Source organism: Pelecanus crispus, chromosome 2 (assembly GCF_030463565.1).
Source record: "Pelecanus crispus isolate bPelCri1 chromosome 2, bPelCri1.pri, whole genome shotgun sequence".
Lineage (NCBI taxonomy): Eukaryota > Metazoa > Chordata > Aves > Pelecaniformes > Pelecanidae > Pelecanus > Pelecanus crispus.
Window position 1 is genome coordinate 83,751,312 of NC_134644.1, and position 72,089 is coordinate 83,823,400.

Genomic DNA, 72,089 nt, shown 5'->3' on the forward strand with positions numbered 1-72,089 from the left:
CTCACCAAGGAGCCTAGAGCTCGTTTTGCAGGGGTGTACTCCGTGCCACTTCTGCTACTGGTTCATGGGCCAGTGCCACTGAAGTTCTCACCAGATGATGCTATTAATACAGCTTTACATTATTTTTCTTTTTCCTGTATGAAAGGGAATGGAAATAGTTGTTTTCCTTAGATCGTCCTCTGAAGAGCCATTTGGTGGTACTAATGGTGCTTTCGACTGCTGGCATCTGTTCTAGCTGGGGTTTGAGTACAGACCTTGAAGGTAGAGGGCTTTCAAAACCTGTTTGCTTGCCAGTCCCCTGAGGAATACCAGCTATGTTGGTATCAACATACTGAAAGATGTGTGATACTAGCCAGCAAGCCAGGTGCTCTCGATGGCAGAGTAATAGCTCATCGAAAGAGACAGGCACAGGAGGGTGAGCCGTGAAGTAAAGATGCAAAATTTCTCTTGTGAGGCCTTTTAAACACTCTTACTGAATTACCTTGTCCAATTAACATTAGCCAAAAGCTTTTGGAGAGTGTTCTGTTCTGTTCCCAGATATCCCTTCCCCCGGGGCATTTACCAGTTCACCATATTGTAAGGAAAAGATAAATGCTAAGAGTCTCTCTCTTTTTCTTTCTTTTTGAAAATACAGAGAATTTTAGAAGGAAAATACAATCATCTTCTTCATAAATCCATTTAAACAGCAGTTTCATCCACAAACACCATTCTACATTTCTTTCCTTGACGGTCCTGTATTTTTTTCCAGTGCCAGTGGCCTGAATAGTAGCAGCATAGCATGAGCCTGGCTGTCACACACTACTCATCCTGAGCAGGAGTCAGGTCAAAATGCTCACTCTTGTGTCCAAAAGAACTGGGGTTGTTATTTTAATCTTTTAAGGTTTGGTTTACGTTTTGGTTGGTTGGTTTTGGGGTTTTTTTTTTTTTGGTGGTTGTTTTTTGGTTTTGGTTTGCGGTTTTTTTTTTCTGATAGAAGAAAAATCCCACAGACAACCAAAATGTCCTTCCTGGTGTGAGATGGTCCCACATCCTTTTCCCTCTTTGCTTACGGCTTTTAAAGAGATCATTTCTGCAAGACCAAGGGTTCAGCTTCCTATTTTTGGCATGGTGTCCACACTTCTAACTTTGCATGGGAAGAGTTAGAGCTGAGAAGGCAAAGCTGATTATTTATATTACAAGGTATGTGAGTTGTGCCTAGAGCCAAGCAGTCAGAAGTACAGAAGGCTTGCAGTTTGTAGGTACACACCGCAGCGGACAACAACCAGAAGGCTGCCTCTGTGAAAATGTACTCCCTCCCTTTGGCATCCCTTCAGTCAGGCAGAAACAATGCAGAGCTCAATCCTCTGCTTTGCAGTCGCAGAGACCCGTTCATCAGCTGGTAAAGGCGATGACAGTTCCTTAAAGTTACTAGTTACACATAGATTTACTCCAATTAAGGACTTGGCCCAGATTCTTTTTTTTTTTTTTTTTCTTTTTTTAATGCATTAGCAGATGGCAAATATGCTCTGAGCACAGAGAAACTACTGGGTTTTGAGGGCAATGGCTGCTTGCAATGCTAATTTGGGGTTTTATGTTTATGCAAGTTAACCTGGAGGGACACATTTCAGAGCTGGGTTGAAGCAGCAGAAAGACTCAAGCTGCAAAGTGGAGATGGGTATTGGTAACCCATTTAAAGCTGGGCTGTGTGGATGCAGGGCTGGGTTACTGCTCATTCTGAAGAGATTCAGAAAAAAGGCAGGACCAGATGTTAAGAGATCACAACTTCATGCATTTCCCTCATTCAGTCATGTGAAGATGAGGTCACTTGCACAACATGGACCTTCAGTCCAGTCTCCAAACACCTTCATCATGTGAAGGTATTTGGCTTTATGGTTTGGATTCAGGACAGCTGACACTCTACTGCAAGCTGATATCCCCACATTCTCCTGGAAATGACATCCACATGAGAAAATTTTAGTGTATTGGTGTGTGGTGGAACTTGATTACTAATAGGCATCCAAAAGTAGAGGTTGAGACATGTGTACAAACCAGGTGTTGATAGATTCTTTTTCATCTAGCAGTTCTTTTGAGCAACCACTGTGTCCGTGTCTGCAAACTGTGGCATGCTGTTGCAGACTCATGTGGAACAAAGCCAACATTTCCCACAAAACTCTGTTATCCTTGCTGCAGAAAGCAACCCAGGATAACCATAAAAAACCTATTGACCAAGGTTGAACAGCTTATATGTAACTAGGCACTAGCTAGTGCCTAGTTCAAACTGTGCAGTCACAGAATAGGAATAAAATGAAAAAGCGAAAAGAGGCCGTTTTCCTGGCAACAGTCCTATCCAGAAATGCAGTGGAAAGGCATGTGACACTGAGGGCAGAGTTTATCCTAAAGACCACTGGAGGCACATATTGTGGTCTCCACTGACCTCCAGGAGCTCCCAGCAAATGTTTTGTACCTCACTTTTTATTTCCTAGTTCTTTATCTTCCTTTCATCAAAGAATTGTGATATCTTTATGTTGGGCCTGATACCGTGCTGTTCCTCCACATAAGATACTCTTGTGCATTATGGTCAGACCTACTTTTTTTTTTAATTATTTCTGATTCATTTAAGGGAACCAAGAAACCATCACTGTGAGTGAAAAATCACATTGACCTCACCTGAAAATTCTGCACACAGAAGACTTTAAAATCATTCCAGTAGTTACAGACTGAATCATAATATAGTAGGCATTTAGCTATTTTTTTAATAAGTGTGCTTTAATTGGACAAAATTATAGCTGATGTGTTTAACTTACACATCTATTACAGGGTAGAACTCACTTAAGTGATCTGTTCTAGCAGAATTTGCTGTGAAGTTAGCCACATTTTGGTCAAATAATCCGGCAGCCAAGACTGATTTCTCTGAACATATTTTCCAGCTGGGACTCTGTTAGGTTAGTGCACCGCTTCACACAATTAGGACCTGTGGGCACTAATGTAATACAAATAAATAATAATATGTTGCTGTAGAGTAGTTTGGATAAATAATTTATCACACAGATTAACTATGAACTATTTGCTTGGGCTGTTGTTTGCTGTGTCACTGGCCACAGAAGTCCCATGATATTGCTCCTGCTCTCTGGCTACACGGCTGAGGATTTTTTAACGGGAGAGTGAGGAGAGAGTTGGGGGAGCCGACTGCTCTCAGTTCCTGGGCATGCCCACTGTTGATAATTTATTCATGCATTTTCTTCTGCTTGCTTGGTCCAGTTTTTCAGCTCATGCTTATATTTACAGGTCCCTCGAAGTCAATAGAATAATCTTCATTTGTCCTCTTTTGACTGAGAATGTGACTAGATAAAATTTCAGTCAGAACTAAGAATAAGATAGAAACCCTGAGTGTTGCTAATCCCGAATCTAAGGGCCTTATTCCTCACAGGAACTGCTCAGTCCCTGATTCAGCACAGTCTTTTGAGCATTTGCTGAAATCCCACTGACAGTAAAGGCCCACAAGCACATGTTGAACACAAGCGCCACCGGAAAATATTCTGATGGTGGTTCTCAGAGTTCTTCTAACAGCAGATCCTTGAAATATGAATGCAGCCCTAAAACTAAAATTCAGTTTATCACATCCTGAAAAGCCAGGAAAATGAGAATTCTTCATCTGCATGTGTTAATGCTCATTTTTGCTTTGAAGAACCAGCAGTTTTCAGATTATGGCTCTAGTATTTTAAAACTTAAAGCCCTCAAGTCCAAGACAAAAACTAAGCTATTGCATAAAAGAAAAGCCATGGAGATGTTCAGAGTTCACATAAAGCAATGAAGATGCTTAAATATCCGCATTTTTTTGAGCCTTTTAGTGTCTTACTGACTAGGGAAGCTCAAGAGGACAAAAATAATGTCTCCCTTGCTGTGAGGCAGTGGAACTCATAACCCCTAGCTGACAATCTTTTCCCTTAGCTCTACAGGCTACGACCACCACATCCAGCCCATGGTGAAATGAGTGTTAAATCCACTGAAGAGTAGCAGAAATGGAAATACACAAGGGAAAAAAAAAAAAATGCCATACAATTTTCTGAAGTAGCTGAACTTGGAGAAGACAAAGTCAAGCGGAGGCACTACGTCAGTTTGAAAATATATAACAGAACAGACCATTGTTATTATTTTCATATATATTAATAAATACATATATTGTTATAATATGTTATTATATATTCATATATATTAAAAAATTAAAAATCAAAAATAGCTTTGCCAGAAGTGGAATAAATTCCACTCTGTTCCACTAAGCTGCATGCCTTTGGCTTGATTTTATACTCAGGAGAGTGAGCAAAGTTTGGCCAGCAGATTTACTTGTATCTACTCCAAACCCCTTCAACCTGGTAACATGCTCCTTCCTGGGCCGCCTTGTAATAGCAAAAAGTGACAGCTCCTGCTCCATTGCTTCCCAGAACATAGCGGCAGGATCACCCTCTCTCTCCTCTCCGAGAAGAGGCTGCCCAGCAGTAACGTAATAAGCAGGGCTGGGAGGCTTACAGAAAAATATCACTGAGAAAAAGATGCAACTAATTGCACAAAGTAAATGTCAAAAAGAAAAATTCCTCTCTGGGAAGGTATGTCAGGCAAGCCTTGGCCATGTACATCTGGATTTCATTCTCTAAAGTAACATTAGCTGGAGAACATGCAGCTCCTGGGCTTGCGGGTCTCAGCCTGACTCCACCACATGATCACCTTCCATCCCAATGGACTTCAGGGACAGTGAAAAGCAACTGAACCCAGGAAGAGACAAAAGCCGTCATTTTGCAGGATCAAGCTCATCGCATGACACAAGAGGCCAGTTTTTCCTCTGACATGTGTGAGGGGATGAGGTACTAAAAGATCAGTACAACAAACTGGTGTGTGCAATGTTCAACATATAGACAATGTTTCGGACGCAGCAATAGTAATAATAAGAATAATAAATAATGAAAATGTAAACCTGGGTATGGTTTCTCTTAGATGCAAATTAAGATTTAAATATAAAAATGATAGACTTCTGCTAATCCTTCTTAGAAAATCATAAATTGTTAATCAGACCTTAGGCAGTGTTGTTTAATACCAACTTTAATAAAATAGCTGCCTGAAGCAGAAAGACAGTTGGGATCCTGGCTCTAAAACTTTGGTAGCCTCATCCACATCTTTGTAGCCTGAGGCTCTTACACTGCCATTGATACCAACCCCTTTGAAATATGCTCATTTTTTAGGCTGCTAAATTATTAAACACCTTATTAGTAGAAAGATTAGATGGAAGAAAAGTCATCTCTATATGACGGAAAATGGATTGGAAGAGGAAGGAAAAGTTGAGGGAATATTTACATGAAAGATACAGCTCTGTTGTTGATATACAGAGGTAATCCATAATCCATAACTCATTTAAGAAATGGACCCATCAAATTACATCACAATGCATGACAAATTGCTACTGTTGAGCTATCCTACAATAAATTACATAGAATCATTCCTGTCAAGAGTAAAACTTGTTTGAGACTAAAAAAGCAATGTCGCTACAAGGTTATTTTCCCTGTTGTTCCATAGGATTTGTCTATCACACATGATGTCTCACATTTCCATCATATACTTTGATGAGGGTAGCAAAAGTTCCCTTGTATGGGGTAACCACAAAGTCTGCCAAATTAAAACTGCTTTGAAAATTGTAAGAAAGGGGAAAGGAAGAAGAAGGAGAAATTATTCTCCCTCATTATTCCTTAATAATATTTGTCAGTCAGGTGAGCAGATCTTTAGATAAAAAAAAAAAAAAAAAGCAGCAGTCATTTGCTTAAGTGCAATGCCTTTTCACTGCATGTCCAGAGCAGCTTGTTAGCATGCTAATTTTTTAGTTTAATATGCAATACAGAGCACACTTACTACTTTGAAGTGCTTCTTCATGATGTCATGGATATTAGTGTATATTTCTTAATTACACAACAGGACAATCTTTCCCCCCTTCAACCTACACTTTCTATTGCTCTGATTGGTTTCTCTAACTAGCCAGAATAATCATTTTGCCACACAGAAGCAGATAAGGAAAAAAAAAAAAAAAAATTTTAAAAGCCATTTTAATTTAATAACAAATCGGGAGCTGTACTTTGTGTTAAATTAGCACTGCGAGCCTCATATCAATTCAAGGCAAGGTTCCTTGTTCGTTACTGCTTAATTAATCAGTCCTGTTTCCATCTAAATGAAAAGTTTTCTCTCTCTCCCCTATCATCTCTAATATCTCATTTTAGGCAGCACATCAAGTTAATCTTGCTTACATTAGCAACTTATTTCTAATGGCTCAGCTCAGTTATTCACAATAATTCACCCTATCCCGGCTTGCAGCTGAATCCTGCTTGGTCTCTTTGCTCTCTTCGGACAGTTGGAGTTAATGATAAAACAGCAAGTGCAGAGTGAGCTCGTCCAGCCCCGTGACGCACCGACTGAGGACAAAGACCTACTTCCAACACAATGATGTCTACTGAACTTTTGGTTTCCTGGCATGCCTTGTCTTCCCAGAGGCAACACGCACAGAGCTGGGCAAAGGATTGTTATCTTATAAAACAACAGATAAGCATGAAACAGTCCAATGGAAGAAGAGAAATATGTAAGGGAAGGAGAACATACAGTGTTGGGTGGTGCCTGAAAACATGTCCTCGTTACTCTTTACACAGCACACCCTGTAAGTAAAGCTGGGATAACCATGAATGCTCTGCTACCATCAGTGGTCTATATAAAAAATACCAAACCTTCCACCATGTCACCTTCGAAGGAAGTGAAGAATGGAACTTTAAGCACCAGCTGGCTGAGCATCTCTTCCTTGTGCTCACCCCACCTTTCCCAGAGGTGGAAACTGCTGCCGCTGCCATAATCTGGTACTTTCTATCACCACGGTATCCAAGCTCACTAAGTTTGGGAATTAACAAAAGACCTCTGGTGTTTTGGATTGCACCAACCTGGCAGCAGTCAAACACTTACTGAATCTGTGCTCCCCTTTGCTAAGTCCAGCCTCCAGAAGTAAGTTTTCTGGCGGCCTCCTGGGGATGGGATGCCTGCCCATGTCAGGATTACTGCTGCTCATCCCCCCTCTCCCTTCAGGCAGCACCAGTGTTCCAGCAGCTCTGTCCCGCGGTGACCTGCAGCTTCTGAGACGTAACAGATACTTGCTCGGATCAGAGCTCGAAACTAAATCTGCACCTGAGGTGCCTGCATCACCTGAAGGCTGATTTTAATGCCAGTTTGACCAAACATAAATACCTCTGTAATAAACACAAAATACACTTAATATTAAATGAGCCATTCCAAGAGGACAAAAACTGTTCCTGAGTAACCTCAGTGTTTACTTTTGCTCATCCAGGATTCAGGACAGTATGGCAACAGGAAACAAGAATGCGCAGTGTATTTTAACCTCCTAGATTTGTGGCAACCAGCTTCTGATCTCACATTTACCAGCCTGGTTGAAATTACAACCTGTTGCTAAGGAAAACTCTGTCATACCTTAAAGTAACTGTGATATCAAGTAGCTTTGAGATATCTGACAAATGAATTACGGTAGATTAATGAGGAGCTGCTTCAGAAATCCTGCAAAAGACACCCTAACTTGTTACAATAGGACAATACATTTAATTTAATAACAATATAAATTCTGTACTGAGAAAAGTGGGAGCCTGTTTTTGTGTTGTTTTGTTTTGTTTTTTTTTTCAAGAGGAATAGAAATCCTTTCTACAAATCAGAGTGCATGCTTCTGTTTCTGATGGGAAATGCTGCTCTGAAAAGCACTGAATTTCAAAGCTGCTTGAGATTAGATTGTCTGCAGCATTGTGCTGATGGCTGTAAATATTAATAAATAAGATACACTGGGGCAGCTTTTTTCCTCGGATGCTTATGCACTGCTTCATCTTAAGTGCAGATGACCTGAAGACACAGGCACCAGAAGGAAGAACCTGAGCTAAGAATTGGCTTTAGAGATGTAAAGCACAGCAACACTCGCACAAAGGAAAGATGCTACTGCTATGTTCCAGCAGACCCAGACAGCAAGTGACAATCTCAGTCCAGTCTTCTGCATCCCCACTGCAACTGCCCCCAGCTGTTGACGGGAACAGAAAGACAGCAGAGAATCCATCTCCATGCTGTGCAAATGAGCCACGGCTATGCTGCTGAAGGACCTTCAATGGGAAATGATGATCATTCCTTACACAGGTTTTTTTTTTTTCCATCCATGCTTTTGTTAGTCTACTATTTAGGTACATCAAGTATACAAATTTCTGGAGGTCACGGTTTGGTCACCATGGAAATAATTGCAAAATTGTAAACACTTCATTACAAGATCCTGACAGCTTGATCCAGGAAGGCACTTAAGTATTCAAACAGTCTTGTGGACTTCAGTGTCGTTTATTGGTATGTTTAAAAGTAAACTGCTCTGGGACCAGGTATGATAAAGCAGAGAGAGAGAAGAACACTGCTTTGTTTATAGCAGAAATAACTTGGTAATTATCAGCAGTGAGAAGGGAAATACCATAGCAAGGCATTAATATTATTTAGACTTAAGTGGAGTTTAGATGAAATACCGAGTTTTATAAAACTGGTTGCACAGCACGGATTGCTTGAAGGGATGTGGCTGGTGGACTTAAAAGTTGTTTCTGCATCTTTTTCCCTTTCAGCAGTGACAGCTAAATTGAGCACCAATTTCACAAAAGGAATTTGCTCCCTGAAAGGGATTCTAGCTCTATATATTCCTGCTCTGTGATCTCCCAGAGCACTCTTCGCACTGTGAAAATGAGGAAAGAGGCTCTCTTGAATTCTTGTAGTGGTCGATCAGTTTGCAAGGCCAGCTCCAAAAGCGTTAGGGCATAGTAGGTGGGATGCAGCTCAGAACCTGGTACTATTTGGATCTAACCCTGCCATCTAACTTTAAAGAGTCTTTTTTATGAGTCTTTTCCTACTTCTCCCTCTATTTATTTATACTAGGATCAATATCCATGCCAGAGGTATTGGTGTACACCACGTCCTTATTCAAGTAACTTTCCTTTGACTCGTCTTCATATCTATGCACTAGGAATTCTACTCCTTAGATATTTACAAAGTAGGGGTGCTTTGAAATGAATTCTTACAGGCAGGGAGGTGAACAAGAGAGTGCAGTGTGACCTCCGGATGCCCCAGAGCATGGGCAGCAGCATGCAGAAAAGGCAGCCTTTTGTAAGACTTTTTTATCCCCTTCTCTCGCACAGGCATAAGTAGGTGGGAATGGACAAGCCAGGGAATGATAAAGAAACTCTGTGGCCAGTCCAACCGGGCCAATGCAGAGAGGAAGGTCACCGCCACCTTGCTTGGGGACAGCTCATATTACTTTATCCTGGGAATAAGATATTCAGTCTTGTCCCGGACGGCTCTGGCGCTACCCAGCCTCCCCCTTCCCCTCCACACAGAACACGGCTTAACAAACAAGCAAAAAACATCCAGAAAATCCTTTGGGGAGAGAGTGTCAAAGCAGCTGCAAGGAGTCCTTGAGAAAAATAATTGGCTTGCTTTTGGATGAAAAAAAGAGACCCAAATCTGATTTTTTTTTTCCCCATCCATTCTTTGATCAGCTCCAATAACTCAAGTGAGCAGCAGAGAGGCAGGAGGGTTGACTGCAAGCTGTACTTGCTGTAGATCCTGGTTCAGAATCCCTGCTGTGCTATGGCCTCCTCGTGTGACCTTGGGCAAGTCACTCACCTCCATTGTGATTCGCTTCCCTCTGCTGTAAAATAAGGACAATTATACAGGCCTGTCTTGCAGGGGGGCCGTATGTTGAAGACATATTTTTTAGACATTGTGGAATACTTGAACAGCTTTTGAATGAAGGCCCCGTGTCAATCAGCTATGCCTTGTCCCTTACTTGAAGCAAGACTGCCAACTGTCCACAGAGCATCTCACAATGATAATGTTGTTTTATTTGGCAGGATACTCTAAGCTATTTCATTTTCTTTTTGTCCATGAAGATACTTTTGTCAAATAATGATTGCCAGAATAATGACACCCTAAAGTTACAAACCACCAGGCACTCAAAGAGAATCAATTCAGCAAGGAAACAGATTTCACCTGAATGCTTAGGGCAAAACTAAAAGCAACCGTGCTTTTAATTATTTTTGTTAATGTATTGGAACTGGGGGAGATGAGGGAGGAGGACACATGGATATCTTTCTAAGCGAGAGGGCTTTCCCTCTGCTGAGAGTGTCAGTATGGAGGTTGGTCCCCGTGCTGCATGGTGTCAGCACCCCGGTTTGGGCCCACAAGGTGCACATGGTTCTTCTACCACCCCACCGCTTCACATGCAGGACGGATCTGGATCCCCAGGACCTTTGAGAACGCAAGTGGAGTTACCATCAGAGACAAGCATTTCCTTTGAGTTTGGTCTTACCCTTCACACCAAAGCAAAGCTACATGCTAATGATCGTGTTGATTAAGCAGCCTTTGTGCTTATAGAAGCTATTAACTGACAATTGAAATGCAGCGGTTAGGGAGTAGGTGGCTCTGCCTTACACCCAGACAAGCATGCACCTGCAATACCTCGGGAAACTCGACTAGTGTTTAATTTCTGTGCTAATTTTCAATTCCTGCTGACCCTTCTCCTAGGTCCTCCTGCTCTGGTTCTGCGATTAGATGCAGAAGTGGGAATGCTGGAAAGATACACTACCTATTATCTCACAGGCGGCTGTAAACATTACAGCACGATAATAGAATTAGTTTAGCTGAGAGGAATCAAGGTACCCAGCTAGTACAGGACCGATCTCATTCATAAAGTGCTCTCTTCTGTGTGTTGTGGTGTGTCACTAGGGAAGAGCTGAGGGGTTACGATGGGTATTTATGTTGCAAATCAAATCTAATAGTCACATTCCGGCTAGAACTAAGCACTTTCTGACTATATATAAATACATAGGTATATCCTGACAAGACAGGCTAATTAATCCATAAAATATTTGCCCACAATGCCAGAATAAAGCTGTTATTGAACAGGTTACTTAAAACATAGCAAGGTTGGCACTGTTCCTGAATGTGACCAGATGGAAAAGGATATGCTTTTTTGCCTGTGTGCTTGGCGAAGAGGAGAGTGTGGAGAGGGTGTCTTGTGGCTGAGTGTGAAGAAAGATAATGTAGTATCATTGTAATCTTGGATGTTTCAGCACAGTGCTATCAAGTGCTCTGGCACCGCCACAGTTAAGCAATCCCTTCTTCGCTTACAGCTTCTTTTTGGAGGTCCAACACCATAACTCATGAAGGACACCATGCCAGATGTGCCTTTTCCATCCTGGCAGGGCTCGCAGGCTCCCCTCACCAGAAAGACGCAGTTTCCCTTCCCCATCAGCACTGCTCCTTGCTGCTGCTAAGGGGGTTGCAGCTGCAGGAAAAAATGTCTTTTCTGGTTTGTTTTGAAAAAGGAAAATACTCGAGGAGTGGGCAGCTCCACGAGACTGGATGTGCCAACCAGTAACATTAATTCACACCACTCTAAACAGTCCTGAACTACAGTTATCCTAGTTTCTTCTGGGAATGCTCCTGTTAACAAACAAACAAAAGCATAAATATAAATATTCACAGTATTTGTTTGGGCCTTTCAGTGCCAAGTGCACAACCGGGAAAATAAATAAAGTGGAAGACAATGCTGGCAACCAGCCACACCTGGAGTAAGTACAGGAGATGGTCATGGGTGTAAGCAGGGATAACACTGCCTGAAATAGGGAGGGGAAACCACTGATGGGTGATTGGGATTAGGACACACAGCAGTGCCCTGGAGAAGCTCAGGAACCCGAGGCTGGATGGACTCCCAACAGGTATCAGCCAGTCATTGGGGAAGGAAGAGAGAGAAGCTCTTAGGCTGAGCTTTTATGGCAAGAAAAACCCAAATGGATGTGAAGAGAAGTACTCAAACTCAAATGTTAAAAATGCTTTTATCCAGCACTTTCTCCACCTAGTTCCACTGCAGCGTCACTCACAACACAACACAGAGGATGACTTTTTCTGCTGATGTTTTGCATTAATTATGCATTCTTCAAGGGTGTTTTTAAAACTCAGACAGGGACTAATAATCCACCCTGTACCTTTTGTTAAACAATAAAGACAGATAACAGCTGGGTTTAATCGCACTAAACATTCCTTCTACATCTCGTCTCTCCCCATCCCAAATGAAACAAGGCAAGATGTCATAACACCTCTCTCCTCACAGAGCCCAGTTTCTCCACACCCCTCGGAAAGGGCTGCCATGACTAAGCAAGCAGCATGAGCAAACCAGCTGCTACTGGATTTTTATCTCAACCAGAACACATTTAAACTTGAGAACCATGTTTATACTGCAAGTCAAATCCTGCATAGAGTCAGCAGAAGAGATTGGGTTTGGTGGCACACAGAGCCATTCACTTCATGTGCAGGAGCGGGGACTCGGTTTAAAGGTTTATGTTGAAAAGGTCCTGAATTTGGCCCCACATGACAGTCAGGATAATCACAGCTAAGTTTATCAGCCCTGTTTCTGAGACTTGTGAACCCAAGTAATTATTTAGAAAAAAGAAAAGGAAAAAGAAGCAAACCCCAAATGATGTAAAGCCTTTGAAAAAATCCAAACAGTTGCTGCAGCTAACTAGGTCTTTAGGGGGTTAATGAAGAAGTCTCCCTAACACCCAGCTTCCAAGGCACAGTCCCTCCATGACATTTCCCACACGCTTATGATAATCAAAAGATACTAAAAACCAATTCTACTTTATTCTGGTATAATTGCAGCAGGGCCACTAGAGGAATTGTAACCATTATGCAAGATGAGGCACCATCACAGTGGGGCCTGCTGTTTCCAACGTATTCTACCCACTCGTTTTTATAGATTTCAGCTACTTTTCATTTTAGTAATTAGCCACCATTTCCAAGGAGATCCATAAGCAATTTCCTGCCCATCTTGAGCCATAATGCTACAAGATTGCACTAGAAAGGGAACATAGTTTACAAGTAGTTGACAAAGGGCATACAGCACACTAAAAAGTTCCGTTAAGCAGGAGATGGAGACCACCATTTCATTTAACAACAGACAAATGTTGGTGTCCTCTAGATCTGCTTGACCACTACACAGCGCACAGGCATCCACTGGAAAACCAAATAGTGATTCCTTCCAAACCCTAAATACTGCAGGAGTCTATTAATAAGTAGCAGATCAGTGTGCTGAAATCTTCAGTCAAAGCAAAAATGATGGTGGAGACCTGAGGGGATAGAGGACTGGGGGGAGGATCCTGCCCTGAAGAAGCCAGTGAGCCCTTGAGTAGAGGGTTGCTCACAGAGAGAAGGTGCTCTGGCAGGATCTCAGCTGGTGAGGAGCAGAAGCACATTCATAACTGCTATCAAGTTTGCATTAGTTTCAAGAACTTCAGCAGAAAGGAGGGAAACATTCCCCCCCCCCCCCCCCCCAACATTTTTTAACGTGTGTGTTTTGCTTTCAAGGAAGTCTCTCAACTAAATATTATTGAAATAGCAGATGGCAAAATGCAAACTTTATGAAAGGGAAGACTGCTTTGAGCGGCAGCTTACTGTTTGCATGGGAGAACTGTGCAAGGGAGGGAGGGAAGGAAGAGTCAGAAGTTAAGATGCATTTTTCTAGTTGAACAACTTGGTAAGAAAATGATGACCATGTCTATAAATGTAATCTTTGGAGTGCTGGCATGGAGATATGCAAGAGCTGTGAACTGGTGTGAAAGCTAAAATACCTAGAGGGACTAATAAGTCCCTATGGGGACCCCAGTTCCTTAAATGGCTGCAAAGGATAATTGCAGAGAACTGCAACAGGACTGAATCAATGCCATTTTCCGTGGGAGAAAAAAAAAAAAAAGTATTGCTGCCCCTGATTACGTTATTCTGAAAAAGACTGGCTGCTTTCCCCCTCCCTCCCCCAGCTCAAAAGTCAACTGCAAGCCACTAGAAATATGTCCAGAAAGATTATACTGCAGCTGAAAGCCAGAAGCATATGAGAGTATATATTTACCGGTGCTGTGTCAGATAACATCTGAGAGGAGAGGAAAAAGGGATTCAGCCCTGCAGTCTTTATTAGCATGTTTGGGCTTTTTAAAGGAGCTATCCAATTGTGTCATTGCTGCCAGGCCTTTAAAACTGTATATATCCATGATAAAGGAATCTACTTGATCTTGATCACAAGCCTCCAAGCCCTACCTGACTCTCCAGTGACATGTAAACTTATTGCCTTTAAACAGGAATTAGAAAAAAAGAAATGAATAGGGATGCACCATTATCCATAGCATTATATTGCTCAGGAACAGATGTTAATCAATTTTATGGAATGCTTTAAGTAATATGCAAGCACTTTTGCACAGAACTGACTGCATAATAGAGATTTCAGCCCAGCAAATACATGAGATAAGGCTTTATCTTGACTGGGAGAGTTACGTCTATTTTGATTAAAAACAAAGAGGTCTGCACGTTCAAGCAATTTTATTCCCTTGGAATTATGTTATTTCCAGGGTGCTATTACATATGGTCCTATAAGAAAAGGCAATAGAAATAACCTTGCTTTTGATTGTAGTGTTCTCCTTGCGCATACGTTCATGCGCATAGCTCATGAAGTACACATGTAGGATGTATGTACTGTCCTCCTGAATAGACAGGAACAACCGTACTCTCTATTCTATTCCAGTTGCGCTAGAAGAACAGTAAATTTGGAGAAAGGACTGACCTTACACTCTGTAAGTAATTTTTGCTACACAGTCTCCCATGCAGTGCTAACAGAACTTTAAAAGCCCACATCGTAGAAGGAAAAAGGTGCCCCATCTTCTTGGTTTGTATAAAAGTAGCAGCTGTGCCATCGTGCTGGGAGTAATTTTGGTCATTAAACTTCTTGATCCTTGAATGTCATCAGGAGTTACTTAGGTGACCATCCACTTGCACTTACAAAGTACTGCATTTAACTCTCCATAAAATATGGATTTTATTGCAGCAGTGACAGGACTTCTTTCCACAGCCACTGACCTCTACTGCTATTGCTTATCTCTTGACTCAACCTTTTGCATAAGAATACATATATATAGTATACATGCTGTCTATTGGTTTCCCTATTTGTGCATGTAGGTATTATATACATGTGAATATACAAATAGTTCAATTTATCTGACATACAAAGTATGTTACCAGCTCCTTAGAAACATTTACAGTATAACCAAATTCAGCACTTTCTGCAATTATCCAACTTCTCTCCTGTAAGATGCCTGTACGCCTACCCCCTTTCTTCCACCACCTCCATCACTCCCCAACCCGTTCCTTTATCAAATAAAAGATTTCACATTTGTCAATTCCTGTAACGTCCCCGGATCTGCCCCCTCTGCCCCCTTCTTTCTGCTGAGGGAGAGCCTCATTTCAACTGTGCTCTACATTCGGCTCTGCACTTTGCCTGGGATTTTGCTCCTGATCCGAAGGGTTTTGCCCTGTATCCATTTCACAGCAACTAGGCAAGAAAGTGAGACAGGGTTGGGGTTTTTTGGGGTTTGGGTTTTTTTTATTATTATTATTTCTTAGTTATTTATCACGCTTCTCCTTTTATTATTATTGTTGTTATCATTATTCCCTTCCAAAGACATGCGACCCTCCTCGCGCTCTCGCCACCTCCCCTCGACCGAAGTGTCTTGGTGGCGATAACAATTCCCAGGAAAACGCCGCATCCCTTCGCCTGACTTAAAATGACAGCAAACGTGGTCCCCACACAGCCCTGAGCCGCCGGGCACCCCGCGGAGCCCCGGGGGGGGCACCCAGGCCCGGCGGTGGGGTGCAGAGCCCTGCGCAAGCCAGCTGCCAACTTTGCAAAATAAGTGCTTGGCTCCCCGCGCTGCTCGCCACCCCCCCCCCCCCCCCCCTTTAATTAGCATTCCCAATAAGCGCGGCAAAAAAAAGAAAAAGGGAAGAAGGCAGCTGCCTGGTGACAGCTGAAACTTGCTGCTACAGAAGTGCAAAGCCGCATCTCCTTACCGGCAAGCGGGGACGACGGGGCCGAGCCTCGCCCGGGTCGGCGGCGCGGCGGCAGCGCGGCTCCCCGGCCCCTTCTCGCCGGCGCTCAGCCTCCCCGCCTCTCACTGGGGCTCCCGCTCGGCCAGCAGCACTTTTTAACTCCAGCATGCAGGCAGCCCAAGCCGAGGGGGCTCTCTATCTGATTGGTTTCCATTCAGTGCTCCTGATTAATAAAAAAAAAAAAAAAAAAAAAAAAAAAAAAAGGGGGGGGGCGGAGGGAAAGGGGAAAAAAAAAAAAAAAAAAAGCCAAACTCCTCCCTCCCTCCCTGCCTGCCTCCCCGGCAGGCGCACACACACACACAGAGATACTCGCACACGCACACACACACAGAGATACTCGCACACGCACACACACACACGCACACACACGCACTCCTGGCGCTGCGGATGCCGGAGCCGCCGCACCGGGGACGGGGAGGCGCGGAGCGGGCGCGGAGCGGGCGCGGGCGCGGAGAGGGGGGTCCTCCGGGCGGGCAGGGATTTGCAAGTGAATGCGGTGGGAGGGCGGAGGGGGAGGGCTGTGCTGCGGCGCCCCCCTTCCCCCCGAGAGCCGCGCTGTGCTTGGGGCGGAGAGCAGCCAGCTTCTTCCTAATCGTTTGGTGGTGATGGTAAAAGCAGAATAAAACCAGGGGAGGGGGGATGAAGAGGAGGGAGAGGCATGCTCCTCTATTGTGAGCTGCGTGTTTGTACTGTGCGGTTTCTCGTCCTCGGAGCCGTTTTTAAGTCCTTCTCTTGACACCAGAGATGCCGGACTGGTCTTTTCCCACACTTCCCGGGAACTTCCTGGACTTGACGAATGAAGAATTTCAGTGAATTATTAATGGAGATGACACTTTGGGGGGTGATCACATGTGGCGGTTTCTATGTGAATGGGAAGCAGTGGAGGAGGATTTTCCAGGTGCCTGCCTTTGCTCGGGCCCCCTCTTCCCAGAGGGCTCCCCACTCACGAGGTTATGACTAATCTTCATGCAGAAAGAACTGAAATCTCAGCTTTTGCTGAGATTTTGGGATTCGTGGAGCCCCTCTGCACACAGGCATGTTGTACAGTCTGCCCCCCCCCCCCCCCCCAAGTCTAGCCTGAAGTAAAGCTTTAGGTGTTTTAATCTAAATATTAAATGACAAGATGGAAATTGCCTGCCAGTTTATTATTTACCTGACAAGAGTCCACTCCAATTCAGCTGCGCGGTGTCCCCTTAAGATTCATGGCAAATGTTGCAAGAAGTGAAGCTTTCTGTCATTTGCCTCTCACATCTCCACAGTCTTAGGTTTGACCTTTATGATGTATTTTTTTCTCCTGCTAGTCAATCTTAAGCCGTCTTTTTTTTTTGTCTTTTTTTTTTTTTCTTCCCTTCCTTCTAACCACCTCTCGCAATTTTTGCTTGCTGTATGTCTTAAGAATGGGTCTGTGCTGGCTCTAAGCCACCTTTGTGTCCTCTTGTTTCTGGACCATTTCAAGGCTTTTAGTATAATTTAAACACTCTGAGCACCAGAAGTTCACATAACGATCTTGCTGCTTGTGCTGTAATTTCTACAGCGCTGCAGCACCATCTCCACAGCATAGCTGTTATCCCTGAATCTGGTACTGGGCTCCTTAAGGAAGCCTTCAAGCTATTCTCTACAGCCACTGTGTTGGGAGAGTCCCTCTTCAGCACAGCACTGGGCTTTCAAGGACTCTGTATGATACCTACAAAAGCCAAAGCAGTGTAAAGAGCCTGGATTCTGCTTTCCATATTTTTGTGAACTCTGCTTAAGCAAATCACCCAGAAAAGCCACTTAGGTACCACCACTATTATCTAGCAATTTCAGTCTTTCCACACAGCTGAGTTTTTTCCAGCCTGCAGATCATTCCGATTGCTCTTCTTTGAACTACCTCTAGTTCCCTCATTATTTTATTTTTTTTTTTTGGCAATGACAGGTCAGGAACTCAGTATTTACAGAGTATTCCCACGAGAGCCTTCTGGACACAGTCTCTCTCTCCTTTATGACAAACCACATTTGCAGGCTTTCTTTTGCCCTGCCATATTGCATTGTCAATGTCTGATTCACTGCCCACTCTGACCCTGAGGTCTCCTTGGGCATTATTCATTCCTGGATGTATCTCATTCTGGTTAGCTCTAATAAGGCTGCTTTTTTTTTTTGCTTTTTTTTTTTTTTTTTTTTGGGGGGGGCATTATTTCCTCAGATGGGACAGGGTTGTTTATGTCCAAGATGGACTTCTGAATTTTTGTCAAAAAGAGTTAGTGCAGTAACTGTTGTGTTCTCCAGAGCATATACATGAGATTTTTATCTTCTCATTAATGATATGAATTTGTGGTTGACAATTTTAAGTCCATAGCTGTGTGAAGAAGACTTTTGTTCCATTTTTGAGCCACATTGTCAAGAGGAGCTCTTCGTCCTCAACCCTCTTCTATTGATAGCTATAATGATATTAGAATACCCAGACTACATCAGGTCATTAGCCCATGAGGTATCCTGTACCGGGCACATTAGCTGAGTGAAAGGCTCAGCTAGGCTTATGAAAATTAATCAAGATCAGCACTGGTTGAAATCAACTGCCCTGTCATGAGGTGGAGAATTTAAGAAGATTCAAAGAAGGACTGAATGTTTATGAGTCTAGCTAAGACTGGAAAGGACATAAAACTCCTTTTTTTCCTTTCTTGAACCAATCTAAGCTTTGGAAATCAGGATGAGTAGTCCATGTAAACCATACTGTCTCACACCTATCTTGTCTGTGGCTCTTCTCTGAAGCAAATATTCCTGCCCATGGACAGACACAGCACTGAATTAGCCAGAACAAAGACCCAAAGTGGCAACTTCTGCCTCTGTGGTCTCTGTGGAATCCCCAAACCCTTCAGACTGTGACCAAAATATCTGTGAATCTCAGCCATTAGCACAAAACAAAAATACAGCATAAGCTAGGAATATGTGATGATTTTCTCTAAGCTATTCCGAAGAAATCCCATTTCCAAATAATGGAAGATGTCTATGTGGGATTTAAGGACTAAGAAGAAAAATTCTGAAGCTGGTGAAAACCCACTTACAGTTCACTACAAGCTGCAGTATCTATGAAACAATCTGAAGGTCTCACTTTGTAGCTCCTCACATGAATCAGGCACTTCAGAGTTTTCCCAGCCCTGTTAATTTTCCAAAAATGTGGAGGGACCTTATTCTGAATTTATAAAAGGGAAACCTCAGCCTAAGAGAACTTCTTTTCACTCCATTCTGCTTTTTTTTTTTTTTTTTTTTTTTTTTTTTGGTGAGGGGCGGAGGCACAGAGACACAGAAAACATTCCAAAAAAGAGTATGACTACAATATCGCATCACTGCGGCAGAAGGGAAAGAATTTACATTGAACCTGGTAGGCAATCAGATGATGCCAAAATTTTTGAGGTAGAATAAATTATTAACTTGGTGTCACATCATTACGGATGCTATGCATGGTCACTATCCAGATCCTTAAAAATCCACAGTTTAATACTTCTGACCTTCTGTGATAATGAATTCCACAGGTGAATCACATACAGCATAAATGTGTCTTTGTTTCTTTGTTTGCTTTATATTTATAGCCTGTTAATTTCAGTATCAGTTTTATATTAAGAATCAAGAAAATAATGAGCTCCTGGATAATTTTAACCATATTTTTAATTTATCCTCACCAATAGAATTCAAATTGGTTTAATTTTTGTTTTCCCAAGCTTGAATACCATGTCTTCTAAGTCTCTAAACCCAGTCCTGTAGATCTGTGTACAGTGATCAAGGATTAGCCAGGTAATTGTAAGGGGCTGAGATAACATGTTGCAATTTACCATTCCTCAAGCAACACATGCTTCTCATAGCACTGGAACTGACCCCTTGTGGTTTCCTAGTCCTAGTCTGTTGCAAATACAAAGAAACAGGTTAGCTCCAAGCACTTTCCTGTCTTCTCCTGTTCATGCCCCTGCTCTGCTGGATCACTGGAAGAGTGATGGTTTGCCACATGGATCCCAGTGATTGCATGCGACCCTGCATTGCATATTTGTTCCCCTTCTCTGAATAGCTTTGTTCTTTGTTGATGTCCTTCTTCCAATGAGGGTCCCAAAATTGGAGAAAGGTTATTCCAACAAATTTGAATGCTTTATTCTAATTTGAGTTTGTTAGATGTTTTAGCCCCTTCTAGAAGCAATGGAGAAAAGTAGGTGGTGGCTTGATTGGTTGCTTCATAAGCCACATGAGGAAGTACTCCATTTATGCCTATTCCATAGATATTTTAAGATGAAAGAAATCCCCACTGTGAGGTACAAAAGAACAAAGAGGCAAAATTTGCATCAAAGTTTGCTGATTTCATTGAAACATTATGAAACCTGCCTGGTTTTTCTTAGCCTGATCTCTGAACCTCTCAGCTGCCTCCCAAGTAGGGAACCCGGAACTGCAAATTCTTGTAATTTCATGGCTTCCTGAATGTCTGTCTTTCCCCATTTCAGTGGTGAAAGTCAGGAAATGAAGGTAATTAGAAAATAGTAATGACATTTTTGGTTTATCCTTGAAATAGTTGTATTTATTCATTAATAGTACAGCTCCTCTTAGCAATCTGGAACTTCTGTCTTGGCCTAGTTGAAGATGAGAATTTATTTTAAAAACTGTTCTGGAAATCAAATTTTCCAGTCAACTACCATGCTAGCTATTCCTCTGCTGCTCTGTGCCTGTCTGAACTGTTCCAAACAGCACTGTTTTTCTTTAAGAAATAGCTATTACTTCTGAGGTGAATAATCCTGAACATCATGGCCCTCCCCCAGTTTTTCCTTCAGTGTCTAGTCCATATCGTTTTTGCCTAGAGATAGCAAAAGCAATCTCATTTTGAGTTAAATTCATGCTGAAACAGATATTTTCAAAGCTGTCATACACCTCTGAATTTCTTACCTCTCCTAATTCCAGTGGTATTGAAATATCACAAGAACAGCTGTTGTTATGTTGCTTCTGGAGTCAGTAATTACAGAATTGTGTTGTGAAAGTAACAAGCTAAAAGGTGGCAGATAATTTTCACATACATCTAGTCTAGGTATGTTCAGCTGAACTGAACCTTTGCACATCAGGGTTCACCCCTCACTCATTGCAAACTACAAGGAAACTCTGCTGTTAAGAATTACAGTAAGGGAGTCCTTCACCTCTGCATTACCAATATGTCTGATTGATCATTCCTGACAGAAGCATACAAATGTAAGCATAATAAATAAGACATGCAAATAGCAGCTAATGCCTCGGGAGTTTCATTGCCTCAACAGGTACATGAAGTTATAATTGCTCTAATCAGCACTCCCACAAGCAGTTAGCACTTCTACTTGCCATAGAAGAGGCCTGAAAGGACAGAAACGTCTTCCTTTCAAAACACCATAGAGATCAAATACATCACAACCAGTATGGTCTTTAAAACCAAAAGCTTGCATCATTAGGATAAGTGAGGAGCCAACACACATCTGCATGCATGGGATAGCAGCAAATGGAAAATCAGATTCTATCCCTCTAGCTGAATAATCATTATACAATCAAATCAGTTCATGACCAAATTTCACTGTAAGTCATTTGGCTACAGTCAGAATCTTGACAGCTTCCCTGTAACTGACAAGAAATGTTATCCATGATCCTCTGATGCTGCTGTTGTAGGAGTTGTTAGTCATGGGCACTAGTCACAATCTGTAGATGTTAATCCTTTCCATGTGCAATGTTATTGCACTAGAATTAGAAGGCAATGCCATTTTGCCAGCTCTGTCAAAGTTTTGGGTTCTTTGGGAATATTTTACAAAATGTACATAAAGTATTTTTCAAGACATGCTTAATTTTCTGAAAAAACTCCCTTTAAGTTATTGCAGAACCCACAGAACTCTTCTGCAGGGTTGCATTTGATATCAGAAGTGCCCCACTTTGGCCATGAAACCTATTCTTTATTTGTGTGAAGCTAACATTCTTACCAGTCCCCTGTCTGTTTGTATCCAATGATTCTCTCTTCTCTTAGGGCTCAAACTTTCTGTGTAACCATTGTTTAACCAGTTCCTCCTTACTGCCTGAGCCACAGTAACTGTCTGTGTGTACTCTCAGATGGTAGAGAACACCATGTAATTTGACTTTGTCAATCCCTTTTCACCGTGGACTGGGCTAAAAAGAATTATCTTCCATTTGTTCCTGGCTAAGAGTGCCTATATGAACAGTTACTGTGCTTCAGCTAGTGTAGGCTACTCGCTGTGCGGTAATAACTTGCTTGTGAGTCTGACATGAACATACTTTATATTTTAATAACCTCTAGAGAATTGACTGTCTTTTCTGCCTCTGCTTGCACAGCACCTAGCACAATGGGAGAAAAAGCACTAAAAAAGTCATGCAAATAATTAATACATCAAAATCACAGTGTATTTTTCAGTAGTACACACACGCATACATCCACTCACAGACTTCCTGGCCCAGAGGGTTTGTCACCTAAATAGAGCTGAAAGGCAAATGCTGAAAAGGAAAATGAAGAGGTGAAGTGAGTTAAGCTTCACACAGCAGGTTGGTTTAGATCCGGGGATAAAATCCAGACCTGATTCCTACTCCACTCTAGTTCACACCAGTGTCTTATCCTCTTATTCACAGTTCCTGCCATGTCTGGTTCCTACCAAAGGTTTCAATCCAGGCATATCGTTCTCATTTCTCAGATAAGTACTGCTGAGAACCACAGGTCACTCCTTCCCCCCAGCTGATCAGTTCCTCCTTCTCAGAATTATGATTTAGTCTAAATCTTCATCTTTCCTGATAATGCTATTGCTGCATATAACTGTCTGTGTATTATGTTAGGTCATCTACACAAGGAATAGTTGATCATTTTTGATTAGTTTTCTGAAAAGTGGTGCTTTGCTTTCCCCCATCTCCTCCACTTCTTGATTCATATACTCCTAAGTATATTCCTTGCATGATTGCAACGATCTATGGGGTTACACTGGGGTTGAATTCTGCAACACACACCTGACGCTAAGGTTGCAAATCCACATAACATTTTTCTTAAGAAAGTTGTTTAAGTCATTTTCCCCTTCTCTGCCTGTGGGCTAGTCACTCCTGCCTCTGCCCCAGCTCACCTCTCTCCAGAGTTTTGTCATCCTAACCACCTGTAGGATGTGCTGTAACCTGGTCACAGAAATTGATGTGGTTAAAAATGACTGCTGCCAAAGTTAGTTTTGTAATTTAGATCATCTGAGTCACCTGTTGTAGTGGTAAATCTGAGGGAATGGTGAACTACTGCATCTCTGTGTATGTGCGGGAAAGTGGTGGTTGGGGGAAACTTCTTAAATGACTATGTCATTGGAAAAAATGTAGTGTCACATTACACATTAAGACACATTCCCTTTTCAGGAGAAATTATATAGTAGCATAGTAATAAAGATGATGAAAAGTCCCCAGGACATTTGTGAAAGATACTTCTCTAGCTATATACAGAATTTGCCAAGTGAACTAGAGTTTTGTATTAGCATTTACTTGAGCTAATCAGCAAATCTGCTACTGCCTTTCTACTTGCCAACTGATATTGTTATCCTAGAGAAAACAAACACCCTTTACACCACAGCTTTGTGGGTTCTCTATATGCCGCTCATTTTTATCTAAACAATATAACTTGATGTTCCTGATGTTTGCCTGAAGGCAAGGGGCTAGCAAAGTTCTTGAAATTTCACGTGGGCTGTTTTATTCTTCCCCACAATATGTCTTTTTTTTTTTTCTTCCTTCTCCTTTTTGCAATTCCTCTCATCTGCTTCCTCACAAAAGCCTTCATCTGAAGAGTGGAAATTGCAGCTCCTTGTGCCTAGTTTGAAAGCTGCCAGGTGAACTAGTCATTAGAGACCTCTTTGTGATCCCTGTTTTTGGAGTCCAGTGACCAGAACATTTTAATAACTTTCCTGTCCCTACCTGTTGTGGATGTAAAAGTCATGTTACTGTAGAAGAGTGAAAATAACCTAAGTCTGCATCTTAAGAAGGCAGGGGTATTTTGAGTTTAAGTGGGTGTCTAAATTTCAAATGAAGGTGTGATTGCAGCTGAAAGGGTAAGAATGCCTGTACAGTGTTTGTAAATACATATAGTTTTCCTAGGAGACTACTGCATTTTTAAAATTTCCAGTTCATCTGCTTCCATGCTGGTTGCTTGTAACCCCTCATCCTAATCCTTCAGGGTTACTTAATTGGTTGCCCAGTCATCCTGTATCCCCTGTCCCCCAAGCCCCAGCTCTTTCAGGAAACTTGTAGAAACCAGGAGCCAAACTTCTGGCAGAATTTTTTATAAGACTCTTCATATGGAGTTGCAGAACTACACCTGTGGGTGACATTAGGAGTAGAGTCCTAAGGATGTGGCAGCTCACTGCAGGTTGCCATGAAGTGCAAAGGAAATATTGAAACTTCATAATGCAGCTGCTACTCAGCCTGGTATTAATATATTTTTGGGTCTTTTTTCCTTAAATGAAGAGAACTTTCTCTGCTGTAAAGGTTTTCCAGTCATAAGGAGAAGCAGCAGCCTTTTATTTTGCATTTAATGAGAATAGCCCCCACTAGAAAAAAGCATATTGTCAGGACCTTTTTTATTTACTTTCTCAATTAGTAGCAAACTGTGATAGTAATTCACAAGAGAATTTAAACACTGGCTTTTGCATTTCACTGTCTTCTCTTCCTGTAGCTATTTTAGGAACTGCAACACTGTGGGATATACCTAGTTCCTGTTAATAGGTACTGTACTGAAAAGGAGAGAGCTAAACATCCTCTACTCGATCCTCTTTCTAATCTCTTATTCAGTGGGCCTTCTAGCAGGGTGTGAAACATTTTAGCAGGAATTAGAGCGATGCAAGTGGGCTTTTGAAAAGAAAAGACCATCTTGTAGTTGAATGAAAATAAGTAGACTAGCAAGCACCCATGATAAAACAGGGGAAGACAGTAGCTGCTCTGGGATTCCTGTTGGAAATGTTAGTTTATTGACCTAGGTTGTAGCTCTGCAAGTTAATTAGAAACAGACTGAACTTTGGGTACCTGAGTAGTCCCCCCAAGGTTGGAATGACTGTCTTTTACATCTTTGTTGAATCAGAGCTTGAGATGCTATGGGGATTAGCACTACAGTAAGCCCCCTGCAGACTATGAAGAGTTAAAAAACCCTGTTTACATGTTCTCCTTGAATCGGGTGAAGAAATATTTCCTGAACCCACAGGCCTTGTTTCACACTTGAAATACTGTATAGCCCATTTGAATATTTTTGTAGTGCTTAACATTAGCATCTCTCACACAGTTTACATTACTTTGACTTATGGAGGTCCCACTGTGGAGGATTGGGAAAAACTAAAGTTCTGTATTAGTAAGCCCGTGACAGAAAAAGAGGCAATTATCTCTTACTTTAAAAGCTCCAAAGTGTAATTCTTGCAATTAATTCCTACAAGGTTCAGAGAATCTAGGCTGGATTTGGTTTGTGGTAGATATTTACATTCTCTTTGGATCAGCTATATATTTATATATAAGAACAGTGATTTCAAAAACAATCTTCTACTTAAAGTTGCAAATCAAATAGACCCTATGGGGCATCTGATGTAAATTAGTGCACTGTTTTTAGAGGTCCAGCTGAGTATCCGATGCTATGGATAAAAATAAGTTTCTTGGCACATCTTTGACTCAAAAAAAAAAAAAAAGTTTATAAGGCTCTTTCTTGCTAGAATTAATTCCCTCTTCTGTTTTCTTCCATATGATTAGTTATGTGTTAACCTACCACAGTAGGGAAATACCCAACAACTATTTGGAGATATAAAACTAGCTTAATATAACACATCAAACAGGATCATAACCCATAGGAGCTGTTGGGGTGTGGCCTTAGGAAAGAGCCATAATTTATAATTGGCCACTGTTCATCTGACAAAAAAGACAGAAATTCTGAGTTCAAAAGGGACTTCAAAATATGAACCTGTCAGAGCCTGTGCATTGTATTTGCTTTGGATAGTGCATTAACATCTTTAGCAAAGCTTATGTTATTTTGAGTGATGGAGGTCCTACTGTGTAGGGCTGGGGAAAAAAAATAAAGTTCTGTATTAGTAAGCATGTGAGTGGAAAAAAGGCAATTATCTCTTTCTTTAAGAGCTACAAAGTACAGTGGTGGTAGCTTCTGACAGGAGTAAACTACATGTACACAGCTTAAAGGCAAACTGAGGACATGCAGATGAAAAGTTCAGCCCTCTCTTCCTTCCCCCCCTCCTTTCCTTCCCCATCCTTGTGATCTCTTTGCTACAGTTTGAGAGAAAATCTGGGGCACTTGTTTCTTTTATTTCTTCCAGGTTGTTATTTTATCTTCATTTTTGGTAGAGCAGTAATGATATCCAGTGGCTGCCTAGATGAATCACTGATAGATATTCCTTAGGGATATTCCAGAAAAATGCATCCCAGCCAGGACTTATTTCCTAAGTCACAGCATGAATTTGAAACCTATACAGTGTGCCAACAGTAATCAGCTCCTGTCACTGGTCAGATTTCCATTATTTTTTCCCTGGCACTCTTCAACCCTTCTATTTTCTCCACCCCCACCAGCAATTAAAGGCTGCAATGAATCTCTTATGTCCGTAAGAAGGTGAGAACACACACAGGATCCTTTCTTACCTTTGCATTTATTTCCAGAATATTACAGCTTTTTTCCGCCCTTTGAACTGGCTAGCTTATGCTGCCTTGGTTTAGGATTTACCAGATACTTCCATTTCTTTCCTTGGGTACTTTGCAAGAGGAAAACTGGTTATACATTTCTCCTCTTGGAAACCTGCAAGGAGTAGAGGCAAAATCAACAGAAAAGGACAGGTTCAGGAATATCATAGTGAAAAGACAGGTGAGCTCTGTTCGGGGATCCAAAACCTTGAAATGAAAAATGACATGTGCAAAGGCTCCATATCAGTTAAGGAGGTGAACGCTGAGGGTGTATTCAGTTGTTTCTTCTGAAAGTGCAAAGTAGTCTCCTCAAAGTGCAGGCTGTGTCACGAAATGACCTAAGAGCTACAGAGGGGGTTTTTCCTGTTACTTCTGAGACAGTCATCTGAATTTAGACCATGCTGGTAGTGACCAGGATTGGTTTGAAACTGGGAACCAATTGTCGCAGAAGCTGCTCCCGGCATGTTACAACATCTCCCTGCAAAATCTCCCAGCTGCTGTGTTACCTTTTATGGAAAAGTTCTTCTCCCCGTACAGCTTTTGGAAGGGCAAAGCACATCAGCTCTCCCTCCTCAAGAAGGCTTTTCCAGTTGGCCTTTGCCGGTTGCGTCAGCTGCCTGTTAGAAAGCAATCCATCGCTGCTTTCAGTCTGTTACACAGCAGGCAAATTTCTAAAGAAAAACGCCTTTCGACCTGGACGAACATCATTTCCCAAACTTGCACGACAATTTATCTGTTACCGTAGCAGTACCAAGAGCTCTGGCGGCTGAGCTGACACGATGTAGAGCAAATGCTGCTGGCTTCCTTGTGCGTGCCCATCCTGCTGCCGCAGCCATCGCTGGCACAGGGCTCGGGCAAGCCAGGCGGGAGGCACAGGGAGGGAGCCAGGCTGCCTTCGCACCAGCATTACCCAGCCTGTAATTCTGCACTCCTGAGCAGCAGATCTGTGCAGCTGGATCGCTGCACAACAGGCTTCTGGCCTGGATCAAGAACAGGCTCACAGTTGCTTTTTTTTTTTTTTTTTTGCTGTTGAACTCGAGCATAAATTCATAGTAATGGATGATGGTGTGTTGGTACAGCGGCTGCATATTTGCTATAGGGCAACAGACAACTGCTGATACAGCCAACTGGTAAAAATTCACCTGTCACAACTGGCAGAGTGAGTTAATACCCGTTTGACTCTCTACATCCATGAGCTATGATGAACTCTGCAGCAAAAGGTACTATATTGCCAAAACACAGCTTTATTATTTGTGGGATTCTTGGTAAAAGGCATACAGCTTCTAGGGCCGCAGAGGCTGAGGAGGGTGTAATTGCATGTTACGTTTGGGGAGGGTGCTTGGGAAGTGCTGAAGACTGCATTGCAGTTCACTGTCCCAACTCCCCTAGCTGTGCTGACACAGCTCGATGAGAGCTGAACCAGTGAGCTAGGTCACTGAAGTTATTTTGCTGTTACTTTTCAGGGTTACTTTTAACCCCAAGCATTTGAGTGATCTGGTTTACAGAGCAGTCAGATAAACAGTTGCCTTGGCACACCAGGGAGGGTAAGACTCCAGTGTGAGGTGAGAGGCAGAGCGGGTAACTATGCTGACCCAACCACTCTGTTTTGAGGTTTCTGGCAATCCCTCCGTGTCAGAGTTGAAGAATATGGTGTATATTTTGCAGCATTGCTCCCAGAGGCATGAGTATCTTAGGAACAGCATACTATTAAACTGGCACTTCTCACCATACAGTCTTCATATTAAAATAGACAGAGCAGGCTAAAAGATGTTTGTTGACAGTAAAACAAAAGCTCTAGATGGAGCAAATTAGTCTTGTGGTATTTAATTTCTGATTCAGGCTCATCTATGACTCTTCCTGTTTCTCTGCAATTAAAAGAGCCTAGTCAGACCTGGATGCCAAACTTCTCTTGCTTTTCAGTGGCATTTGAGTGCTAAACTGTTATTTCTTCATTAAAAAGCAACCCCAGGATTCAAGGTGGGTTTTATTCCCCCGCCCCCCCCCGCCTTTTTCCCCTAGTTTTTATATTATAGGGATCAAATAAATATACAATTCTCCCACTAGTATTGCAATAACAACTCCATATAATATTGGCACTTCTGTAGCAAAACCATCCACATTCACACACATAAAATTTTTAGCAGATCCTAGCTAACTAGTATATTTGCAGGGTGCCATGTCATGATCAAAAACTTGTATTATTATCTCTGTAGGAGAGCCCCAATGAGGTCACATTACATTACCCCCTGCTGGGGATTTTCTCTCTCATGTCTCCTGCTTGGGGCTAAAAAGATTGTAAGCTGGGTGTCCAGTGTCTCACAGAATTAGCCAAAATGCCAGACTAGAAAGCAGTGATCTCTGTTTATTTTAATCAACTTCATACCAGTTTGGTTCATCATCCTTTCAATAAAAGAATTGTTTATCCCATTTTTGTTACTAGAGCTCAAATTAGTATCTTCCAGGGGAGGCACAGATACTAACTGGAATAATAAATGTCCTCATATTTGCTGATATATTTTAGTATACTACAATTCAAATACAACACATATGAATAGTATTTAATAAAAGTTTGCTTAATGGGACATATACTGAAATGATACTTTTTTTCCTTTGGCTTGACTGTAGTGATATGATTTCTCATGTTATATTTCCCTCTGTCTTTCTAGGCCTTTATACTGCTGATGAGCAGAAGGAAGAGGAGGTAAGGTCACTCTTCTTTTCCTGTATCACTGTCATCAGCAGCAACGGATGTAGTTGCAACAGAAATAACACTATTCTTGTTTGTTCTCTCCTCTGAGACCATAGAGAAACTCTTCTGAATATTAACAAAAGGCTCAAAGTGTCTGTCTTGTATGTACAGAAAGGCCTCTGCCATCCTGTTTCCTCCTCCTTAATATTGAAAGTAGCTGCTGGAATCTTTCTGCTGGAATCATAAGCCCAGCATGGTGGCAGTCACCTTGCACAGTGACTCTGTTTATTTTGTTTGCATGGAGCTTTGAAGTTAGACCCTCATTGTCTTTTAATCAGGAGAAACTCATTGACTTTCTAAACTTCACCTTCAAACACTGAGTTATCCAAGGTGTGGGATCACAGACATGGTGTGGAGCAGGTAGAAGCTGAAAAACACAAATGTGATGTTTCCTAATGGGACTAGAAAGTTGAGAAGTAGACAAACATCCTTTTTCCTTCCTCCTCAGTGCTTTGTCCCCTTCTACTGTGTAGGTGGTAGATACATTGCTAGTCATCCATGCCCAAGATGTATCGTTGTGGCCAACTAGAAAGTGTTCTTGGGTTGCAAGACACTCTTGCGTTATTGGCTTCCTAATAACAGAAAACAAAATTGTCATGACTACTTTGTAGTGGAGAACAAAATCTTTTTATTTCTGTCTTTTCATATTACCTTACCACAATCTGTTTTCAGAAATATGTGCGCTCTCTGGAACAGACTCACTGATGAGGAGAAAATCCATCTCACTGCTTTGTATCCATTAATTCCTACTGATATTGTATAGATACCCTAAAATCTAAAAAAACCCCAACCAACCCAAACCCAGGCTTGCTTTGTAAACAGAGTCACCGTACTTTCTTTATTTACAGTTTTTATTGTAGTTTGAAAGACTATTGCTTGCATCAGTTATCACGAATCCCATTTTTGTAGATCAGGGCTCTGCCCCCTTAATACGCTCATGGGATACTACCTGTGTACTGTTTTGCTTCTTTTTTTTTTTCATCTCCACCTATGAATGGAAACAAAGTTCAAGTGTATCAACCTATTTTTCTGATATGGGTATGTATGAGCGGAATTGATGACTGTCCTGGTAGATGGGGGCAGAGCAGTGGTGTCCTGGTTTCGGCTGGGATAGAGTTAATTTTCTTCCTAGTAGCTGGCATAGTGCTGTGTTTTGGATTTAGCATGAGAATAATGCTGATAACACACTGATGTTTTAGTTGTTGCTAAGCAGTGTTTATACTACTCAAGGACTTTTCAGCTTCCCATGCTCTGCCAGGTGCACAAGAAGCTGGGAGGGGGCACAGCCAGGACAGCTGACCCAAACTGACCGAAGGGCTATTCCATACCATATGACGTCATGCTCAGTATATAAGCTGGGGGGAGTTGGCCGGGGCACAGCGATCGCTGCTTGGGAACTGGCTGGGTATCGGTCAGTGGGTGGTGAGCAATTGCAATGTGCATCACTTGCTTTGTATATTATTATTATTATTATCATTATTGTATTTTTATTATTATTACAATTTTACTTTATTTCAGTTATTAAACTGTTCTTATCTCAACCCAGGAGTGTTTCTCACTCTTACTCCTCCAGTTCTCTCCCCCATCCCATCAGGGTACGGGGGAGTGAGCGAGTGGCTGCGTGGTGCTTAGTTGCTGGCTGGGGCTAAACCACGACAAGTGGATATTTTCTACTTGGACTTCAGTAAGGCCTTTGACAATGTATCCCATAAGATCCTCATAGAGAACCTGTTGACTTACAGGCTTGATGAGCAGTGAGTTGTATTGGAAACTGGTTGAACAGACAGGCCCAGAGGGTGGTGATCAAGAGAACAAAGTATAGTTGGAGGCTGGTAACTAGAGGTGTACTGCTGAGGGCAATAATGGGTCCAATCCTGCTTAACATCTTCATTAATGATCTGGATGATGGGACTGAGTGTACACTCAGCAAGTTTGCTGATGACACAAAGTTGGGAGGGGTGGTTGATAGGCCAGAGGGTTATGCTGCCATCCAGAGGGACAGGCTGGAGAAATGGGCTGACAGGAATCTTATGAAGTTCAACGAGGGGAAGTACAAGGTCCTGCATGTGGGGAGGAAAAACACCTTGCACCAATATATGCTGGGGGCCACCTAGCTGGAAAGCAGCTTTGCAGAAAAAGACCTGGGGGTCCTGGTGAACACCAGCTTGAATGTGATCCAGCAGTATGCCCTGGCAGCAAAGAAGGTTAATGGTATCCTGGGCTGCATTCAACCAAATATTGTCAGCAGGTGGAGGGGTGTGATCCTTCCCCTTTATTCAGTGCTTGTGAAGCCATACCTGGAGTGCTGTGTCAAGTTCTGGGCTGCTCAGTACAAAAGAAGCATGGACGTACTGGAGAGAGTCCAACGAAGGGCCCCAAACATGGTTAAGGGACTGGAGCATCTCTCCTATGAGGAAAGGCTGAGAGAGCTGGGACTATTCAGCCTGGAGAAAAGTAGGCTTGGGGGGGTCTTATCAAAGTGTATAAATATCTGAGGGGAGGGTGCACAGAAGATGGAGCCAGGATCTTTTCAGTGGTGCCCAGTAACGGGACCAGAAACAATGGGCACAACTGAAATACAGGAGATTCCCTCTGAACATCACGAAATACTTTTTCTCTGTGAAGGTGACCAAGCACTGACACAGATTGCCCAGAGATGTGGTAGAGTCTCCATCCTTGGAGATACTCAAAAGCCATCTGGACATGGTCCTGGGCAACTGGCTTTAGGTGGCCCTGCTGGAGCAGGGGGACTGACGATCTCCAGAGGTCCCTTCCAACCTCAACCACTCTGTGATTCTGTGATTCTTTGAATTGGTTATTCTCCTAGAAGGTCTACGTGTCTATATTTAACCAGACATGAACGATCTGTAGTTATGCAAATTAGCCTCTTCCAAAACATTGCTCCTGAAAGACCCTCACCTAAGAAACGTTTCTGTAATTTGACTGTGGTGGTTTGACCCTGGCTGGATGCCAGGTGCCCACCAAAGCCGCTCTGTCATTCCCCCTCCTCAGCTGGATAGGGGAGACAAAATATAATGAAAGGCTCATGGATCAAGATAGGGACAGGGAGAGATTATTCACCAATTACTGTCATGGGCAAAACAGACTCGACTAGGGGAAATCAGTTTAATTTATTACCAATCAAATCAGAGTAGGGTAATGAGAAGACAAAAACTAAATCTTAAAACACCTTCCCCCCCACCCCTCCCTTCTTCCCAGGCTCAAGTTCACTCCCAATTTTCTCTACCTCCTCCCCCGAGTGGTGCAAGGGGACAGGGAATGGGGATTGCGGTCAGTTCATCACACGTTGTCTCTGCTGTTCCTTCCTCCTCAGGGGGAAGATTCTTCACACTCTTCCCCTGCTCCAGCATGGGGTCCTTCCCATGGGAGTCAGTCCTCCATGAACTTCTCCAATGTGAGCCCTTCCCACAGGCTGCAGTTCTTCATGAACTGCTCCAGCGTGGGTCCCTTCCACGGGATGCAGTCCTTCAGAACAGACTGCTCCAGCGTGGGTCCCCCACAGGGTCACAAGCCCTGCCAGCAAACCTGCTCCAGCGTGGGCTCCTCTCTCCATGGGTCCACAGGTCCTGCCAGGAGCCTGCTCCAGCTCAGGCTTCCCATGGGGTCACAGCCTCCTTTGGGCATCCACCTGCTCTGACATGGGGTCCTCCCTGGGCTGCAGGTGGATATCTGCTCCACTGTTTTCCTCCATGAGCTGCATGGGGACAGCCTGCCTCACCAAGGTCTTCACCACGGGCTGCAGGGGAATCTCTGCTCCGGTGCCTGGAGCACTTCCTCCCCCTCCTTCTTCACTGACCTTGGTGTCTGCAGAGTCATTCCTCTCACATATTCTCACTCCTCTCTCCAGCTGCAGTTGTGCAGTTCTGGGTTTTTTTTCCCCCTTCTTAAATATGTTATCACAGAGGTGCTGCCACCATTGCTGATGTGCTTGGCCTTGGCCAGCAGCAGGTCCATCTTGGAGGCAGCTGGCATTGGCTCTATCAGACATAGGGGAAGCTTCCAGCAGCTCCTCACAGAAGCTACACCTGTATCCCCCCCCACTACCAAAACCTTCCCATGCAAACCCAATACACCAGGACAACTCTGTGTCTTCACTTCTGCCCTGTCACTGCATGCAAATCAAGAGCATTTCAGTTCTGCAGTAAAGTGTTAATGAACATCAACACTTTTACAGTTCCATGGGCCATCACTAGTTCCAGTTCAGGCCATTACTAGTAGTTGAGGTATATGAACAACGGGTGAAGTTGCACATTAAACCAGCAAACCTTATTTTTGAGAAGATGCAATTACACTTACTCCTGCAGGGCAGCGGAGTGGAGATAAGGTCACCCAGGTCCCTTTCCCGCTATGGTGCTGCAGAAAGGGTTGCTCCACAGTAGAAATAGGAACTAGCAGTGCCTCTGTGGCAGCAGTGGCATCTGCCCAAAGAGTGCAATACAAAGTACTCCAGCAGTTGCCATTATCTTTCTGCTGTCGCCTATTCATGGGAAACGGAGAAACGCTTCCACTATTCCCCTGTCCCAGGCTCTCTGAGGAATCAGACTGTAGGCTGCCAGCTGGATTATACTGTAAAGTGAGCTGAACAATACAATCTTTTTTTTTTTTTTTATACATCTCTATCATTTCCAACCATAATTTTAACTGTAAAGTTTAAGGATGGGAGACCACCAAAAGTGAGGTGGTTTGAAAGTTATCAACTGAAGTAAAAGGAATTGTGAACTAAACAGGGATCTCAATTGTGAAAAAGAAAATTAATCTATCTATTTAATTATTTGCATGGGTAGTATCATCATAATATCTAAGAGCTTTATAGGTATTATGAATTTTCTCAGTTCACCGTAACTTCATCAGAAGAAGTTCATGTTCTGTTCCGAAGTGGGAGCAGTTTCAACCTCACTAAAGATGTGCAACACTTCTGCCACTGAACTACATATGAATTTTGCCATCTCTGGGAGTTGGTCGTTGCCCCCAACATTATGAGAGTATTAGCTGACAATAACATACGAGTAGGGATGATGGAACAAAAAGGGTATGAAAATAATCCACCAGCACTTATAATATTTTTCATTCCTCTTCTCAACGGAGTCACAGTAACTATGCCTTAGAGCCTTTTTGCCCCATGGGATCAGCGTCTGGACTACAAAAGCTGGGGTGTGGAGCATTTGCTTTATGTTAGGTCACAGTCCTGTATGAAGAGACTTAAGGGCCAGAGGAAACCCTTGGCAGGAGGGAGCAGGAGATTGCTTCTTTCCTGTGAGCAACTGAGGCTATTCAGGGAGAGGAGACTCTGGAGGACGGGGCAGGTGTAAGGGACTGGGACACTCCTGAAGAGGAGCAGGGGCAAACGCAGTGCCAGGCCTCAGATGTGGTGGAAAGAAAAAGACTTTTCCTGGGGACCAGAGGCTATGGTATAGCATTTTCTGCACCTCTGAATGGATGGACTGAAAGCAAACCTGGAGTCATGGAGCTCTCTTTAAGGACACAGTCAACGGGATGGAGATTTGACTATAGCCCCCTTTTATTTCTCTTCTGCCTCACCAACTCTTTTGGTAACTGCACTTGACAAGTTCAAATTTATACCAGGTTTCCTGTATTTCAGAAAGTTGTTTGTCTTGGTTTAATCAAAATTAGGTTTTAAGCTTAGAGGGCATTTTGATTTTGGGACAAGTTCACCCCAAGTTAAAGGTGTAGGTAGAACACCCTCAAAGCTCTTGCTGGTATGGGTTCCATCCTTTTTTTTTCACACTGAAGGTATTTAAAACAAACTTTTCCATAAACTACAGTAGCATTGATAAAAACAAGAGAAAAGAAAAAAATCTGAAGGAAATTGCATAGATGTGATACAAGTTTGTGAGCACTTCTATAATGAGAACAACTGCTTCCAGATAAATTGTTCTGTGCAAAATGTGCTACTCTGTAATGTCTGTCAGTTTGTAGTGATTCACAAACTGCTGGACTTTCAGCCAGGAAGCAATTTCCTTTCTGTTTGTGTGCATTTTCCCTGCATTATGTGTTCAAGTACTTCAAGCAAATTCTGGGTACCAAAATATTATGCATCAGAAATGAGAAAAGGTGAAAACTGTTTATACAGTGCTTGAATTCTCACTGCTCCCAGTGGTTTCAAATGCAGAAAAAAAAAGTGCAGTTGAAAGGGAGAGGGAAAAGGCACTGGTGGTGGAGGTGGGAGTATGCAGTGGGTTGTCTGGCAGTGCCACTCGAGGTTAGAAGGCACCACTGGTGTTTCTGCAATGCTGCTGCAGGTGTGCACATTTTGAATGTTTGCAGGTATGTTTAATACAGAGTGTTGCCACCTGAGCTGAACTGAGTATCCAGAACCCAGAGCATGTAGGAAGCACACTTTGCTGAAGCCTGTCCAGTTGTGTTTTCCTAGCTCATCATATGCAGGCTGGCCCATGTAGGGGTATGTGCGCTGCAGTCACGCATCTCAGTATCACCAAGCTCTGCAAGGAGGACTGGGATTAGAGAGAATGGATGAGACATAGAGAGGATGAAAGTATGTGGATTTATATTCAGTCTTTATTCAGAACTTCTAGTCCGCTAGTACTGTTGCATTGACTGTATCTGATACATTATCAAGAAAGGACTAGTTTGGGTTGGAGTCAATTCAGTGTGGATGAATAACCTACACTGACCTCCATGTTATTGTGTCAAGTTTATTATATCTGGTATTCGTACGAGTTGGGTGGAAGCTAGATTAAGTATCTCCATACTGTGCTGAAGCCATGTCTGAAGCTGCAATGTCAAGCCATATCTGAAGCTCCCCTAATGCCAAGGGGAGGGACTTCAGTGGACCAAGTTCTTGTTATGCAGCGAGCAATGTAGGGGCCCAACATTAGCCATAATGTCTGGTATCTACAAAATCCCAAAGCTTTATAAACACCTAGGAATTTTTTTTAGGAGTAGCTCAGAAGACTATGTTTTAAACTAGTTACAAAAGCATCATAATGCCACCTCAGATCTGAGAATCTTCACTGCTGTTTCTCTGCTGGTAGTTATAGTCTCCTTAAAAAAGACACATGGACATTTCCATGTTCTGGAAGGAAGGTGGTCCCTGAGCATTAGAAGCAAGCCTTCTTTCCTAGGAGTGGGTGATTTGAGGTTGGGGAACTGTATCTTATGGTTAGGTCACAGCCTTTCAGTGATCCTTTCAGTATTAGGATCTCCTTACCCTGTCATCTCTTTTCATCAAGCTCACAGAAATTTAAGACTTTTCCAGTCTCTGTTCTTTTGTCAAGCTTGTCTAAATTTGGCCAATGAGTTCAAAAAGCATGGTGAGGACAAGGTCTTAGAGATGAATATCCACACAAACAGCAAAATCTCTTTGGAAAACAGATTTGACAACAATACCACACTACAATAGAAAAAGCTGCCTTGGTTTGTGGAGCATAGTAATGGAGTTGCCTGAACATGTGATCTGTCTGGGCAACAGTTTCACTGTAGAATTTTATGAAATTTTATGGACATAAAATCATATTTATCTGTAATTGATATGATAACTGAAGCATTTGTTTTAAATTTCCAGAAACTGTAATTCCTAGATATACAAATTCACCTGGCAGTCAGAATAGCTATTGGAAATCCCACCAAAGGCTTGTTCTTTTTAATCCAATAAACAGGAAAGAACCCAAACTGTTCAATAGTTTGGACACTGAGCTATGTGAGCTCAAGAATTGTGTCTATGCTGGACCCAAATAAGTAGTCTGTTGCTGCTGTCTTTTTATATGGTCAGCTTTAACTTTATGTTGCACTCTCCAAGCCTCACAGCTTCTCATTTTACTGGTACCAGTGCTGACTCAGCAACAGTGGTGATGAAGCAGTCCTGCCTTTGTAACAAGGCAAGTAAGCACACAAGCAGGAGGAGTGGGTGTAAAGCAGCTTAATCCACTCTAATAACAGTGGCCACCAAACTGTGCACTATGAAGAAATGATGGGAACATCCCAGCCAAATCTAAGGAAAGAATCTAGCAAAAAGGCTCCCAAAGGCTCTTGTGAGTGCTATGAAATTGTACTTGTATCAATGAATGGCCTGGGGTGGTCTGCCCAAAGCTGACATGTAATGAATCTGACCTGATTTACGTGAATAATTTGAGTAATAACTTCTTCCAACTAACAACTAAGGCTCTGGCAAGAATGGTCATGTCATAATTTATCAACAAAATGGGCTTCCAACATGCAGAGTCAGCAGGATCTTTTCCTTAGCCTGGGTAACAGATATTGTTACCTCTTGCTCGGTCAGAGGTGAGATACTGCTCTTTTGGCCTCATTAAGCTTATCAGAGAGCCTGCAGGTTATTTAGTTAGAGTTTAAATAAAACTCAACTGGAAATCCATTGCTGCTTTGGGACTTACTGCTTTTCTCACAGTTAGGTCTATTTCTGTGAAATGCAGTCAGGTTCCCAGGTGTTCTTTCCAGGCTTTTTTATACGAAAAATCATGAATGAATTAACCAAAGCTGACCATAGGTTTTTATTTTTGTCTATGTACTATGAGTTTATCTATCTGCTTCTCTATAATTTTTAGTTAAGGCAAAATAAAACATAGTCTATTCATTTTCTACCAGGTTTTCTAAGATAGTACCTCATTCGTTCCAGCGTTTTTAGTTTGTAGTGGTTTGGCATGATCTTGGTATAAATTTAAACATTTCAAGTACAGATGCCAATTTTTTATTAGACTTTATGAAGATTTTTTTCTGTTACTGGTGAGTATGCTATAATTCTGTCATATAAGTCTTTGCTATATCTTAGAATACTGCAGTTGTCAGGGATGCAAAACTATTTAGTTCAATAATCTCCCATTCATCAATGCTGAAAGTCACAAAGGCCACGACCATAAGAAGGAGCTTAGCTCCCCTGCCTGCTTGGGAAACTCACCTCTCAAATAACAGACATTCAGATTGCTGTTCTTTCAGTCTGATCTTGAAATTATCTTCATTGCTGCATCATTTGCAGTTTCAGCTAACTAGTGATATGTTAGAAGATAATCTCTTCTCAGAAGCTTAAATAAGCTCCCAAAGAGAAAATATTTTCTTTCTTATAGTAGAATGTGTACGTCTCCTTGTGTCTACCTGGTTGCTTGCCAGGACCGACTATTGCTTTATTTGGCTCATATAGTCCAATAAATCTTCGAGCTGTTAGTTTCTCCCTGACCAAGAAACAGTTTGTGATCCCAAAGACACCTGTTGGTACTGCAGCTCTAAGACGCAGGTGATTTGAAGCGCTTCTTTTTACTTCAACCCAGCATAACAGCTAAAATGAGAATAATGTGCAGTTATGAGTACTTTTCTATACAAGGCTTCTATATGCTGGTGGGAAGGACTGGTCGCCTTCATATTTTGTAAAGCTCTGATAATAAGGAGATGGTGGGATTGTGCCAGTAAACACCATACAAAGCCTAGCCACTGGCAGTCTTTAGGGACATGCTCAGCAGATGAAAGGAAAACAATGGATGAAAGGAAGACAAACCAAATATTGTAGATGGCATTCAGCTATACACTGTGGAGTTTTGCAGGAGGAGTTTTTTTCTTGCATTCAGGAAGCAAAATGCACAGCAAGAAGAAACATTTTTTTGAGCCATTTCTTCTGATCTCATTAATCATGCAGGCCATAGGACTTTCCTAATTGACTTAACTATCAACTGAGCTTGACAAAAAAAAAGCCTAACCAAAAAAAAAAAAAAACCACCTGAAGACATCCCATCCTTACTGAAACATTCTAGTGATGGAGATTCTACCCTACAATACTTCTAACACTGCAGGGTTAATTATTCTCACTGTTAAAAATGTCTTCCTTATGGCTGGCTTGAATTTTGTCTAGTTCTGACTTTCAGACTTTGTCTTTTCTTATGCTTTTGTTTGCAAAGTTGAGATAATGAAAAGACATTTATAAAGACTCCTCAGGTAGTGCTACTCTGCCTTTGATCAAATCATATCTCCATCTCCTTGTCATTAGGCTACGAAATGCCACCATAGGACATGTATTTCAGTGCATTTAATCGTCCAAGCAGCTCTTCTCATAACCTTTGTCAACTTATTATCATCCCCCCTGTAGCATGAACATCTGAACAGGACAGTATTCTGGGTGTAGTCTCACAGCATGCAAAATACTGATAGCCTGTACCTTAATCTCAGTTGGGATTCTTCTGCTTATTTACCCAACAACAGCATGAAGAACTAAATTAATTTAACAGAGGGTTTTGTCAGAGCTGGAGCCTGGAAACTGTTAATATCTATCATGCAGCTTGCACAGAGTAGCTAGATATTTCATGAGGCATTTCATGGTTTGTATTTTGCTGCGGCCAGTGCCATGAATAGTATGGGGTTTTTTTTTTTTTTCAACACTCTTGGAACAATTCTGTCTTCCCTTTCTAGCTTGCCACATGTTCCAGCTCTCCTGAGCAATTCTTGTACAGTTGTACATTTAGAGTATGTTAGTAATAGATATCCTAGGTCAATCACCTTGCAGAAGCTCACAGGTGCTCTTCCTGCTTCCCCCCCAGTGCCATTAATATCAAGGTCTACTTCAAGGGCTTCAAGCTCCAGATGTCTTCCCCTTTCTAGTCTTCAGGAACACCAACTATCCTAGCATTATCTTTTCCTTACTTGTTTTATAACCTTGTCCTGCAAGGTCTTAATTTCTTTGAAATTTTCCCCTGCTTTGTTTCCGTCTTATCACTTTTAACCTGAAAGTGAGATATTAATTACTTGGACTCAGTAACTTTTTAAGTCCAAGTTTATGCATTTTGGAATAAGAGATGCAGGTGTGGAAAGATGGCTTTTATGCATTTAAGCTTTGTCTTATCAACAGCCAGTCATCTCATCCGCTCTCTAAGTTAGTTGAGCTCCAAGACAAGGTAGCCCTTCTTTAAAAGCAGTGGGATTTCCTAGGGGTGACATCTATTGTGCCCAGGGGTGTTTGAGCGCCTTTTCTTTGGGAGGAGAACCATAAGGGAAATCTTTTCTCTTGTTGTGGTAGGCCTGAGGACTACATGGCATGTGGACCTGGGTCTTTCTGCATCTAGAAGACTCTGCAGCATCATCTGGATAGGGACTGTTAATATCTTGATGAAGAAGAAATGTTATATACATTAAGCTGAGGGAAGTTAGACAGGACAATTTCAGTTCACCAGTAACTTGCCTTTATTCCTCCGCTTTCCATTACGAGTTTTACAAAGTTTCTTTGAACTGTCATGGTGCCCTTGGGGAGTATAAAATTGCTCTGGAAATCTCTGTGTGCTTTTTTTTTTTTTTTTTTTTTTTTTTTTGAGAGATTTCTAGTACTTTCTCTTCCAGCTGAGCATAACAACAGCTTTTGTCTTCGTATTTTGGCATCTTCACTTCTACTCCCAGCTGGAAGTGGGAAATGCACTAGCAAATGAAAATGAACAATAACAAGGACAAAAAGGGGAAAAAATAATAAAATAAAAAGAGTCACAAAGGGTTCATATGTTTTGTTGTGTGTCTTCCTCCTGAGGTGGGTCTTGATCCTGCCAACTGTTCCCCCTGTAAGAAAGTTTATGCCTGTGGGTACTCCTGCTGAGTTCAAAGTTACTCACATGAATAATTGATTGCAGGGTCTGGGACATAGTTTGCAATTCCTTTTTCAAGATAAGTTCATTATCATCAGATCTCATCTTGCTCTGAACATTGCTGGGTTAGGGACAAGTAGGTCAAATGGATACCTGATTTTTTTGTTGCAGGAAGAGCAAGCAACTAGCAACCTGAAATGGTGATTTAATAATAATAATATGAAAAAAAAAAAAGTCACTGTCACTCTTTTGTTGGGGTAGGTTTTTATCAGAGCGGTGAGCTTTGAACAGCTTGTTCAACAAGAGTTCGAGTCCCAGGGGAAGGAGAAGAGCTCAGAAAAGCTTTACATTTTACAAATGTTTAAGTGGTATTATTCATGGCATAATACACTACCCTGGTGTGTGCTTCAGAGCTCTGCCGCTGCATCTTCTGCCATATAATTTTCCAGAAGTCATACATCTCCAAATTTATATTCAAGGTAATCAGTGTAACATAGAGAAATTAAGTTATAATTGAAGTGGATTCTAGCTGCTTCAGCATAAAGGGTCTTATTTGGATGTATTTTTAGCAGTTGGTGTACCACGTTGATACAAGACCAACTCATCGAAGGGAGAGAGGGGGGAACAAAAAGCATAGAGTTGTAGTGGATGTGAGAAGGAAGAAAAGAACAAAGAGGACTTGAGGACTTTTCTCCAATCAAATGCAAATGGAAATGACCCTAAAGATTCTGGGAACACAGGCTTTCTCCTGACAATGAACATTTTCATGCAACGAAATCCATTTTGGAGACTCATTAGCAAATGTTGTGATCTTGCTTATTTTCTATAGCAGTGTCTAGTTATTTCAAATTGATTAGGAAACCTCTGACGTGAGAGAGTGAATCATGAGCTATTCCAGGTATTTCTGTAATTACTTATCATGCTTAATTACAAATATTTGAGTACGACTAGTTTGTTCTGAACTTGATTTTTCCTGCCTTTCAGTTGCTGCTTAGTGTATGTGTTCATTTAAAAAAAAAAAAAAAAAAGATAAATTAAACTTCCAGAATGCTTTTGTTCTAAAAGAGCTGAACATTTACAGAATGATGGATTAATTTAAGATATACTATCAATAATGATTTAAAAACAAAAGTACTAGACTATCTGTCTATTGATCACCTATCCATCTCAAGGGCATCTGTCACTGTCAGTGTTACCAGTCGGTTTGGGGTCTAATTACAGTTCCTTCCACATGGCAACTTCTATTTGCCACTTACTGGTTAAGGTCTTGGTTGCTGAAAACAAAAATCCTGAATCTCTTCCCATTTACACTGACATGCCATTTTTCCTCTGCTCTGCAATGCTAAGCTGCATAATCCAGAAACTGGAAGATGCAGTAACCTACAATGCTTGTGGAACTTCATAAAGAAAAATGGCTACCAAGATTGTGTCATGTCAGAAAAAGAGCCTGTATCTTGAAAGGAAACAAGAGACACTTTGAAGAATGGTGTTGTCATTCAATGTGGGCATCTGGTTTTTTTGCAAGACTACAGCAGCCATTGACAGAACTCATAAAAACAGAAACAAACAAAGCACCTGGACAATAGAGAACACTTACCATGACACAAAATCATTGTTTATCACAGGCTGGAACAAGTTGCTTGATCAAGATGTTTATGTTCTTAACTGGTCGCAGTATCCCTCCTAACTGGATACAAAGCACCATTTAGGCTTTTCCCCCTCTAGAGGGGACAACACATCAGGGAACTAGCAGTTATGGGTTTTCACCTATATCACTAAAGTTCTGCAGTTTGTGATAAACTTAACATTCTAAAAAATGAAAAAAATATTTATCACTCAGCTCTCTCAGGAGAGTAAATATTGCTAATGAGGAGACTGTGTACCAAATGTTGCTTCCAAAACTTACTCAGTTCTCTTTAGCTCAGTCATAGCTTTAGGCATCATCACCTGTTCTGCTGAGCAGGGTAGTGCTGTGCCATAAGAGCTTTTCATTTTCATTTCCGTAGCAGTGACTGGTAGGCAGAAAGGATCTCTGAAGAATGAATAAGATTTAATGATCCAATAGCACAAGTGTAGTTAACTTAATCCAAAATACCTTGTAACACCTGCATCATCACAAATGCTTCTATGTGCTTGGATGTCCTCTCATTAAATAAGCCATCTAACTAAACTGTGTGTGTTTGGGTTGTAATTCATCACTCAAAATGAGCTCCACAGGGCTGTTCTTTGGGAGGGAATGCTCTCCTGCACCTTCTCCTGAAGCTTGTATCAAGGGGCCAGACAAATGAGAAGCTGATATTGTCCTGCTAGGTTGCATCTCTGTTGCTTTCAGTACACTCCTGGACCGTTTTTTCAGTTTCTTATTTTGGGGGAAGGATTTACAAGAATAGTGTCTGAAGTCCGAGTTGTCCTTTGTCCTACAGCAATCACTACTTGCTGTGCGGTTCTGAGACTTTCTGGTGTAACCTCGTAGGAAGTTGACTAATTTGTAGCAAACAGTAATCTTCCACTTTTACACATTTCTCAAGTTTGTAATAATTTAAATGTCAGCTAAATCTGAGGAGACACTAAATGTTGTTCCATTTGATAGTTGGTATTATATGAAAGGAACGTGGGACTTCTGAATTAAAGGGGAAAAAAATCTGTTATAGTTCATGGAGGCTTTTTTCATCATTGTGAGTGTGAAGTAGAGAGAAGAAACTGTTAGCTTTTACATTTGGTATTGATGTAGTCACACCAGCATTACTTACTTGCAAACCAGAGAGAACCATAAACCTTTTAAAAATCAAAACTTTAATTTAAGTCTTAGCTAAGAAAATTTTCATGCGTGCTTTTGAAGAATAAAAGGCAAGCTCTGAAGCTTTTTCTCTCTGTAGCACAACTATCAGTTCCTGCTGTCCAAAGTATTCTCTATCAGCACTTCAGTTAAGCCTCTGCGCTTCTGCTGGCACTAACATTTTTCTTTAGATTTCCCAGCATTTGCACAGCACTGATTCACCTCTCTTGGTGATAACAACAGTCAGAAGGGCTAACAGGGACTAGCTGCTGGCATTTTAATCTTGCTCAGAGCAAGCAAGAGTGAAAATCCTGTCACTGCCTAGTCTGTGCTTATCCTCCCTGTGGTGAAGCTGTGCTGTTAGTAGGGCTGCGGAAGTTTTGGGAAGCTGCTCATGTTGTGAAAGCCTGTTGGCCCTATGACAAAGGTAGAGACCTTCTTCGACAGGTAAAAGTGCTTACAAGAGAACACAGGTATAGGTGAGGGAATAAGCAGACCCTGAAGTAGCCTGAACAGGGACAAAGGAGAGTTTTCTACTTATTCCAGCAAAGAATGTATCTGCAAAGTCTCGACTTCGATATTTGTTCTGAGAGCTGAATAGATATTTAAATGAGATAATTTGGCCCTGTGGATTTACTGGAGCATAAGCTAACTATTTGTCACCTTTCTTATTCAAAAAAATACAATTTCCATGGAGATAAAAAGAAAAAAAAAACACTTCAGAACCCTTGCATGAGGATACTTTGCTGAGATTAGCGAAGACTAAAGCACACAATGTGATAATAGAATTGCTGGAGTCTGCTCTCTTCTCAGTGGGGGCCTATTCTCTTCTTTCAATATGCATACCCCCCATAAATGTTAATGGGAGCTATTCAGGGACAAGAAGAAGCCCAGAGACTCCAACATATGCAACTCCCATTCACCACAATAAGCAGGGAGGTTTGATTCTCTTGGTGCCAGCCTCAGGTCTCTCTGAGAACTTGTGCAAATAAGCTGTGGGTATGGACACCTAAATAAGTTTCTACAGAGGAAGTGAAGCTGTGAATTTGCAGTGTTTCAGCAGCTCCATGGTAACATTTTGCCATGCATACTCTTACCCCATGGTAATTGTAAAGTAATCTGAAGTATTTCATCCTTCTATGAAAGAAGGAAAAGTATAAGACACACTGCATTAATCATAGGTTTAAGAAGGTGGAGAAGGGAGAGTGATGTACTGCAAATTTATACTTTAGCTCACACTGCAAAAAGCTCTTTGGGTGTCCATGGACTGAGAAGAGGCCTGGGCAGACTTTGGTAAGCCACTGAGATGGAAGGAGGGTCTTGGTGAGGGGGATGATTAGATGATGGGGAGCCTCATTTTTGGAGGGTGTGAAGTTTCAGCAGCTCCTAGATATCAAAACACTGGTTACAGACTGACTAGTGACTGGAAATTAAGTATGTCACCAGCATGAAGGTAACTGATGTGGATCCTGCAAATGCAGGCTCTTGGAGAACTTTTTTTAATTTTTTTTTTTTTTTTTTTTTTTTTTAAATTCATCTTTCCATGCTAGGTAAGCCAAAGGGCCACGGGTGCTGTCTGGAAAGAATGCTGACTGATAGAAACCATGGTGAGCATGGGACCCTGGGCAGCAACATGTGGCACATTCCTTTGGCTGGCCCTGAATACCAACACACTTAAGCTGTTGTTGAAAGTTAATAGGAGTCAAGTGTAGGGATAAGGTGAGGTGAGATTCCTTTGCCTGTGTGCAGCGTGCTCTGACACTGGATTTGTGGGAGAAGTATGACACATTAAGCATGGCTCTTGTTAGGAGAGAAGATGTCACAGTAGATACAGCAGCAATTTGAGCAGCAGGAGACTGGGATATACTCCTAGCTCTGCCAAGGTTTTGCTCCATTACCTCAGGCAAGTTGCTGAAAACTGTCATCAATTTTGGGTCCCTTGGTTTTTGGATGCCTAGCTCAAATAATCTGGCATCTGACTTTCAGAGGTGCTTAGCTACTGCAGTTTTTATTGACCATGACTGATACCCAGGGCTCGGTATATCTGGCATATAAGCCTTAGCTGGCTCACCTGAGGTATTCTGGGTCCTCTCTAAAAATTTTGGGATGATCTCACAGTGTCTAAGCTTGCAATACAAAATCAGTTGTGATGGTGATATTTATCAAATACAGGTGTCCCAACGTGAAACATAAATAACATTAAACCTTTACACTGGAGATGCTATATGTGTAAAGTATTAATTTCTTGATTACAGTCTTTAGGTAATTTTTTCCACAAGAAGGACAGTCTACTTAAAAACAGAATTACATTTGGTGAAGTGTCTTGATGATGTCCTGTTACAGTTATTAATAACATTGCAAATGGCACTGGGGGAAAGAAAAGATGGGAAGCCAAATGTCATTAATAATAGCTGCAATATTCTTAGTGTTAACAAATTATCAGCTGTAAAGGTTTTAATTAATAGGAGTATGAACGGCAATTTGACTGTCAACAGGCATCAGTATTGATGTGTGTGAGTGAAGCATGGCAAGGCAAAGATCAAGTGGGGAGGATCACTGAAACCACGCAGATGTGAATGACAAGTCAGCATTTTCTGAACAAACTTCTGAGAACATCACAGCTTTGGGTGTAGCCCTCTATAATGATAAGAAAAATGAATCTCAGTGAGGGCAAGAGAATCTTTTCATGGTGAAGGTGAATTCATTTTGTTTGGGATTTTCCTGTATTTTAGCTGAGCTGGCTGTTGATTGCAACAGCAAAAGGGCATGTAAGCAGTTGAATGGGAATATGGAGAAAGAATAGTAGATTGAGTACGTCAGACTAGAGACAACTAGTGGACTTTTATTAATAAAAACCACAACAAGATTCCCAGGGGTAGGATACTGCAGTGTAAAGTTGTGTTTCTTTCTGCTCCTTTCACTAAATTTTAGGAGTTTCTAACAAGCTGCATGAGAAAACCCTGAAGCCTGTTGAATAGGTCAAAGGAAGCATAATGAATCAGAGCCTAGAACAGTATTATTTGGTTTAAATGAAACCCGAATATTTTAAACTTACAAAAATTTCAATAACAACGTGAAACGTCCCTCTCCTGCCCAACCTGTCAGTTTCAAAGTTTTCTTTTTCTGCAACTTTCATAGTGGCTTTGATTTTAAAACTTAGATCTCTTATCTGAACTGTAGTGTGCAGCATTTCCCCCCTCCCTTTTGCATTCTTATGCTGTGAATCCACAGAAACAACTTTTGGGTTTGGGCACCCTAAGAAAGAAGTGGTGGTTTGTTTTTTTTTTTTTTCTTTCTTAAGGAAAAGGATTCAGGTGTAGGAATAGGGAGAACAAAACAATTTATGTATGTAAAAACACTGCTTCCCCCATTTCTTTTTCATATTGGAAACTTCAGAAGGCATTTTTGTTTTTTTTTCTGGAACATATTTTTGCCTTTGTTAGTAGTAGCTATTTATGAATCTATGAAAGATTCAATATCTAAGTGTATGGACAATATAAATGCACCAATTATAGATAAAAAATATTAATAGTAGAGTAAGTCTTTCTGGCTTAGTAGTTTATACCAGTTTTTCTGTTATATCATTAATAATCTAAAGATTAAAGCTTTTTTTCCGCTTTTCATTTGAGGAGATCCAAATGCTTCAAAGACATTAGCTAATTCTCCTACTAATCCTGGGAGATTGGGCAGTGTTATGATAATCCTTTCACAGATGAATAAATGGAGATAAGAGGGAAGCTAAGTGACTTTTTAAAGTCATAGATATAATCAGTGGCAGAGTTGGATATATAACCTTGGGGTTCTGATTACTGTTTTTCTCTTACAGACGATATATGTATATATACTTTTTTTGTTCCGCATTGCTAACAATACACAGTGAAAAACTATTACCATCGGTTATGTTTATAATAATAATGATTTTATTTATTTAGTGCCTCCCTGCCAAGACAGTCAGGGTGCTGCTCCAAAGACAATTAAAATACAATTACTGTAATAAATAAACAACAATAATTAAAACATCATAAAATAAACAATATCAAAAGCAATCAAAACCACTAAGTAGCCAAAGTTAGTGCAATTAATAATGGATCTGAGTGACTCATTCGAAACAAATTGCATATTTAGTGATTCTTTTTGTTTTGCAAAAAAAAAAAATTATTGCAAGATTGTTATTTTTCAGCTACATTTTTATATCCAGCCCTTGAATGGAAGTTTTTTTCTTATCTTTTTTTTTTTTTAACATACAGCTATTTGCAGTTTTGGGATGGTGCTAAATCATAACTGGTCAACTAAATTACATGAATTGGATGAATCACATCAACTAAATAACTATTGCAGTTCACTGAATGCATTAGCTGTACATAAATGTCTGGACTTCAAGCCGGTCAGTAGGAATGACAAAGCACGGAAGTACAGGCGAAATTTAGGCCACTTTGTTACGGCCTATTCTCCTTGACCTACATTCAAAGTGCATTTAAATTGAAAGGCTAGTTGTTTGTTTTTCATATTGACTTCAGTGTAGTTTATCTTACACTCTACCACTCTATCTGCAGCAGCTTTTAGTGTATGCGTGCCTGATGGCATTACTCAATTTTAGGGTTGACCAACACTTTCCCTAGTCTGTCATTCAGCAGCAGTCACCGAGCATTGCAATGATTTCTTTTTATTGTCTTTTAGCAAGAGGCCAAATTTTTGTAGCATTGAGATGGCTCATCTGGTTTGGAGAAAGGAACTTGCTAGAAACATTTTGTTTAGTCCACGCTAAAGCGGTTTTAGAAAGCTCAAAGACTTCAAGCTTTGAAATTCACTGGGGATATAGCCTTTGTGTCAGGCATGATATCTACTGTCTTTTTTTTTGGCAGAACATTGAAACCTGTCCTTCTTATGAAGCCGTGAAAACTGTGGTTTGTGTAAACTAGTCTGAGAGCTGGCAGTGGGGAGAGGGGCAAGAAGCAAAAGTGAGGCTGGGCTGGGGCTGGAAAACTGGGACTGGGGATGGGGATGGTGAAGAAGGCCTGGGCATGGGGGAGGAAGACGAAGCTCCACGGGTTGGGAGGGTAGGACGCAGATCTGGTGGAGCTGGAGAAGAAGGTGAGGCAAAAGGAGGACAGATCTGACAGATCTTGGACTCACGAGACCAAGGCAAGGAGGATGGAGGTGGAAGGCCCCATGGAGAGCACATATGGTGCTGGGCAATGGAGGCCAGGGAATAACCTGGGAATGGGGAGGCTGGGTACAGCACAGGAAGAGCAACAACATGCTGGGTCTGTGCACATCCAGTGAGATGAAGACTTGGTGGGCAAGAAGGTTGAGAAGGGAGTGAGAAACCTGTTGAGTACATGACTGGCTGAGGAGCCAAGGGCAAGGAAGTGGCAAGATCAGGCTTCTGTTGACTGGTTTAACAAGAAAAGAAACCAAGCTTGTGAGTAGTAGTAGATGTGTCTGAGCTGCAACGGCACACTCCCTTCCTGGGCCGGATAGCTTATGAACAGATCTGAGCAGATATCTTGAGCCCAAGATCCCTGAATGTCACTGCTCTGTTCTGGAACCATCTGCCAGAATGGGGTGTTGCATCCTCCTTCAGCATCTGTCCATGAGGAGAACAGCAATATATTAATGCAAACAGCCACTCCATTAGTGCAGTGGCAAAATCTGTGTGCTGACAGTAAAGCTTTGAACTCTGCTGATGACCTGCATATGTTTTAGAGAGAAGCCAAATAATGAAATTTGTTTCTGTGTGTGTTTTGCTGTCTTTTCTTTTGTTTGTTTATTTATTTTTGTTTAGATAAATTTGGGAGAATGCACACACAAAATAATACTAAGTATTTTTTTACTGAACCCATGAAGAATAGTACTCAAACATTAGGAAATGCCAGAATTTAAACCTTTTATATGTGGGGTAAGCATTTGCATCAGTTCTATGCTTATGAAATGAACATGGTAATATCATGTGAGTTCAGGTCTCATTTGCACCATTCACCATAAAGTCTTGCTCCTATTTAATCTCTTTCTAGTACCTTCTTTCACTTCTATATTCCCTTGCATCCCACACCAACTCTGTGTCAGATTTGTCTCCTTTCTCTGCCTTCTCCCCCATATTCAGATGGGACAGTTGTATCCGCCTTGCTGCAAGAGAAAGACAATCCTGCCTATTTTTAGTACTTGTGTCTAAATCAAAGCAGTCATTACAGGGGGAAACCATACCTATAACCCTTGGCTTGAACACACTCCCTTGTTCTCTGCTTAGTAGTACAGGCACCGCTTCCTCAAGCACAGGAGCTGTGAAAATCTCCAGCATATCCTGTGAAGGCTCTTTGGGGAATTCAGCTGCTAAAATCAAAGGAGCCTATTGTAGATATGCACAAACAGCAATTATTCAGAGGCTTTTAACTTGGCTACATTTTGACTAACTTTCATACAGGGCAAAAGGCACAACCTTGATTCATTCCTTTCACTCCTCAAACAAATTTCTGGTCTTTGCCTAATGCTCAATTGCAGGAGAGCATTCCAAAGGAAGGATTGTCATGAAGAGGATAATGTATTTTCTCGTTAGCCTTTTCTTGGAAATGACTGAAAAGCATTGGCTGAAATTTTCCAGGAAAAGCTATAAATAACTGCACAGATAATGGGCAAGTAAAATTTCTGCCAAACAAGTTAAATTGGGTAAAGTTAGGAAGCAGCTGAACAGAGTGGCTCATAGGATGATATGCAACTAGGCAATATTAATGAGTATAATAAATGGCACCAGCTTGATCACCTGTTAGAGAAGTGCAAACGTATCTCTATGGATCAGTGGAGCACAATGCAGGGATTTCTAAGCTGGCTCTAGACCAAGATGGTTATTTCACCTAGTGCTATGTGAATGGATCACTTCTGGTCCTGGTCTCAGTGCTGTATGCACACTAATGGTTTCTGCTATGAGCAGTACTAGCCCAGTTTTTGTGTGATGTACATGTGCCCTAAGTGATTCAACTAAAGTCAGATGGGACACATGCGGCAGAACTGAGAAATGAACCCAGTTCTCCTGAGCCCTAGTTTAGTTCATCAACGACGGAAGCTAAATCAGCTCCCTCCAGAGCAGGGACTAGAACGACTTACCCAACACCATAGCAGATTAGCTTTCTTCTTAGAGTCAAATCTGGCCCATCCGATGTGAACTCTTAACCTCCTTGGTATATATATCTGTTCTTCTTCAGCGGGGCATCACAAAAGGGTTGTGCCAAGGTGGGGGGAATAAAAGGTACCTCATGCACCTTGAACTGCTTTGACATATCTCCCAGCCCACCCAGAAGCTCTTTCAGGGAGTCCATAGGGAAATGCTAGCAAAGACTTGATGCCATATACTCTGTCTTTGTACTGTGTCCTGGGAGGCAAGTAAGCCAAGCTCTGCAAGCCCATGCTGTAGGACCCCCAGGCTCTTCCTTTAGTGTTACCTTAATCTAATTTTCCTTCATATTTAACAAAAATCTATGGGTCTTGGTTTTTTTTCTGTCCTTTCAAGAAGCAACAGAGAAAAGCTCCCCTATTTGATCCCGCTGATGTTCGCTTTCCAACATCTACCACCAGCACTGCTTGGACACGTCCCTTTTATTTCCCATTCTCTTTTAAGTGTCTAAGTGACTTTGATATATTTCTGTCTCTGTCTGTAATGCAACAGGATAGGGTGTTATTCTCAACCTGGGCTTGGCATGATGAGCCTTTTATTTCATTAAAGTCACATTCCTTTTCAGGAACTGTAGCCTGAATTGGAGTTATTTTGCTAGGACTAAGGATGAATGTACCAAGGACAGCAGTATAAAGTACAAGCATCTGTATATGCAGCTTTGATTGGACTTTACCCATCCTCTTTAAAATTCATATATGATAATCAAAATGGTGAGTTGGTAGGGAGCATTGCATCCTCTTTAGTTTACCGCCCTCATGTAAAATCTCAAAATAAGGACTGTAACCAGCAGAATTCCAGCATTTATATTTCATGAGAGGATTGTCCTTGTGTAAATATTGGTTTCTTTAACGCATAGACTTCCATCTCTTTTTAAAAACTCCCAACTCAACAGCGTCTGACAGCATTACATGTCTCTTTCTGGAGGCAGCAATGAAAATGTGCTGATAATTTGAGCTCTGGGAAGAAGTCTGTTCCCCCGTGAATTTCACCACAGTCACTCTGCTCTGCCATTGTATTAGCTCTCTGCTGCAGTACAAGAATAGCAGCTCTCTCCACATTATAATAGCACCTCTCTCAGATCACATCTTACTGTCAAATAATCACCCATTCCCAAATGGCTGGAAATTAATGATGGCTGAACCCATCAGCACTAGGCTTATGCTGGTTACACAGTCCAGACCCCGAAAAGCCTTTTTGCAGGGAATGACTCTGGATAAACTCCTACAGGCTTGCTTGTAGAGCCTGAACCACTCCTTATCCTCTCCCTCCCATCATCACTGGCCACCCATGGTTCAAAGGATTCTTCCAGTTTACCTCAGTCTTTGGAATTAGAGCTAGAGGTTACAAAGTGTACAAGAGAACATTTGTGTAGAATCAATCATGAGAGGCAAGATTTTTGTTTCTTGCCCTGAAGATCCCTAAATCCTTTGTATTCTGCTGCCTTCTCTCTCCAGATCTTCCAAAAAATGTAGAAAAGTTTACTATCCCAAGCAATGCCTCTGAAAAAGTACTAGAAATAGCTGCCCAGATATCATTCCTTATACTATTGAGGGATTTTGATGACAAGGAGAGCAACATGTGGATACATCTTTTTTCCCCTCTGTTAAGGAATATGCAAGGCTGAGATCAGATCCCAGGACCACCTGCTACTTAGGAAAAATTGAGGCCTGCAAACAATTTCTGTAGCTCAGCTCAGTTCAGAATTTTTTGGCAAAATTGATGAGGAAAATCTCATGATTGTTTTTTGTATGGTCCTACTCATCACTTTCCACAAGTAAAAATTTAACATCCAGACTCCTGTTCCTCTCCTTCTGCCAGTTCAGTTTTGGGGGATGGACTTGGTTAACATCAGACTAAAAAAGTACTTTGATTATTAAATAACTTACTGATTTTAGTATTGATTATTTCCACTGAATATTCAGCAAATTATTCCCATTGTCCTCCCATCTTTTAATCACATCTTGCTGGAGACTTTTCTATAAATATTGTTTCAGGCTTGTATGAGTTGTAACACACTGAACAAAGACTATGGGAAAGAAGCGGTATTGGGGTACACCTTTTTTATTTGATGGATTGCACTGCAAAACTACAGATTCAACCTGATCTTTACATGTTTCTGGAGTGTAGTTAAACCCTGAACCATAGTTTTTGCATAGTAATTATGTTGCGCGCAGTTATTTGCATAGTTTTTTTTGAGACATAAATATACAGACACATATATAGTGTCATTTTATCACCTATTTATCTATTTATCCTATGCTGATGATGAATTATATGGTGGCTGAATGCCTTTATTCCAGCTGGGGAAAGATGTAGCATATGGTCATCTCACAAGGCTCTGGAAATGACTCTTTGGCACCTGTCACAAAGTGATCTCAGATCTGTGTAAATGGTTCCTTCTACTCTGGAGATTAAGTACCAGATGCTGTCCTTTGCAGATAAAAAACAAATAACAAGTTAGCTGAACACACTGGCTGATCTGCTATGAGTGCAAGGAACTTGAACTCTACCGTGCCTCTCTGACAAGCAGAAATCTCACTGTATGGACTGTACTGAGAGGAGGAAAAGGCCTGAGAAAGTGTATTCTGGATTGATTTTCCAAACCACACTTTTATCTATATTCAAACAACATCTGAGGCTGTAATTAAAGGATTCTTTGCAAAAGTGTGTATCATTCCTGGTTCAAAACAATGAAATTTCTCCATTGCATTTTTCTGTTTGAAATTATACTAAGGACAGCAGATGATTTCAAATTATGGAAGGTTTTAGCTTCTTAATCTGTATGTACTCTAAGACCTGCAGAACATATGGCCTGATTCTTATTTTTCTCAGTCTAAGGAAATGAAGACTAAAATTCCAAGAGCTTTCACCATGTGTGGTAATAAGCACAATTATTTGGCTGCCTACAGTAATATTCAGACTTCAGGCACCCAAGTCAATGCATGTTTAGACTGTCGTTCTAGTGGGACCTGTATTAAAATGTTCTTAAGCTTTGGCTGGTAGACTGTAGTCTTGGAAGGACCATTGTACAGTTGGACTTGGGTCATATGTTGTGGGAATGTGTCCCATGCTGACCTGTATTAGTGGGAAAACTAAGCTTTCTTGGCTGAGCTGTGAACTTGCACCTTGGGCCTTCTGTCATCCTGTTGTTCTACCAAACAGAAATATTCCTCACATGCAGGACTGCAAGATTTCCCTGGTAGGGCTACCTTTCATGTAAGTGAGACAGTTTGGGGCACTGACAATCATTCCTGATTTGCCTCTTTTTTTGCTACTCCCCATACTAATTTCTTCTGTCTGTGCTTTTGAGAACAGCTCAAAGTGAGGAAAGTCCTGCCAGGTGGGAAGAGACATCCAGCCCCTGCTGCCTTGTGCATTGTCAGTCATTTATTTCTCTGTCTTGAGTATCAGCAAAAGAGTACCCCAACCCTGTGGAGAAAATGTAATGGAGGATTGATGTGTTTACTCACTCAGAGAAACAGGACTGTTGAAAGCAATACTTTCTGGAAGATGTTAGCTGAGAGCTGTGTAGTTGAGGAAGAAAACATTATTATATCAATAATAATTAATAACAAATGTAAATGTGGGAAAATTTTACTGGGAAAACAGGAGAAGAGAGGTGGTGGGGAAAGGGTGATAGCGAGGAAGGTTGTGGATGCAAGGTGGGATGGGAGAATCGAAGAGTTAAGGCTCAGGACTGGCTGTGAGTCTTGTTGCCTGGTGTACTCACAAGCTGTGCTCTGTCACCACAGTCAGCACATCTTTCCTTACATTGCCTTACTTTCCCCCTTAATAATGTAGGGACAGAGGCTATTCCTTTTTTTTTCTGCAGGGTAGTGAAGCAGTTCAGATGGAGGAAGTTATGTAAGTGTCATGTATAATCACTAATATGTTATTACTAGACAAGGAGACAGGTCAAACCAAAAAAGTGCTTGTTCTGCTCACTCTCTAGCATCCTTGAAAAATGTCATTTGAACTACACAGAACTTGGCAGCGGTTCCAGAGAATAACCCACATGCTGTATCCCATGTGGATTGCCCTAGACAGTATGGCCAAACATGTCACACAACAGGGAGGTGGGCCAAGTACTTATAATGGGGTGCAGTGTTCCCTGCCTCAGGCTATCCAAGACTTGGAGAGGTTCTCCCACCATGACCTCTGACTACTGCTGTGGCAGGAGCTTAGAGGGGCTGTAAGACCCCCCCAGTACCAGTCACTGAAGAATTTGCCCTTGGCTGTTTTTGAGCTGCTGCCCCATGCCATCCTCTCAATTTCTGGTGGTGGGGCAGGAGGTAGTGGGTCCAGAGCAGTAATGCTCAGGGAGGTCATGCGATACAGCCTCCAGTGAGGCCATGCCTCCTCAGTCATCCAGCTGGCTTATGCTGGGAGAAATGCAAGCTCCCGGGATCAGGATTGTGAAAGGGGGATTGCTTAGCAGTTGTTCCTCTGTTCATTGTTATTATCATCAATATTTTGACTAACTACCACTTTGCCAAGGCAGTAAGATTGGTGCCCTGACTTTTCTGAGGCTCATAACAGACTCTCAGCTTTTGTCCATCCAGCACTGTAATGCCCTGTTTTCTACTTCAAACCATAGGAAGGAGGGGAGGTTTGAAAGGCTGGATGTAAATTGTACCAGCAGTGCAGTATACCTAACCTTATGCATTGTGGTTTTTGTACCATGCTAGGTAATGGTTACTGCTGCAAATATCAGTGTGTCAATGAAAGGGAAGGAATGAACACAGACCAGGCTTTTAACGTCAGTCAGTTAGTGATTGCTAGCTGGGCTACAGCACTGCAGGTGTGGTTGGGAAGTGCCTCAGTAGGAAACATGTGCCGTGCAGCATTGGATCCCTCTGTGCAAAAAGATGTGTAAATTGGTACCAATGCGTCTGTCCACCTTGTCAGTCAAGCAGTGCAATCTGGAGCATAAGGGCATAAAATCTATGCATTTTATGTTCCAGCAAAACCCAATACAGACTATAATAATCTCCTTGTCACTGTGCCCTGCAGGCAGCAAACATACTTTGCTCAAGTATCTGGATTTATCTATCTGTCACATTGCTTTCTTGTATACACAGTTCATGAAGGGCATTCTTTTCCATAGTCCTTAGCTACTGGTAGACCAAGGAGGCTGAATAAACTCGGATTTGGTAATTAGCTGACTCGATGCTGCAGTGCCCATCTACTTTCCATCCCATCATCAAGAGATGGAACATCGTTATTTCCATCCTCAGAGCTATACTGTGCACATTGCAATACATGGGGCTCAATACAGATTTATCTTGCTTGACCTACCCTCCCCAGCCCATTCCTAAGGCAGAACTGCAAATTGGCTACTCAGTAGCACTGTCAAGAGAAAAGGTGGGGTTAGAGCAGTATGCTCTGGATCAAACCTGTCTTCTTGGTATCTATCTATACTACATAGGACTAATTGCATTGTGTTTAGACTTACTTGAGTTTACCTTTGAATGAGCTTGTCCTGATACCAATAGCTGGGCTTGCAGGGTAGCAGAGAACTCAGGTTTGCTCAGGTCATGCAGCCAAGCCAGTCTAATGGCTCCACAGTGCCAAGGAGCTCCTTCTTCAACCCTTCCTGTTTTTCTCTCCTTTACTACTGCCCACAGGGTCTCATGCTGTCCCTGTGCAGGGTCTTCTTCTGCCTCAATTTCCTAGTAAGCACAGTTGAAAACTGTTCCTCCTTCTTCCTCTTCCTTCCCTACACCTTTTTTTTTTTTTTTTTTTTTTGACTTGGGTTTGTTTAGCATGCTGTCTCAGCACAGGGAGCGGTGAGAAGGATCATGCTGAATCAGCTGGGAGCAGAGGGTGAGGAAGGGAGCCTGAATCTCCTGAGCTGTTAGATCAGCACAGGGACTGTGGCTGCAGTGCCCGAGCAGGCTGGCTAGGTGCCCTGGGGAGGTGCCCAGTAAGCAACTCACAGTGCAACCTCTGCTGCAGTAGCTCCAACTCCTCATGGTACCCCAGCTCAGGTCAGTTCCCAGCTCAGGCTTTCATAAAAAAACAACCTGGCAGTCAACTTTAACTGCAGTGCAGACAGCCTGCAGCATGAAGTTACGTTTGCTAACTTCAGTTGTCTAAAAATTAGATACCTAATCTAAGCATCCCATTTAGGCATGCTCTGCAAGTCAGTGGAGTGTGTCAGACAGCCCATTAGTAGACAAACATCGATGTCCAAAGCAGATAGGAAGAATCCCCAATGGAGTTGATATATCTGTTGACTATAGAGAGACCCTATAGAGGTTAGTTTTCTGAACAGCCAAAGTTACATGGGATTAATCTCACCTTTAAAGATGTGTAACTTCATCAGTATCAGAGCATTCTGCAACTCACATTTGGTTATAAAATTTATCCTTAATATGTGCATTGTAACTGCCTCTATGAGCTGGAAATGCATGGGCATATTTACAGCTGCTTCCATGCAGAATTGTGTCCCCAGAATCTGATTAAAGTAGCAAACAGAAGGCAACAAAAAAACCTCCTCCTATTTACCTCATGGAGCTATAAATTATGTTAGAATGCTATGGGATTTTTTGTTGTATTTGATACAATTTGACTAGCTTGTAAATGATAGAGTTCTAGACTGAAAAATACAAGTTGTTTAATACATCCTAGGCTCCTAAATGTATTATTTGCTACTGGGATATAGAATTATTATTTTTTAAATGTTGTTACTCCCAAAAGCCACATATTATTATTTTTCCTAACTTTCAATTCTTCTTTGTAAAAAGCAAAAAGAAAACAACTATGGTTCCCTCACTCATACAAGCTTACATTAAACTTCAGAATTGAGAGGCTATTATAGATCTTGATTGCTTTTCAGAACTAAAGGAGTGTATAAAATGTTGGTTATTTTTTCCCTGAGGACTCTAATTAATTATACAAATGTTAATGAAACAGAAGAATGAGGAGAGTATGTTTAAGGACTGAGACTTCCTATGCTTTTTCTTTCTGATTTTGAAACAGCCTTCAATTAGTGAATGAATATTTCTTGTCACTCCTGCATCTTTTATTTTTCTTCTTGTGCCTTTATGATTAACATTTTTCTGTATTGTAGTGACATATTAGAATGTGAGACTTTCTAATGTATACCTCTGTGTGGCTGGAGTCTAAAATTGGCATGGGGATGAGGAGAGATGAAGAAGAGGGGAGAGTGGTGACATTTTAGCTTGTTTGAAGAACCTGAGCCAGTTTCTAAGTTTAGTGTTGGGTTCTGGGGTGGGGATGTAGAGAGTTTAAGGCAGCACTGATCCTTTGTTATAGTTCAGATTAGAAGAAAAATGTGATTGTACAAAAGCTTTTTAAGCACAGTGACTGGAAGACTCCGTTTTAATATTACCCTATAAGTGGAAGAACTCTTACAGGCAAACAGTGAAGCTTTAAGGTTAAAATCAACTACCTTTTAAGGACTTTAGTGGAATTTAATTAATAGCCAGCTGAAGGTATGCTGCTTTGTGATGATAACTGTTTTATCGAGAAATGAGAACAGACCTAGCTGCCTTTAATCCCTATAACTCCTCTTAATGCTAAATCTAATGATCTTCAAAGGAAGAGCAAAAGAAAATGATAGACAGTGTGTCTTCATGTTAACTCTCCCCACTGCAAATCTAGATGCATTTACGATGAGGCTGCTTCTTAATTGTAGTACTATTCCCTTGTTCCACCAAAATGTATTACTCTTTGCATCTCTGGGGGTGAAGGGATTTGCCTCGAGGCTATGTGCCTTTGTTTGCATAATACATTCCCAGTGTGTTTATTAACATACTGTTAAACTACTTTCTCAGCATGAGCAGGCATCCTCTCAGGCCATTGCCCGGGTCCGGGCATGCTCACGCAGCAGAGATAATCCCTGGAACTGAGCTGACTTCTCACTGGGAATGTGACTCCACTCACAGCAAGAGACCAAATAGGAAATGACTCGGGGCAAGTCTCACTAGGCCGGAAAAATGAATTAGACACACTCCTCAACAGAATCTGAAAACATTATATTCAGTGAAGAGAGAGAAAAGGTTAGAGCAAGAGGTTGCTTACCATTCCCACTTTGGAATTGAAATGCTTTTATGGGTACTTTATACCTCCTTATGATGTGAGGTTTGTCTTTCAATAATATCACCCCGAAAAGAACCCATTCATTGAGCAGTCCTTCCATTCTTTATATACAGTTCAAGTTTTGAGAGAAGTAGGTTGTGTCAGAGGTAAATCTCAACACTTTCCTGTGAAAGCTTAAAAAAAAAATTTGGAAGTAAAATTGTGGAAATTGCTATGACCTTTGAGACACCATCCTTTACAATATGCAGTAAAAAATTTGGGCTGCTCAGGCTTACATCGAGTTTACAGGAACATAAATTGCCACAATTGAGCTGCAAGCTTTATGTTCTTAAATCACATCATTATTTTTCGGGATATTGGAAGGGAATGTAGAAAATAGCAGATTTCCATCCATCTCAAGAAATAATAACAGTCTTACTGATTGCCTTCAGTATTTTGCTGCAGTATATTAGGTCATTTTTAACCCCCTCATTTTAAAGAAAAGTTCTTTTAGAAAACATCTGCTATTCAGGATAAATCATGACATTGACAATTTATTTGTCTGATAAGGTGAACCTGGTGCACTAGTTTAGTTTTGTCTGGATTGTAACACACAGATAGCTGAGCTAAACCTAGAGAGGCCCATAGAGTTATGGAATTATGTCAATTTATACCAGCTGAGGATCTAATCAAAACACCTCAATGTCATAAAGTAAAAGCTAGCATTAGATTTAAAATAAAAGTGAGGAAAACTTTAATAAGGCAAAAAGAAAACAGCTGTAGGAGTCAAACACAAGGAAGAATAAAAATTGTGTCAACATTAAAGAGCTCCTGTAAGAAGTACCTTGCCATCTTAACACAGTTACTGGCTTAGAAACAAACAGACCAACCCCAAGATCACAAGAAGAAGCAGTCCTTTCCAATTAATCATTAATGCTGTGATACTGCAGGTGAATAATAATGAGTATTTTTTATTTTTGGAGGGGGAAGAGTAAAAACAAAAAGGGAACTTTGTACATTTTATGCTAATAAAAACTTCATCCTTAGCCTATATCTGCTAGGTTACCAATGAACTGAATTAAAAGTACCAAACCCAAGTACTACTGAAAATTCCCCTAGTATGTATGAGGCCCCTCCATGCCGTGAGCATTGGATTTAAGGAGGGACTAAGTGGTACCAGCTGGCCTTTATGCTCAAGTGCTTATGAGGATTTATTCCTTAATGAGCCAGAGAGCACAAAGGGTCCTCCTGAGAAATGCAGGCTTAGGTTTGTGCTCCTTGTGTGCTACTCACAGTGAGTAACTTACTCTCTTCACCTTATTCTGTGAGATGCATTTGCTAATTTAATAAGAGAAAGGGAGAGCAAGATGCTAATAAATAATGTGGTATAGATAGCAAAAGATTATCCAAACAAAAGAAACTGTAGAAAGAAAGCATATGCTCCCTAGAGGAGAATTTATTGAAAGCTGAGGTGTAACAATAAGAAGCTACATTCATAAATCTCTAAAGGCAGCTTTGCGCTGCTTCAGCAGTGCAGAGCAACTTAAATCCAGCTTAAATTTCCAGTGGAGTATGTTTTTGTGTAACTGACTCCTCTGGCTTCATAAGGCTATCATAAGGTACATGATAGGGGAAGAGCTGTGGCCCAGGTGACCTGTTCACTTGTGATTCATACGGATGGTTTTGAAGCCTCTCCTTGAGTTACTGCAAGCACAGTTCAAATGCAGCCCAGCAGTACAGGCTGAAGTTTGTGATTGTTGTTGTCTGTGTTTTCTTGATGAGAGAAACTCCAAATAATCTAGCCATGCATAAAAACAGGTCATGTTACAAACCAAGTTGGTTTCTGGTACTGATTCTGTTTTGACTAAGTGTCTTTTCCTGAATAAGTGTCTCTAAAGTGTTGCTCAAAGGACATGAGTCAGACTGTCTGCACAAATGAACTTTGTGCTAGATAAAATCTTGAAGGTGTGGAGTTTGCCCTGTTCTCCATTCTCACTCCCTATGAAGATTTGTGTATGCCCTGGGTTATTACAGCATCTAAACACCTCATAGTCTTTAATATGTTTCTGTGCATGGCATTAGTATGATACTAATACAGCAACACATAACAAGTTGTGACACTATTAATATAGGAGAAGGTCAGTAGGTATTAGAACTCAAATCAGAAGCATTAGAAACAGCAGACTATTTAGGTCCTTTGAAGTAAGATGATGCACTGTCTTGCTTTTAGATGTTGAGTTCCTACAATGGACACCAAAAATCTGTTAGGTATACATAACCTGTACAAGGCACATGGTAAGTTAGGCCCTTCTAATGGGATCAAAAAAACCTGTAAGTATATGCAAAAGTCATCTCCTTACAGGTAGCAACAAGAAGCACATGGGCAAGTATTGTGCCTGAAATTTTTGAGAGACTCTCAGAGTTGGGATGCTTGCTCCCTGGACCTTCCCCTCTTCTTCTGCTTATCCTTTGTCCTTCCTCAGCCAAAGGAGTGTGGTTTCAGCTTGTCGCTTACATTGTTGCTTGAAAAGGACAAAAAAGAGAGAGCAAGCGGTGGTGGCAAAAGAATCTTCTTCCCCATTCTTATAGTTCAGTGTTTGTAGGTAGCAAGAGAGAGATTTACTTTCTTTGCTGGAGAGGACTCAAAACCTCATCTCCCAGGAGACTGACTTAGCTGCAAAAATCCAAATTGTTTGACTTTGGGGAACTATCCGCTTCTCCTACTGAAAATGTTTCATTGTTGGGGAGAGGGAGTATGACACTAGCCAATTAAGTGTGGGTTGCAATTTCTCTCTGTTATGGCTAATACAGTATACAGAAACCTTTTAACCAGCAAGAACGGGACTCCACATCTCCCTGCTCCTGGCTGAGCATTCGTAGCCACTGGATTGTGTGGCTGTGGCTGGACCAGAGAAGGGGAGGAGAGGAGTGTTCAGGATGCCAGCTGAAGGTTTCAAACATTTCTCTTCACTTAAGTCTCTCTTTCATAAGGTTAAGTGATTTGCCTACCATGCCGAAACTTGTGGTGAAGTAGAGGCTTGAACCTAGTTCTCCAAGATCTAGGCTGACAGTTTAACTGCTGCTTCTGGGCTCCCTATCTGAGAGCACTCACCCCTCCTTTTGTCAGCTGTTGGTCTAATTTACAAAGCAGGGTTTCTCTAAACAGACAGACTGCATGAATGTTACTGCTTCGTACTGCAGTATATCTCTTTAGAGTAATAAAATCTTCTCAGACAAAAAAAATCACCAATTTCTTTTTTTTTGCAAACTAAATCAGATAGGTAATACCAAAATGAGAACCTGTCAAACTTGTGGTATGACTGAACCAAATGTGATCAGCTTTGGATATCTTTACAATCAAGTGTCTTTGCTGAAGACAAATCATAGCAAGAGGAGAGTGCATAGGGTGTGTACTTCAACACCAGTTTCCACAGAGGTATCTCTTACAACAGAGCAAGTTGCCTTGCAGAGCCTTAGTAAGGGGTAGCATCTTTTTGTATGTATCATTAACAATAATCTTCCTATCTCAGAAGTTACAGAGTATGAAACACAAGAGTCATATTTCTATAGAGAGAATAACTGTAGATAATCTGAGGTGAAAAAAAAGTGAAGTAACATTTTTATGACACACATTTGCTTCTGGAATCTGCATGCTGGCACAAACCCAAATACTATAAATAAAAAAAAATCCCTTTCATTTCTGTTCATTTCCATTTGCAAGGGCCAGTGAGATGTTCTGTGTTTTGAATGAAGCTGAAATGAACAATGTTCATTATTTGTTTAACAATAGCTGTATATGCAGTGTGCCTTGTCTTTTCCCCTGCATATTGGTGCTACTTACCTGAATTTGCAGAGCTGGCAAAAACTGTTATATTTTGAGAACTGTAGCTAAAGAGCAAGGAAGAACTAGTGTGAGGAAAGAGGAGAAGAGTTGTTTTGTTTATTTTCTGTTTAAATTTCTGGTGATACACTGAAGAATTTTAAAACACAGTTTCAGTATGAGAAGTAGCTGCAAAAAACCTCATTTTGAGGGTTTGAGCATTATCACAATAATTTCTATATTGACTCTATGTACTACTCAAGCAAAATCGATGTGTACATACAATTTAAAATATTGATTAACCTTGTAACTATATCCTGGCATCTGAGGTTCAGACTGGTGGATTATTTTTTCTCTATTACCACCAGCAGCAGTAATGGTTCTGTAGATTAGTAGTTGATTCAAATATACCAAATCCAGAACTATCTACAGCTGTAAGTGACTAACTAAAATTGAACTCTGTAATATGTGTGACTATTTACACTGTCTTAGCTTGACTGTCTCTGCAGCACTAATGGATATTTTTAAAAAAATTAAATAATAGAGCATTACAACACACAAATCAGAAGATAGAAATGTCCTCATTGAAAGGCAGTTATCTGAACGCTTAAATAATTTTGGAAAAGAGGTTGTAGGGTGTTGTGAGTCACTTCTTTTTTTTTTTTTTTTCCTTTTGAAGCCATTTGCTATTAGACTATTTTCAGATTAATTTGCATTTGAAGTTCTGGCACCTGAAGGCTAGCTGCAAATATGTCCCTTCCAATTCAGGAATTCAGAATATTTCCTCCATGCAGTTCCTGTGTTTCTCAAGGAAACTGCATCTCATCTACAGCAACATTTCTTCAATATTCTCAGGAATTATTTCTAAATACTCAGCATGTTTTTAGTTTGAGGTGCAGTGATCTCTGAAACTTTATTCATCACCATTTAATTCCAAAGAACAATTGATAGAGCATTCTATTACTACATTAACTCTTGCTTTAAGAGATTATGCTTACCTGACAATAAAATTGCCTATGAGGAGACAAGGCCTCTGTCCTGGCACATGGAGGAACACAAGGGAATGTGCTCACTTTTTTTTTTTTCTTCTGTTAATCATACTTTGGTTAAAAAAAAAAACCACCTTGCCTAACCAGGGGAGAACCGCAAATGGTATTTTTAGTTAATAGGCTACATATAGAAATAGGAAAACAAAAAAATGAGCAAAAAAACTCATTGTGTGAGTAGTGTGATAAATAGCTAACAAATTAACACTGTGTATGTAGGAATAGAAAACATTAATATTAAATGATACCTGATTTGAACTTCACTATCTAATTGGACACAAAGTGACTTTCTTGGGTTTTCAGGCTCACCCTTAAACTGGGAGCTTCAGTATTAAACACAGAACTCAGCCTGCCAGTTATGTGCTGCTGACATTGACTGTACTGGGAGAGTCTGAATTCTCAAGTCCCAATTCATCTAACATTCATATTGATCATGTGCAAGTGTTTGTTTAGCATAGGGTTTTCTGAAGTGCTCTTGAGGAGGAGAGCTCAAGTGTGCTTACCTCAAGGTCTCCTCTAGGTAAACTGGGAAGGTCTGTCAGAGGCGAGTCTGAGAGCAAAACAGCCTGGTCCTGAGCAGCAATTGTCCCTGGGCTGGCTCTTCTAATGCTCCAGTCACTCAATATTTCGGTGTAGATACAGCCCCTGACTCCCAAAAGACTCCAATCTTCAGTGCATTCCTGCATGAGGCTGAGATGCAGTTTTTCTTTTTTCTTTCTGTTTAAGGAGAACAGATCAGGCAGTCTCTGTAAGCAGTGTTTTTCTAACTCCCTGCTTACGTACTGCAAAAATATTGATGCCCCTTGTTATGCTTTCTCTAGACAACTGGCATGTGACTAGCAATGTCTTGTAGAATAGCTGTTCTTTATCCTAAACACTTGTTCATGTCCCTTTTCAAAACAACACCATTTTTGTTGACTGCTTGCCTTTTATTTTTCAAATAGAAATGAAGATGACATTTCCACTAACAGCCTGGTCTACCTCTCATGTGTTGTGGCTTAACCCCAGTCAGCAACTAAGGACCACACAGCCACTTGTTCACCCTCCCCCCTACCCAGTGGGATGGGGGAGAGAATCGGGGGGGTGGGGGTGGGGAAGTAAATCCTGTGGGCTGAGATAAAGACAGTTTAATAGGACAGCAAAGGAAGAGAAAATAATAATCATGATAAAAGAATATACAAAACAAGTGAGGCACAATGCAATTGCTCACCACCTGCTGAATGATGCCCAGCCCATCTCTGAGCAGCGGTTGCTGCCCCCCAGCCAACTCCCCCCAGCCTATACACCGAGCATGATGTCATATAGTATGGAATATCTCTTTGGCCAGTTTGGGACAGCTGTCCTGGCTGTGCTCCCTCCCAGCTTCCTGTGCACCTGGCAGAGCATGGGAAGCTGAAAAGTCCTTGATTTAGTGTAACCAGTACTTAGCAACAATCAAAATACCAGTGTATTATCAACGTTATTTTCATCCTAAATCCAACAGCACTATACCAGCTACTAGGAAGAAAATTAACTCTATCCCAGCCGAAACCAGGACAGTATCCACCCCTTATTCTATACCATCTATGTCATGCCCAGGTCCTACCCTTTCCAACACATTCCAATTAATCACCACCACTTTTCCTGTATTTTGATATATACACACAGATATCATTCCCTTAGTCTATGGGCCATCCCTCTAAAATGTCCATTGAGTTCATTTAGTCCATGACTGTGGGCTCCATCTGTCCTAACAGTCCTTCAGGGCAGGACAGATGGTGTGTGGTGTTGGATTGTTGCATGCTGAAGCCAGTTCTGGTTCCATTATCACTGCGCTTTTCTCTGTGTCATCAAAGTTTATTCTTTGTTAATCTGGGTGATTCTTATTGTGATACTGTTGATGTGGCATATAGCAACTGTAGAAGTGATGACATACAGTATTATATAGCAAGTAACGTCATACAATTCAGTTCATTGACTGTTTTCACTCCAAATCAAATCCCCTTGAGGTACACATCAGGCATCCCCACCCTTCCATATCACCCACCAAGTGCACCCAGGTCCTTGAGTAAAAGCAGTCCCATGGATGGGTTTGCCTTTGCCTGAGTCAGGAATACTGTCTTCCCCAGCTTATTTTTTATGTGCACTACAGGGACTTTATCTCCTTCTACAGTACGTAAAAGTTTTGATTGGGCAGGGCCAGCTTGATTGGCAGATCCCCTGGTGTTGACTAACCAGGTGGTGTTTGCTAAATGTGTAACCCAATGTTTGAACGTCCCAGCACCCATTGCTCTCAGTGTAGTCTTTAACAGCCCATTGTATCATTTGATTTTCCCAGAGGCTGGTGCATGATAGGGGATGTGATATACCCACTCAGTGCCATGCTCTTTGTCCCAGGTGTCTATGGGGTTGTTTCGGAAATGAGTCCCGTTGTGTGACTCAGTTGTTTCTGGGGTGCCATGTCACCATAGCACTTGCTTTTCAAGGCCCAGGGTAGTGTTCTGGGTGGTGGCATGGGGCACGGGACATGTTTCCAGCCACCCAGTGGTTGCTTCCACCACAGTGAGCACATAGCACTTGCCTTGGTGGGTTTGTGGGAGCGTGATATAATCCATCTGCCAGGCCTCCCCATATTTATATTTCAGCCATTGTCCTCCATACCAGAAAGGCTTTAACCACTTGGCTTGTTTGATTGCAGTGCATGTTTCACAGTCATGAATAACCTGTGCAATACTGTCCATGGTCAAGTCCACCCCTCCATCATGAGCCCATCTATATGTTGCATCTCTTCCTTGATGACCTGAGGTGTCATGGGCCCACTAAGCTACAAATAATTCACCCTTACGTTGCCAGTCCAGATCCACCTGAGCCACTTCAATCTTAGCAGCCTGATCCACCTGCTGGTTGTTTTGATGTTCTTCAGTGGCCTGATTCTTGGGTTATGTAAGCATCTACGTGATGTACTTTTACAACCAGGCTCTGTACCCAGGCAGCAATATCTTGCCACAATGCGACAACTCTATCCCAGCCAAAACCAGGACATCATGGTTTTGACATTCTTCATTGGCATGGCTCTTAGGCATGTGAGAATCTCCATGATGTACCTTTACAATAAGGTCCTCTACCCTGGCAGCAATGTCTTGCCACAGTGCAGCAGCCCAGATGGGTTTACCTCTACCCTGCCTGTTAATCTGTTTCTATTGCTGTAGCTACCCCCAAAACCATTTGCCACCATCCAAGAGTCAGTATAGAGACAAAGTACTGGCCATTTTTCTCATTCAGCAAAATCTGGAGCCAACTGGGTGGCTTCCACTTCTGTGAATTGACTCAATCTGCCTTTTTCCTCAACAGTTTTTGAGACTTGTCATGTGGGACTCTATAGAGCAGTTCTCCACTTCTGATGGTTTTCCAAAATATGATGAGACACATCAGTAAACAGAGCATATTGATCCCCATTTTCTGACAATTTGTTATACAGTGGGACCTTTTTGGCATGAGTCACCTCCTTGGACAGTGCTCTGAAATCTCTGCCTTCTGATCAGTCTGAGATCTCTTCCGGGATTCCTGGGTGGTGGGGGTTCCAGCCATGACTACATGATCAGTGTTACCCACTTACTCCGTGTAGCATCGGTTACGCTGCCAAGCCAAAAGCAGCTATTAAAGAAATTTGGTGTACAGCAAGAAAGGGAGCAGGTAAGGGAACAAACAATCCAGTGTCGAGAGCAAGAATGTCAACACTGTGACCAGCAACAGCAAGTAGCAACTTGTCAAGCAACAGCTAAACAGATATAACAACTCTAAATTCAGTCTGGCACATTCTGATCAGATCTATAGTTATCTCAAGCCCCTTGTTGGGTGCCAAAAAGGAGTGTTGTGGGTTGACACCAGCTGACCGGTTAAGTCCCCAACCAGCGTCTTGCCCCCCCAGATCCCCTGCAGTAGGATGGGGGAGAGAACTGGAAAGGCAAAAGTGAGGGGAAAAAACCTCATGGGTCAAGATAAAAACAGCTTAATAAGTGAGGGGGGGAAAAGATAAAAATAAACAAGTTATGCAAAAGCAGTCACTCACCACCAGCAGACCAATACCTAGCTGGTCTCCATGCAATGTCAAATTGGGAACACAGATGAACATGATGCCGTATGGTATGGAATATCCCATCGGACAATCTGCATCAGCTGGCTGCATCCCCTCCAAATCTTTTGCCTAACCCTAACCTACTGGCCAGGGAGGGCAGAGTGGAAAACAGATTGTCTTGATGTTGTGCAAGCACTTTTGAGCAATAGCTAAAGCACCAGTGTATTATCAACACTGGTTTGGCCACAGATCCAAAACACGGCACCACACATGCTGCTATGAGGACGGTTTAGACCATCCCAGCCAGACCTGGTGCAAACTAGTAATGTCTTGTAGAATAACTGCTCTTTATCTCAAACACTTGTTCACATCCCTTCTCAAAATACCACCACCTCTTCTGACCCCCTGTCTTTTATTTTTCAAACTGTGGAAATGTCTATGGTAAAACTAAAGTCCTGTAGAGGTGAACTTTTTCCTGTTTTGCAAGAAACAGACAGCAGATCTATGTGATACATGTGGAAGAAATTTAGATCAAACCTATGCATTTATTGTATGACATGCAGTTAGAAGCTCCAGCTGCAGACCACGACTATTGTGTAAGGTGGTGTACAAACATGGGATCAAAACATGGTTTCTGCCATAAGAGGAGTCACCATTTCCATACCAGAGTTGATGACAAAGTTACCTGTCTGAATTCAAACAAACAGTGAAACAACATCAGTGTGATAGGCAGCAATTTCATCACCTCAGGAGCTGAACTGTTGTTAATAGGCATTCCTCCAAAAATAGGGCAGATTTAACTCTGGAGAGCAGGATTTTGTTCTCTGGATGTGTGCTGGAGCAGGGATGGAGAACTCAGCTTCACTCAGTGTCTGAGAGATGACCTGACCCTGAATATGCTTGTGGAGAGAGGAGAAGCTGGTCCTTTCACAGACCTAAGGATGGGAATAACTTCTTGTGCGGTACTGAATGCATCGCAGCTTCCAAGCATTTCTCTGTGGAAGTGAGAACATGGACACTTGGCACGTTTCAGAAAGTCCTTAAATGTGGCAGAATCAGGATCCTTCCAAAAAGTTTAAAGTCTGTGATTGGGTGGGGATATGCAAATTACATATATGGTCTGCTTTATCTTTAGACACAATTTGCGAACTGGTATATGGGGTTTTAAGTCCCTAATGATCACTTTGGAGGCAAGTCTCCTAATAAAACACTGAAATGGCAATCACCCTTGTGGGAGGGGCTTGCCTTATACTGCTAGGTGCCTATTTGTTTTTCTGTAGAAGTATCTTTTGCCTTTAAATAGAAACATTTGCAATCCAAGAATGACTTTCAGAAGCAAAAGACTAAAGTGTTGGGAAATGCCATGTCAGCAGATCTAATGCCTCCAAACCAAATAATTGCAAGTTTTTTCTCTGTCTTGAATTCTTCTGATATTTTGGCTGGTTTTTAGTATATTTTTAAACCAAGATATAAATATAATATCTCTGAACTTGACTGCAAAGACTTATTGCCAGCTCAAAAAGAAAGAGATCAGACAAACAAGTGGTTTTTGATGGGCATTAAAAGTGTGTTCTTTCTTTCTCTTCTGAAACATTATGACATTCTCATAAACCCCCTTTTCCCTTTAATGCCAAAGCAATGCTCCTGTTAATAATGTAACACTAATGGCACCAGCCACCTCTAATCATGAGGGAAATGAGCTGGCCCAAGCAATATTCTACTTGAGGGATTTGTTCAAGCAAATGTGCTCCTCACCCCTCCACACTAGAAGGTGCTGAAGATAAGAAACAAAATATGATGATATCGTAACATGATGCACAGCTCTTGCATTTTTTTTCTTCTTTGTATGAAATAAAGGAATTTGATTTGTAAATTAGGATAGCACACCTTGAACAGTGCTATGTAGATGTATGAAAGGCTACTCTGACAGAAGTGAGCTACTTATTAGAAGGGTTTTTGACACTACTACCTCTTAAAAAAAAATGTGTGGGGGTTTAGAAGTATATGCAGCAATAAATATGTGATAGAGTCCACTGGAAATTTTGATAGATTAAAGAAATATTAAAGAAATATATTTTCTTGATCTCATCCTTGTGTGTGAGTCTGGATGGAAGGATGTTCTGAGATGCCTTTCCACCTTTGTTTCTGCCCCTTTGTAACAATTAGTGTGACTGCTCCAGCACACATTTCACCATGTCAGAAGTAGCTGTTCCTCTTTTACGCTTCACATTGAAAATGTGTGACTGGCTTTTAAGTGCTACCTTAAACCCACAGTGAACTATGGAGATGAGGCAGCAATGTTGAATTGGAAAGGATGAGGACTGCAAATGATCAGTTACTCCTCTTAGACAGTCTACTTTTAACCTTACAGCTGAGGTCAGGAATGAGGGTGCTGCTTAGCATTTGCACTTCACAAAATGCTAATAGAGGGTAAATAGATGGAAGAGCCCTTCTGTGGCTTCACATAGTTGCTGGGCCAAATTTCTGCTCCACTAGCTGACCTCAGCACTCAGTGCTGCCATGTGTCCTAGCAGGTGTGTGGGAACAGGGTCCCTGTGAAACATGAGTGGAGGCCAGTTCTGTAGGTGATCCAAAACCAGCTACATAGGCTCTTATTCTGGGAACTGAGGAGACGTGGATAGGGGCTGGACACCACAGATATACAGGGAATTTTACTAGGTCTTCTTAAAGCAAAGACCTCACTTAAACATAATGATCCTTAGAACACTGGGTATCTAACCCTGTTTCTGAAGCTTTTGGCTGGCTATTTTTGTTGTCATCTGCATACACAAGTTTCCTGGCTGCGATGGAATAACTTTTGCAAGCAAATGCTGAACTAGCCTGTTGGTCCTCCATTGACTGGACACTTCACCCTCTGGCAGAACTAGTAATGAATGCCCCAACAGGTTCGTTGTATGAGGTGGTACATTTTTTTCCCAGGTACTTCTAAATAACACTGCTTATCAGTGTAACAGCTGCATAGTGCTCTGCTTTTGGAGGCTGAAGAGGCAAGAGAAGCCTTATTCAGGGTAACTGAATGAGGCTCATGCCTTATTTGCATGGTTGCAGTGCGAGCTGGAAGCTGAGTAGGTGTGGTGGGACAGGAAGATCAGCCGAGAATTTCATTTGTGGGACATGTTCAGGCTAAAGTGAGAAGTGCTTGAGCTACTGTCTGAGCTGAGAGGTGGAAGAGTGCCAGAAGAGCTGGTACAAGTAGGGGATGGAAGAAGATATGCATGCCAGCGGGAAACTTTCATAAAAGTGAGAAGCTCTGCTGCATGATATTGTTCTTGAATACAAGGAGGGGAAACGGAAAGCAGAGGAAGGTGCAGATTAATGAGTGAAGGACCAGTGTGGAATGTGCTGGGTGAGAACGCGATGTTCTGTGTGTTGGTCTGCTTGTGTAGTGCTCAGCACAGGGGTCTTATAGCGTTGGTGCGGGAAACACTTCTCAACTGTGCCGTTTCACAAGGAACCATTAACATCCAGTAGTGTGAAGGATACAATGGTCTGTGGTTTTAATCACAAATTTATGATAATTCTGCTTTGCTAGTTCTTCAGGGAGACAGATATAGGCACTGTGGTAGTTTCATATTTCTTAATGCAGACTTAGCTAACATACAAATAGTGCCAAAAATTGTTGGCCTATTGAATTCAGTGACAGAAATCCTCGTGTAGCTCAATGTCAGCGCCTAATTCTCTGCGGGACATTTAAAAAATCTCAACAGCAGGTACTCCAGCTGCTAGCTTTTCCCTTGTAGTGTGCAGGGATGCATTGAAGCATCTTTGTGGGAAAATCTGATTAGGAATGTGGTCACTTAATTAAGGAGCGAATGATCTATTCTTTTCATTGCTGAGCTTTTTTTTTTTAAACATGGATGACGCTGCCTTCAGGCCCAATCCTCAGGTAGTGTGAATTGGTCCACAACAGCCCGTACAGCTGTGCTGTTTAATTTTCACCAGCTGAGACTCTAACCTCCCAAGTGCAAGAGCACTGTGGGGGAAGAGAGGAAATACTGCCTGGTGTTCTGGGAGAAAGAGTAAGACTCGGTCCTGGATCACTGAATTCAGAGAGAGTTTTGCCATTTGACTTCAATCAGATCAGGATCAGAAGCCCTTCGTAAGAACATGAGGCTCTGAACAAGGGCATCCTGAAAATGTGACTTTTGCTTTGGGACTGAGGTTGTTGGCATGACAGCTGGGAGATGTAGGAAGAATTC